This window comes from Sarcophilus harrisii, chromosome 2, assembly GCF_902635505.1.
Source record: "Sarcophilus harrisii chromosome 2, mSarHar1.11, whole genome shotgun sequence".
Lineage (NCBI taxonomy): Eukaryota > Metazoa > Chordata > Mammalia > Dasyuromorphia > Dasyuridae > Sarcophilus > Sarcophilus harrisii.
In genome coordinates, this window is record NC_045427.1 from 412,741,885 (window position 1) to 412,801,550 (window position 59,666).

A 59,666-nucleotide genomic window follows, 5' to 3' on the forward strand; every position below is an offset into this window, starting at 1 on the left:
CCTAGATGTTAGAACTTTCATCTCTAAAGTGCCTTCCTTCTATGCTATAGTATCTTATAGTTATTTATCTCCATGTTGCCTCCCTCACTGGAATGTGAGTTCCTGAGTGGGGGGGGGGAGGGGAGAACAGAAATTTATTTTTTTGTTTTTGTTTTTTCTTGGTTGGGTTTTTTTTTTTTGTATCTCTAATACTTATACAATTTCTAGCTCATACTGAGTTGTTAATAAATGTTTGTTGACTGACAGATGTTTCAGTCATTTGGAGTCTATCCTGTACGGTGTCTTTCTAATGTTGTAGAAGGGCAAATATGGGACAGTACAAAGCAATGAATTTGGAGTCAGAAAGCCTACATTCAAAACCCACCTCTGATAATTTGTTACTCCCCATATGATCTTGGGCAAGTCAATTCACCTTTTTGAATCTTAATCTTTTCAGCATAAATTGGACTAGATGATCTCTGAATTAATTCTAGAGATGATGATCCTATAATACAGAGATGTCAAATTTGGTGGCATGTGGCAAAAGCTGAGTCAAATTAAAATGTAATTGGGAAATGTCTAGCAAAATAAATGGAAATCCAATAAAACCTAGAAAATGTTCATTTGTAGTTTTCTGAGGCAATATGAGGCCCTTAAGGATCTGTTTCTGCTTGAGTTTTACCCCACTGCTCTAATAGACCTCAGAATAAAATATAGAGTCTAACATAACAGAACTGGAATCCACACCATGGCAACAACCTCTGCTGAAGAAATCTAGGGACAAGAAACTCTTCCTATACACGCAACCATATTGGGACATCTCTGACTGCCAGGGAGTTTTTATTTCAGATCAGACTAAATATGCATGTTCATAAGGTTGGGGGAGCAGAAACAAAGGTCTGGTTTTGAGTTAATTCAACTTCAAGAGCAGTGGACTTAGCTGTCTTTTAAGGACCAGAATCGGTACTCAGTTGGCTGCAGGATATGAAACTTTCAGCAAAGCAATGCTGCTAAGATATGAATACACTTTGTTAGATAATCTGGGAGTGCTGCTTTGACTGGATTTGCTTTAATCTACAGTCATTGAGGAGAAGACCTACACTGAATAAATCAGGGAACCTTAAAATGAGGTTTGCACATCCTGTAGGCCCTGGAAAGCCCAAGGGACCAGCAAGTAATTACTGTTTCAAAGACATATATGTGTTATTATATATTAGTCTTCTTCAATTTAACCTGTGATTGAAAAGACAAGGGCTTAGAACCCTTTCAGCTTAAAGTAGGCCAACCTTGATCTCTCTTTCACAGCAGGAATAACAAAAACCAGCAGCAGGATGGGTCAGAGGGAAACTATCCAGGGAAATGTTTTCTTGATTTTATTCTTTTTTTGTGTGAGCAAATGGGAGTTAAATAATTTGCCCAAGGTCACACAGCTTATATTAGATATCTAAAGTCAGATTTAAACTCAGATCCTCCTGACTCCAGGACCAACGGTCTATCCATTGCATCACCTAATTGCTCTTCTTTATTTTGTTCTTAAATTGGAAGAGCATTGCAGTGGAAGAAACTCTCTAGTGAATATGAAAGCTAGGGATATATAAGCTTTAGTTATGATAAAAGGTGACCTTAACAGATCATTCTAAGCATACCTCTGGCTAGAAAAATGTTGCAACTAATGTAGAATGTTAGCCAGATAGTCTGGGTAATATGTAACATTTAAAATAAACCCACCCTGCCATGCAAAAATACCACCCATCTTCAAAAAACCCCCACTGACTGAAGGTTTGAAAACATATCCTATTTCCAAATGAGTCTTTCAAATGCAAGCTGAGAAAATACCTTGTCATCCAAAGAGGACTATATCTGTCTTGTCATTTGGTTTACATTGAACATTCCACTAGAACTTACACATAATAGGTGTTCAATACACATTTCTTAAGTGAGCAAATGGTTGAATATTGGCCTTCTCTGTTGACTAACATACTGTTGAACATACAAAGTTCAAATCCAGACTCAACACTTAATAACTATGACCCTAGAAAAGTCATGACTTATCAGCCTTAGTTTCCTCATTTGCGAAAAAAGGTAATAAGAGCACCTACCACTCAGAGTTATTGTTAGGATAAAATGAGGTATTATATGTAAAATACTTTGCAAACCTTAAAGTATTATATGGCTAGTTATTATTACATGTTAATTCCCATATATGCATTTGAAGATCTCCAGGCACCTTTTCAAACTTGGGCTCTAAATTTTCTTTAACAGTCCCTCTGGGTAGCCCAGCTTATCAATGTGTCTTCTAGAATATCTTAGAATGTACATACTTTCATAGAAGATTCTTTCACTCAGAACCTTTGAGGAAAGGAAGAAATCTAGCAGCCCCCAAGAGTTCCAAAATCCCAAGCATTTAAAAAAACAGGACACAATCCAAGAGGTCAGCAATTTATTCTCATCATGGCACATAATTCTCACACAAGAGAGCAGGAAAGGAAAGTTCAAAGGAAAGATGCCCTTCCCATTTTCCCCCTGGAGAATGGTTCCTGAAGCAGCTTTTCCACATTCTTCCCTGGGGACAGGGCCTAAATCATACTTTCCCACCCTCCCTCTGGAGGATGGTGTGTGAAATAGGTTTTCTCATCATCGTCAGAGTTCCTCACCCCTTGGAGAAGGTCGTGAAAGCTTTTGTGACATGTGCTACATGGAACAAGTGAGGTTCCCACAGTGCTAAGCAAAACAAATGGGCAACATGGAAAGGATACTGGATTTGGAGTGAGAATGGAATTTGAACCTTGGTTCTCCTACTTACTTATGGAACTTTATATAAGTTACTTCTATAAATAATCTTATAAAATTAGTATTATTATTATTATCTTATAAAAATAGCTACTGTGGATAGCAAACAAGGAGACCTAGACACATATAATGAAAGTGAGGGTCTTATGCCTGGCTTTTACTGCAACCAGCAGTGCATTTTGGAGCAGTTATCTGAAATTAAGACAAGGATAAAATTCCTGTCTTATCTCATGGAGATGTAAGGGTTGAACTGTAGAATCTCCAAACTGGAAATGAGCTTCATAGCTCATTGAGTCAAAACTGGACCTTAGAAGGATCTTCTTCTACACCATCCCCAACCTGAAACAATCCATTCAACTACTGAAATACTCTGACTTTTGAGTCACTTTTCCTTCTATTGAGCCAAAAGCTACTTTTCTGCAACTTCCTCTTATTGCTGGAGAAATAGAACAAAACTAATCCTTTTCCCCATAATTGCCCTTCAAATATATGGAAACAATAAGCACAGAACTTGCTAAGTTTTTTCTTGTTTGGCTTAACTATCTCTAGATGATTCATTCAGTCCTCATATGACATGACTTCTAGTCTCTTCACCATATTGGTGGCCTTCCATTTAACTATTAGAATGATACTGGAGCCTGTTTCCTATCTGTAAAATGGGTGATAATATCTATCCTATTATCTTTCCAAGGTTCCTATGAGGAAAGGCCCTTGGAAATCAAAATTCCATGTCTATGGATATATAAGCATAGAATCACAATATTAGAGCTAGAAGGGGCCTTAAAGGTCATTTAGTTAAACATTAAATTGCCTAACTTTATAGATAAGAAAACTGAATCCCAGAAAAGTGATTCACCAAATTACACAAATAATAAATATTGGAGCTAGAATTCAAAACCATATCTTCTGACTCCAAATGCAGTGTCCCTTCTCCTATGCTTTGCTAAAAAGTTTGGGGCTGCTTTATTTTCAAGGACAAGTTTCTAAACTCCTTACCTCCATTCTCTGGATCCATTGATTCGTCTTATAGTCTTCTCTAAAAAGACTCTTGTGTAATCAATTCAGACACTGGTTTTTGAAACTTCTTCCTGCAGGGGATGCTGAAGGAGACATGGTCCAGCTGTTAAGCCATGACCTCAAGAACAGTATTTCCAGGAATCCCCATCTTAGCACCTAAGGGATTCCTGGGAAAACTGGACCCTGAGGACAAGGTTGGGAGAGTATGGTCTGAAGACCAGAAGATTGATAGAAACATTGATCCATTCATTCCCTGTAGGTTGTGCTGCTGTTGTCTTCTATTTCTTGAAAGTTTGGCAATACTTGGGTATTAACAGGAAGCTCTCTGGATTCTAGAGTGATCATTCACCACAGAGCATCCTAGAACAGCCACCAGTCTTGGGAAATCAAGATAGTATAAGGCTGAGATGGCGAAAGAAATTGGTGCTGCTGTTGTTTAGTAGGAAATGGAAAGGGAAAGATTCTTTCTCTGCTTCTTACCATTGTGAGGATCTCTAGAAAGAGTATAATTAAATAAAATTTCATGGGAATATCTAAAAGTGTAAGGAAGTAGAAAAAGAATTGATATTTATTAAAAGGAATGGATTTAAAGTAGATCTCCATTGAATGACTGACTAAACAAATTGTATCATGTGCATGTAATGAAATATAAATATCCGATACAAAATGATGAACATGAATACAGAGAAAGAAGGAAATATACATGAAAGTGAAGCAAGCAGAATTAGAAAAATAATATACACAATGTACAATTCACAATATGTGTCAAAAACGACAATGAAAATTGAATGCTCTATTATGATAATGATTTTTAATCTCTTTTTCCAAAATCAAAGCTATGAGAAAGCATCTTTCTTCTTTGAAGAAATGGGAAGCTCTAGGTGTGGTACAGTTCACATAATATTGGACTTGGTTGATGGCTGATTAGGTTTACTGGATTATTTTTCCCTTCCTTTTTTTCCCTTTGTTACATGGGATAGTTCTTTGGGAAGCAGAGGAAAGAGGATATTTTGGAATTCAAAACTGACAAATTTTATGAGGAATTTTCCAGGTGGAGTTCCAGAAGCTGTAGCTTTGACCATCAGAGTCCCTCTCCCTACCTGTAGGGACATGATTCATAAAGGATATCTCTCTTATTCTGGCTTAAAGTTTTCACTTTGCCAGAGATACTAGACATCTATACCTGAATATTATTCCTGTACTTCAAACTCAACACATCCAGTATCAAACTCATCTTTTTCATCAGACTGGTTCCTCCATCTGATTTTTCTATTTTCTCAATGGTAGCAAACCTTCCTGATCTCTCCTCCACCCTTCTTAAGATCTCCAAATCTATTTTGTCTATGGCAAGGAGGAAAAGAGAATTGCTAATTAATCAGTCCCTAAATTAATTCTGTCAGTTTTCTTCCCTAATGTTTCTCACATTTTTCTCCAGGGCCAATCCAAGGTCAAAATTCTCACCTACATTAATGAATTGGCCTCCATATTGGCCTCCCTCTCTCCAGTGCCTCTTCCTTCAATCCATTCTATATACACTCATCAAGAGACCAACGCAAAACCCAGACCACTAGGCCACTCTCCTGCTCAGAAATCTTCAATGGTTACCCGTTGTCTAAGAATAAAGTCAGTATTTATTGGACAGATAAAAAAAATCTAAACTCCTTAGTTTAGGATTTAAGCATTCCTGATAACTGGCCTCCTTTACCTTTCGAATCTGTGCTCTCCTATGCTGCACTGATTTGGAATAATTTTTCACTATTCATTAAGCAAGCCTTTACTCTATCCACTTTGATGCATTTGCACAATTCCTTTACTTAGCATGCAAAGTCTTCCCCATTCATTTTAGACTATAGAATATCTGGCATCTTTCAAGGAAATATTCAAATAATACTTCCTCCATGAAGTCCCCAGAAGGAAGTGGTCTTTGCCTCTTTTGAATGTGATGTTTATGTCTGAAGACATTTACATAATGGAATAGAGACTGGACTTGTGATTTCATTGATAAAGACAAGGCATAGGTCAGCATCTTTTCTGTAATTGGTAGTAATAGAGAACTGCCTAGATTACTAAGAGCTGTCTAAACATGTAGCTAATATTTCAGACATTGGATGTTCCTATCTCTACCCTTACCCACTGTCTCTTCATGCAGTATCCACATACTAATCTATATGATAGCTATTTTCCTCACTAGTTCTACTAAAATGCAAGCTTTTGGGGAACAAAAATGACTCATCTCTGTTCCCCCAACAGGTCCAAACACAGGGCCTCACACCTATAGGCCTCTGGCAACATTTGTAGAAAGGTTGAACATATTAACAATAGAATGAATAGGAAGAAGCATCTTATGTGTTTAATGTCCAGAAGAAGCCCAAAAATTTTTCAATCAGTCACCTTCTCAGGTCCTAAATTGTGTCCTGGGTTATGGTGGTGGGGCTGCATTCAAGGTTGACTTCACTCAAAAAGTTATGGACATAAGGAACGGGAGAGCTTTCTCACATTGCCAGTTCTAAAATGAGATGTGTGCCCAGGTCTTTGTTCTACTCTCCCTATCCCTCTCTCCCTAGCCCCTACTTACCCAGGTTGGCTTGTTGGCCTTAGGTAGAGACAGAGGCTTCCAGTGAGACGACTTCTTTCTCTTGAGCTGGACAGTTCCTCCCTTCCCGAGCTACAGTGCTTCATCTCAGACTCACAACTGACCAGAGATGCAGCACTGCACCTCGGGCTGGGAGACAAACGAGGGGAAGGAGATCAGGATGCACCAGATGGGTGAGTCCATTCCAAATGACCCTTGTAGACACCAGAAAGAGGAAACATGGAGAAAGCAGAGAAATACAAACGTATAATGTGAAAAAAACTTTCATGAGACAGGACTCATGATTACCCTTTTCTAACCCCACTGTACTTTCTGTCTACATTCTTAAGCCCTATGTAATAGTTGTTAATAATTCAATTTTGTACCAATGTATACATGATGCAGAGAGGACGATATCATATGCAAATAAGACGGTATCATAGAATAGTAGAGCTAGAATAGTCCCTGGAGGTCAACTAATCCAATATCTTCTTTTAATAGAAAAGGATATTGAGGGCCAGAAAGGACTCTTCCAAGATTCCAGGGAATCAGGAGTTGCCACTTTAACAGAGTTTTCCCTTGGTCAAGTGAGAAGGAACAATATGGCATCTGTTCTTGAGGAGTCAGAGATACTGACTGATTATAGACTAGTCCTCCTTTTTATATCTTCACAGACTCTGAGGTCTGAGCTTTGAGGCTCCCCTTTCCCGTTACTTGAGGGGGCCTTTTAGTGCTTGTCTCCATCCTGTACAAGCTCTCAATCCTGTGGACCTGGTCATCTACTTCCCATTTCCCTCTAAAAAACAAAATTAATGGAGGTACAGTGCAAAGTAATTGAAAGAATAATGGATCTAGAATAGAGGTCTGGGTTCTAGTCCCAGCTCTGCCACTTACTAGTTGCTTCATTTTGAGCAAGACACTTCATCTTTCTGAACCTCAGTTTCACCTTTTACAAAACAGGGACAATAAATACTCACCTTTCTATAACACTTTAGCATTTATAAAGTGCTTGCTTCACAATGACCCCATTTTTCAGATAAAACAGAGAACCAAATGCTTGCTGACTGACACACAGCTAGTGAGTGTTAAAGGCAGAATTCTGACCCAAGGTTTCTCTCTCCTAGTCCAAGTTTCTTTCCATTCCGGACATATCCCCAACTCCCTTCTAGGGAAGTGCTTGGCACATGATGAAGTGCTACAGGAATGGGAATGGTGAATCAGTAAGCATTTAGGAAGTACCTACTTGGTGCCAGGCACTGTGCCAGATTTTAGGATCTAAGACAAAAGGAAAGGCTCTGCTCTCAGGGAGCTTATATTCAATTGCTATTATTCTCAGAGAGATGAGTCTCATACCCCAACCACCTTGCCAAGTTCCTGTTCTAGCCACAGACATCCCCTCCCCATTCATATCAAGGGTTTCCCAGCAGACAGAGCTTACCTGATTGTTCTGCTATTCGGTGGTAGCCTGTGTCTCAACCTGGGTCTGTTTTTGTAAAAAAGATTGTAATAGACTGGGAGGAGGAGCAGCATGCCTTCTCAATTCCCCCCACTCTTCCAATTCCCTACATCTATATACATATACACACCTTTCTTTCTATCTCCAACCTTTAAAAAATGAGGAGCAGCCTCTCTCAGGGAGACACTGGGTCTTTAACCCAAGCCCCATAAGTCAGGAGGAAGTGCACAGGAAGAAAATAAACAGTGGATGTCTGGATTTTCTCCATCCCTGTCCTGAGCAAGGCCTTCCCAGCCCCCACCCCGCCTAGTCCCACTTCAGTCAATGTTCCTTCCCTTATATGGCCATGCAGGCCTAAGCCAGCTCAGCTACAAGCCAGGAGGGGTGCTGAGGGCCTGCTGCCTGTCACCTGGCTCCCCTCCCTCACTCTGTTCTCAGTGGCCTCAAGGTTGGAAGTATTTAATGACCACTCACTTTGTGGCTCATAAATAATAACTCCCATTTTAATAGCACTTTCAGGGTATGCTAAACTTTTCCTTTATCAACTTCTAGGTCTTTCAAACATTGTTTTCCTCACTTTAGGGAAACTGAAATCACAAGAAAAGAACAGCAAATTGCCAAAGTCACAAAACTAGATGATGGCACAGCCAGAATCTCTCAGATTTTTTGTTCTTCTTGTCACATCTTGGGAAGAAAAAGTGAGAGGAGAAAAGGAAAGATCCTATTAATCATCTCCATTTAAAGGGGACTACTGAGCTGTTCTCAGGAACATTTAGAGAAGGCTTTTCCCTGCAGACAAATTGCTTTGTTTCATGAAAAAGACCTTAGAGGTCATTTTGTCTGACTCTCATATTACAGACAGAGAAACTGAACCCATTTCCTCTGACTCAAAATCCAGAGAATTTTCCACTGTGTTATTTTATTATATTGATTCATCCTACTGGTGAACAACGGGGATATAGCCTGGAATAACGGAAAGAACTTGTTCTAGGAGTCTGAGGGCCTGGGCTCTACTTTGGGTGCTGTGAGACCCTGTATAAGTATCTTCCCCTGTTGGGGTATTTTACAAAATAAAAGGTTTGAAATAAATGATCCTTAAGACTCCCTCCATCTCCTAGCTCTACCGTTCTCTGTTTCTAATGGCACCCCAGACTGGGACCCAATTCAGGGCATGGAAAGTAGAGCCAATGTCCTATTGAGCTTGAAGTATGGGTAATGAGATTGGAGGAGAGGTCTGCAAGAAAAAGTGCTTTGTGAATGAAGAATCAAATCCTCAGATTTCAGAAAGAACCAGCAGTACCTTTAGAATCCGTTATGTTCTCTGACCAGCTGGGAGAAAATAACCAAACGTTTGTCTCAGTTGCCATATTTGACAGGCAACATGGTCTGATATTAAGAACATGGATCTGAAAAGGAGTTGGCAAAGATGATCTTCAAGGGTCATCTCTTTCCACAACAACTTCCATGTCCTTCTATTTCTACAACTCTATGTTCTGTGATTCCCACCCTGGCTTTTGCCACTGACTCAATTTGTGACCTTAGACAAATCACTTTTCTTCTTTGAGGAAAGGCAAAAAGGCAAAATGATAAGTGACATTTACAGAATGCACTCTACATTTTACAAAGCTTTGCAGTTCTGTGAACTGTGAGAAAGAGAATTAGATATAAGTCAAGATAACAGATTCTCATCTGGACTCTAATACTGAACTTACATGAGTCATAAATCTTGAACCTCATTTTCCTTACCCATAAAATGAGAGGTTTGGACTAGCGATGTCTAAGATCCAGGTTAGTATGAATAAGTTTTGAAATTGGAGTCTCAGGACCTGAGTTCAACTCCCAGCTCTGACAACTTACTACTTATATGACAAATTACTGAAATTTCCTGACTCCTACTTATGGCTTCAAGAAGCTATGGCATGTGCAATGGCCACATCCTGGTAAGATCACCTTGGTTAAACCGAGTAACTGATGGACCTCAAATTCATTGGTGAGTTAGTGGATGTCTATCCCAAACATGTAAAGACTCCTCCACATGAAATGGACAGATGAGAAAAAATGTTCCAAAGGCCATGAAAGCAGATGATCACTTAGAGTTTGGGTAATATCAAAGACATCAAGGTCATCCACTGCATCCCAAGGTCATCGACAGTCACCCTGACTTTTGTTTTGCCACTGGACTTCTATGATTGGAGGAGAGAATGAGGCTGACAACTTTGTGCAACTTTGCTTCACTTATATCCAGTTCATGCATGAATTAAAACATCACCTGTAATGTTATTGATCATCTTCAAAAATGAAGGCCGAACAACAACATTGAACTTCCCCGAGTCTCAGATTTCTCATCTATAAACTTAGAAAATTGGACTAAATGACTTAAGGCCCCTTCCAAATATAGACCTATGATCCTATGATACATTTCAAATCTAAAAGGTTCGTGATTCTATCTTCTTCATTTTACAAAGAAACTGAAGCTCAATTCGCACACAGTTATCCAGTTAATAAATATAAGAACTAGGATCTAAAGCCAAGTCATCTCCTAACTTCAAATCCAGCTCCCTTTCATAAACCCACACTAATTTTTTTTTACTAAATGCTCACTAAGGTTTTCAAGATTTCAGGAGCCAATGTGAAAAGACATGTCAGAGAATAATATTAACTTCTTACTAAGAGTCCCAGAGCCCCTGGGCTCATCAGGAAAAGGAACTATTCTCCATATGATCTGCATGCATTCTTCCTTCCAGCTCCAACGGACCTGCTTGCCCAACACTATTTCTTCTTCCTTACTCCTGAAGTAGACCACCACAATAAGCCCACTTACGTGATAGAATCAGAATCCAATGGAAGTGCCTTGTGGCCTGGGACAAAGACTTCGGATGAGACCAGATGGTTTCTCTGACTGATACTTCTCCCTGTCAGTGAGGTAGAATTGCTTCAGTCAGATTTGAACTTGGAAAAGAATGAGTGAGGGACAGGGTGGAGAGAAAAGTAGGGAATAGACTTGACAGAGGTAGAGAGGCAGTTAAAGGCAGAGGGAGGGGTGGTGAGAATGTAACAGGAAGAAAACAAACTCTGAAATGTTCCATGGACCAGTCTTAACATCCTGTGTGCTCTCCAGGCAGCTGAGAAACCTCAAGAGATAGAACATCTGTCACCCCAGTGTCCTGCTCCTGGGATTCTGCAGCCTACCTCCCCAGGGGTGGAGCCAGCATTAGACAGTGGGAGAGAAAGCAGATGGCTCTGTCTGGCCTGCTGAGCATCTGGGGGAGACAGCCTGTCTCTTTATTTTATAGAGAAGCCTACACAGTAATCCAGTGCTTGGACTACTACCCACGATCTAGTAAATTTAAACAGTTTTATTTGCTCTTTTACAAAATGTGTAAGGATATCATAAGTATATGTGTCTATATGAATTCATGTATAATCTTGTGTATATGTGCATATATGCATATGAGTCCATGTACATCATATATATATGTCCTATATAAGCATGTGTGCACATGTGCTGTGTCCCATGTTCGTGCATTGAATATATATGATCATTATGAATGTATAGGTACATTTCATGTATGTGAAGCCATTGCCTCTGTATAGTATACATGTTTTGCACAAATACAAATGCATGCTTGAGGTTACTTTGTTAAACTTTAAAGTACTAAAAATAATGATAATAACAATAATAGTATATCCATCATTATTATATGTGTGCAGGGTATACAGAAGATGACTTAGATTTTCTAGTCCTCTTATGAAAATACATTCTCAGCCCATGCCACATGAAGATTATTGGGATGCATTAGGGATATGTAGCCTAGAAAAGAGCTAAATCTGGAGATATGATAGCCATCTTCAATGGAGTATGTAAAGGGCTGTCACTTGAAAGAGGGATCAGACTCATTTGTTTGGCTTCAAATGGAAGAGAGAGAGGCAAAAGGGACAGTTAAAAAAGACAAAAAGAGTTTTGTATCAGGAAAACCTTCCTAATAATTAGAAAAAAATTATTTATACTGAAGTGACTGGGCTATCTCTGGGGATAAGGGTATTCAAAGTTTTCAAATTAAGGCAGAATGGTAAGTTGTTTTGTATATTATAGGGAGAATTCTTTTTTTTAGATATGGGTTGAATTAGATGGACTTTGGAGTCCTTTGCAAATCTATGATTCTATGAACCCTGACTAAAACACTTTGTCTAACACACACTCTTGCTTCTAACCTTTTCCCCTTCCTCTCTTTCTTTTTGCTCCGAACATCAAACGCAGCAGTGTGGTGTAACAAAAAAGTCCTAGTCTATGAGTCAGAAGATCTAAATCCTACCTAGACCTTGCTACATCATTCGATTATCTGTGAGATTTTGGTCAAATCATTTCTTGAAGACTGTCTTCTCTCCTTTGTAAAATGAGAGATTAGATAATCTGATTTTTAAGATTCCTTCAAGTTCTAATATTCTATTTGCCTCTCTAAACCACCGTCTCACTTTGACAACTTCTAGGAATTTGACACTGATCTCATATGTCTATCCTAATTGGTCTTCTATTTCTCCTTACTTCTACACTAGAACCTCTAAATTCTTTCTTCACCCTATAGATAAACCTCCTAGGATCTCTAACTGCAAGTTCCTACTGTCCTTACCACTCCAACCTGACCTGGTTGAATATTCTCATCATCTTCAGTCTCTTTCCAGTCATATCTGACCCTTTGAGGATTTCTTGGCAGATACTGGAGTAGTTTGTCATTTCCTTCTCCAGCTTGTTTTCTAAACTGAGGCAAATAGGATTAAATGATTTGCCCAGGGTCACATAGTTAATAAATGTCTGAGGCCACATTTGAATTCAGGAAGATGAGTTTTCCTAATTCCAAGACCAGTGCTTTATCTAGTGTATCACTTAGCTGCCCCAGATATTCTCATAGGAAAGTAAAATACACTCCTTGGGCCTTTGCCTTGGAAGTTTATCCTGAGTTAGGACCATAGTAGAATCTTAGAGCAGGAAGAGATCTGAGAGACAATCTAGTCCAACTTCTTGCCTACTACAGAAGACCATGTTTTGTAGGTGCTGATTCAATCAGTTGGTCAATCAATAAGTATTAAACATTTTCTAATTGCAAGAGACTTCTTCTAGGCATTAAGACACATTGTGTCATGAAAGAAGAATGCAGGATAACATAATAGGGGGAGGAATAAAAAAAAAATACTGCATTTGGAACTGGGTTCAAATCCTAACAATAAACTTACTACATATGTGACAATATGCAAATCACTTAACATGTCCTGGCCTTCAGTTTCCTTATATATGAAAGAGTTCAACTAGATGATACCTGGAGCCTCTTCCATGTCTACATCAATGATCTTGTTACCTTATGCTATGGAAAAGAAAAGAAGGAAGAAGAAAGAGAAAGATCAAGGAAGGGAGCCAATAGAGAGCTTTGTTATCTATGGGGCTTCGGCTGGAAGGTTCTGCTGTTCAATCATTTGTTGTGTCCAACTCTTTGTAACCTCGTTTAAGATTTTATTGTCAAAAACATTGGAGCAGTTTGCCATTTCACTCTCTAACTCATTTTACAGATGAAGAAACTGAGGCAAATAGGGTCACATAACTAGTAAGTGTCTGAGGCTAGACTTGAACTCAGGAAGATGAATCTTCTTGAATCCAGGACTCTATACATTGTGCCACCTCACTGTGTTGGCTAAGACACAGGTTTGGTGCCATAGACTAGGTAGCATCCTAGGCCAGGCATGAGAATAATCACTCCTAACCTTTTTAAGCATCATCAAACAAGCAAATTTTTCTGTGGAAGATCTGTGCCCCAGTGCGCTCTGCATAGTTGTCAATTTCTTTGGCTCCCAGGGATTTCTCCTAAAAAAATAAAGAAATAATAACCTATCAGATTATTGGTAATGGTAATGTCAACTGTCATTCTAAAATCTTGGAACAACACTGAATTTGTAATGAGAAGATCTGTTTTTTAACCTGAATTCTGCTGTTTATTAGCTAAGTAGCCTTACAATTGCTTTATTTCTATGGGAAAATGAGAGGTTGACTAGAATGAGTTCTAAGATTCTTTTCATCTCTTAATTCAATGGTCTTTTGAATTTTGTAGTCTTGGTCCTGGTCTAGAGGAAATAAGGCCTGAGGTCAGATGGGACATGGGTCATTGACACTTAGTTTCCTTAGACTACAATCAGAAGCTATTTAGATAAAGACACTGTTTTTTTCTCCCATTTTTTTCCCCAAGTGTTCCATCAGCTCCATCTCTACTCAAGCCCAGGCCTGTGAAGTATTGGACTCCCTTCCCAGCAATGCTCCTAGGCCTAGGACAAGAATCCAGTGAACTGAATTAGGGAATAAAAACTGAGTTTCTCAGGAAGTTTCAAAAAAAAAATCCTTCCCTACCCTTCCATCTGGGCCCCACAATATTGTCTCTAGCAGGCTGGAAATAAACCTTTAGTGTGACCAGAAGAAAGGTCTGTCTAAACAAGGTGCCCTAAATGTAAAACAGACCTACCAAGCTAAGAGAGAAGAGGAATCTGTGGCCTATGGCCAGAATCTGGGACAGAACTAGAAACAGAGAATGCCAACTCTAAGAGGGACCTTAGAACAGAGGATATCAGAGCTAAAAAGGATCTTAAAACATACAATATTAAAACTGGATAATATTTTCAAATTCCTAATAGCCAAATCAGAAGGAACCTTAGAGGTCATCTGTTATAACCTTCTTATTTTACACTTAAAGAAACTGAGGCCCAGAAAAAGAAAGTGACTCACATCCCTATGATACAGTGAGTTACTAGAAGAGCCATGACTAGAACCTATGTTTCTTCTTCCCAGGTTCAGTACTTTACCCATTACACTACACTGTTGTGACTAAGATGGAATAGATAAAAGAAAACAGCTCAACTTTGTCCCTGGGAAATAAAATTACATATAAAAAGAAAATAAAATTATATCCTATCTTCTTAGTCATTATACATGTCTTAAATATTACTTATTCCCAAAAAGCCCAAAGGGCTATAACTTTGGCCACATCTGTTAGTCAGATGGATGCAAATTCTACTGCCTTGAGCAGTGTCTGCAGATGATTAGTAACTGTATTGCAGTAGTAAAGCTCGTTGACTATAAGTATGGCACCAAATGAAGCCAGAGATGTTGGTTTCTTCTCCACATGGGCTAATTAGTTGACCTTGTTCCTTTATGGTTCTGACAGAATCCGGCTGTCTAACATAACGTCAATAGGCAAAAGTGCTGTGAATTTTTGGTGCAGAACTATCTCCTCACTAAATCCTCTTCTGGACTGACATAAAATCACAGAATTACAGAAGCATAGAATTTTAGAATTGCATGGGATTCAATCTTAGACAATACAATAGACAGTATCAATTGTTCATTGAACAATCAAATCATAGGCAAAGGGATAATCAATTTGAGTCCTGGGAATCAGAATAAAATACCCACAGAGAGATACTATGAATTCATTCATATATTTCACTACAATAAAATATATTAAACTTCTACTTTATGCAAGTTACTATGCTAGGAGCTGGAAATAAAAAGAAAAATGGCATAGCTTGCTAGGAAAGATCTTATATTATCATAGGGATCAGATCTTCAGGATCACTAATCCCCTCAATAGACTCGCTATTGTAAGAGTTCCTAATCTGGAGTCCATAAATTTGATATATATTTAGGTAGGTAGGTAGCTAGCTAGATAGGTAGGTAGGCAGATAGACAGACAGATAACTATAATTGCTTTTCATTTTTACCCCATGCATTTTATTTTATACATTTAAAAATGTAATTCTGAGAAAAGATCCAGAGTTTTCAGTCAACCACCAAAAAGGTTAGCAATGATACAAAAAAGGGTAAGAATTCCTGCCCTATAGGATCACAAATCTTTTCCTTCCCATTTGTCCTTATATGTGCATTCTAAAGAGGGCAAAGGAGTATAAGGAACTGTTGAAAGAAATGAGAATATTTGCCTAGAAGAGAAAAGATCTTTTAAGGAGACATGAAAAATGGCTTCAAATATTTAAAGGTTTCAATGGAGAAGAGGGATTAGACATTCAGAAACAGAAGCAATGGTTAGAAGGAAGGAAGACCAAGATTTGAGCTTCATCTAAAAAATCCTTCCTAACAATTAGAGTGCCCCAAAGTGAAATAGATGATATGAAATTGCCTATCACTGGAGGTCTACAGAGGCCGAATGATAACTTGTAGATAACATTGTTGAAAGGATTTCTGCTTATAATTTGGTTTGATAACTTCCAAGATCCTTTACGGCTCTAAGTGCCCCCCCCCCAAAAAAATGTATGCCTTCAGGCACATTTTTTTGTTTTGTCATAGAACTATGTAACTATACACATATCGTCACATGTGGTCCATTTGGCACATAAAGGAAGAGAAGAAAGAATTAGCCTTATTTCATAGCAAAAGTGAATAGCTGGGAAGAAAAGCCTAGTAAAAATTCTGGAACAACAAGAGGAGGGAGGTACTCAGAGAAGAATGAGATGGGAAGATGGGTCAATGGAATGCTTACGGATGTTCAAATGTTTCTCAGCAGCTCATTCCCACAGCTCCTGCCTCCTTTCTGTGTTCTCTTACCCCTGCCCAGAGACTCGGGATCACAGTCCTCACACGCTCCCAACTTCCTCCCAAGGGGACAAGTCCTGAACGGGTCCTGGCCACAAGGCCAACAACCCACAGAACACAGCCTGAAGACAGAAGCAAGATGTCTGTGCCTGAGGGACTGATATTGCCTGGGCCAATTCTGAATCCAACTCAAAGAAATTGAAGATGAGAACCTAATCCAGAGAAGAGAGTTGAAGGTGTTTGGAGGGGGAGAAGAGAGGAGAACTTAAAACAAAAATATCAAAGAGAGAATATCAGAAGCATAAGGGACATAAGGGACCATATAGTCCACCCTTCTTGTTTTATACATGGTGATATTGAGGCCCATAGAGAGGAGAAAATGGCTTCACAGTGAGTTCTAAAATGAATTTCACAGTAAGCCAGTAGTAAAGGACTTCTCTGGATCCTGGGTTTCTGACCTGTGGGCCAGGGCTCTTTTATACTTTGCATTGTATGAGTCAAGAAAGATATTTAACTTCTCTTGTAACTCAGTTTATTCATCTGTCAAATAAGAAGACTAAACTGAATAGCCTCTGAGACTCATTGCATGCCCAAATCGATGATCCTATAATGATTATGATGTGTTTTTTATTAAAGAGCAAGCATCCTCAGAACCTTGGCTTCTCAACTCTAGTCCTAAATTTGGCAAAAGTGCCCCCTGAGAAGTGCCTCCTTTTCTTTGACAATTTTAATAAACAGAAAAGAGAGAAGCAAGGAAAGTCATGGAAGAAATCAAGAACTCAAAAAAATGAGCTTCCTTTTCCCTGGAAAGACTCAACATGTCTCTTTCCAGAGAGAGCAATCCAACGACATAATTGTTGTAACTTTGCCAGGGTCCAGATGTCCTTGGTTTATACTAAAAATGCCTTTTCTCAGTTGTATCACTCCGTCATTGTTAAGAGTAGCTGGATGGTTTCATACATACCATATTTCCTCAAATATTCCTTCCTTTTTATTCCCAACCATGCTTTTACCCACATTTTTACTATAAAAGGAAAGAGGGTGGAGCGAGAATTATGCGTACCGTGAGAATGGTATCTGTCATCTTAATTAAGAAAAAGCTCACATTTTTGAAGCATTTAAGGCTTATAAAGCATGTTACATTGGCAGTCTTACTTGGTCCTTGCAACAATTCTCCAGAATAGAGAATACCAGTATTATCATTATCATTATTATTATTATTATTCCCATTGTAAAAATGAGAAACCTCAGGCCTCAAAGGAGGGAACTAATTCTCATAAGGTTTGTTTCTTAAAGTAGAAGTGTTAGGATTGGAATCCATGTCTTCCTACTCTGACTTCAAACTCTGCAGCCCTTTTCACAATATCCAATTGTTTCTTCTTTAATCTATGAATATCATGCTTATTTTTCTCCCTGAAAAATTTCCCCAGGACTCCAGTCTGGGTGAAAGAAGAACAGGCCTAATCTTTCCTGTGTAAAGCGGCTCCTAACATAGTCAGGCATGTCAGCTGCCTACCAATACATCTTTTCTCTAGCCTAAACAGTCTATGTTTATAGATTCATAGATTGTTAGAGTTCACAAGTTTATACATCATTTGGCCTAACTCCCTCATTTTCCAAAAGAAACTATTGAAGTCCAGGATAGTGATCTGAATTGTGCAGACCCCATGGCTAATTAATAGCAGAGCTGGACCTTGAATGCAGGTAGTCCAACTCTAGGGTTTATGTTCTTTCCACTGGTCACAGATGTTCCTTCAACCAATCCATATTTGGTATTGTTTCAAGTCCTCTGAAATGTTGATCATTGACTTAAAGGGTAAGCTGTCACTTTGTGTTTCTGGTCCCTGTCTTCTGCATCAACCCTGGCTATTAATTCAGTATTCTTTCCATTACTACACTTTTCTTTTTCTTTGCTCTCTTCTTTTTTCTCTTTCTACTTTAGCAACTTGAGTAAAAATCTGGGAAATCAAGATTATGACATCAAAAATATACTAAGAAGTGAAGTGATAAAAGTTAGGAACTTAAGGGAATGAAGGAAGTAAGATCTCTTTAAATTTTTTTGGCTTTGTAAGTGACACCTCAACTTTCCCCCTCTAAATAGCTTTTGGCCCTTCCTGGGACCAGATGCAGGATGTTTGGAAATCATGTTGTAAATAGGATTTTTTTTAAAGAGCCTGCACAGTTTCAGATTCAGAAGGAATCTATAGAAAGAAGCTCATTTTTCAAAGAGAAGTGGGATAAAAAGAACGAGAAAGAAGAAGAAAAGGTGAATCTGGAAGAAAAAAAGACAAAAGGAATAAAAGAGAAAGGAGAACAGAGAAAGAATAAAGTAAGGAGGGGGAGACAGAGACAGTGACAGACAAGAGACAGACAGACAGAGAGTAAAGAATAAGACAAAGGAAGAAGGAAGAAATGGAGAATAGAAAAAGAAAAGAAAGAATGGAACAAAAGAGGAAGAAAAGGGTTCAGAAAAGGAGAAAATGGGGAGATAGACAAGGAGAATGGAGAGGAAAAATGGTAGGAAGAAAGAATGTGAAAAATAATGCATATAGGTTTGACAGCAAGGATATGAAAGAGAGAGAAGAAAGTAGGAAAGTGAAAGAGAAAAAGAAAATAGTAGAGAGTTTAAAAAGAGGAATGGAGAAATAAAATAAAGAAAGGCAAAGGAGAGAATATGAGGGAAAGAATGATCACTAAAGGAGAAAAAAATAAGGAGAGAGGGAAAAAATTAAGAAGAGAGAACGGGGAAAGAGGCAGTGTGTAAGGAGAGGAAAAAGAGAGAGGGAGGGAAGAGGCAAGAAGAAAAAGGCAGAAGAACAAGGGAGGGAACTCAGGCACACGGGCCTAAGCAAACCAAATCCTGAGCTGAGGAGCAGCCCTCAAGCTCCCTAAAAATAGCTCAGCCTTTTACTATCCTACAGCTAGCAGCAGAGGAACACTTGGCCTTTTATGGTAACAAAAGTGGCAGATTTCTGCAAGAGAAGAATAAATGTCTCAGCCTGTATGTTGGAGACAAGCCAAAGGACCTGGGGTGGGAAGGAGGTGGGAGAGAGAGATTTCAAGGGTGCCACTAGTGAGACAAACATGTGTGCAGAGCTTGCCCAGTAAAATTCTAGTGACTAATAGAAAATTAAAATCAGTCACAGTTTCCTTTGCCTCTAAAATGACAGGTTGGACTAGATGGTGTCTTAGGTCTTTTGAGACTGGGAATTCTGAGGTATGCTATGATTTTGTACAGATGAGGAAATTGAAGACCAGGGAAAGGAACTGACTTGATGAGGTTCAGATTGAATCAATTCCTGGCCCTCATGGACCATTCCCAAAGCTCACTTAACCAACAATGTAGAAAAGAAAAATGAGAGAGGAAAGAAAGGCCAGAAGATAAGGGGAAAGAAAGAAAGGGAAAGGATATCATAAAAGGAGACTGGGAAAAGAATGGGATGATGAAAAATGAGATTGAGTAATTAGGTTATCTAAGATTATTAACTAGGTTACTGTTAAGGTGAAAGATTTCAATTAACATAGTATATTAAAAATAACAGTGGATTTTGATGTCTAACAATGTAGTTTGAGTTTTGGTTCTAAAACATTGTATATGGAAAGATTACTTGACCTTTCTATTCAATCTATATCTAGGACCCCTCTCTCCGTTTTTATATATTGTCTCTTTCTATTAGAAAGCATGTTTTTAAACTGTGGATCATGACTATGTGGGGTCATGTAAATGAATGTGGATGTCATAGAATTATGTAAATATTTATACACTTATATACCTGGGAGCATGTAAATATTTCTCAGGTTAAAAGGGGTCATGAGTGAAAAAAAGTTTAAGGAACTCTGTGTTAGAGTAGAGATTGACTTGCTTTTTTATTTGTGACTCTAGAGCTTATCACAGTTTTTAATACCCAGTAAGTGCTGAATAATTTTCTTGCATTCTTATATTAAGTAAGCTTCTTTATTTATTCTATGTGTGAGGCAGCAATATAGGACAGTGTATAGAGCACTGGGTCTGGAGTCAGGAAAAACTGAGTTCAAATGTGACCTCAGATACTAACTGTGTGATCCTGGATCTCTGCTGCAGTTCTTATCTGTAAAATGGGGATAATGATAGCACCTAATTCCCCAGGGTTGTTGTGAGAACCAAATGAGATAGTAATTCTACAAGAGCACAGTGCTTGGTATAAAATAGGTGCTCTATAAATATCAATTATAATGAAGATATAAACTGAAGCAAGTGACTTCCTCTTTGGGTCTTAATTTTCTCTTCTGTAAAATAAAAGCATTGGATAATATGATTTCTAAAATTGTTCTATTTTAAATCCTATAAAGGAGTCTTAGAAAAAAGAATGTCTATGGGTTTGTGAGAGAGAAACCTGAAATGTCAGAGCTAAAAGATATCAGACTATAGAGCAGAAAACATTTAAGCTAAAAGGGACCTCAAAGATAATCTAGTCTCACGTCTCCTTCTACAGAGAAGAAATCTGAGGTTCAGAGAATGGAAGTGGCTCCCAAGGTGTTACAGTAAGTCAGTCATGGAGTTTGAGCTTAAGCAAAGGTTTGCTGATTCCCAGATTAATGTTCTTAATGCTCTTGCCTGGGTGACCTCCTCAGCCAGCTTGTATATGAATGTGAATGAATGGAACCTGAGATTAGGGCTCAAAATCCAACTCTACTATTCTTCTTCTATGTGCCCTAGGTCTTTACTTCTCTTCTCAACCTGTTTCCTCATTTGTAAAAGTAGAGAATTGACTTTTTGTTGCTGTGCAATGTTTTCAATCATGCTTGGTTTTTCATGACTCCATTTTGAGTTTTGTTGGCAAAGATACCAGAATGGTTCTCCAACCCATTTTACAGATGAGGAAACTGAGGCAGACAGTGTTAAGTGGCTTGCCCAGGGTCACACAACTTGTAAGTGCCTGAGACCAAATTTTGACTCAGGTCTTCATTACTCCAGTCCTGGTGTATCCACTGTGCCACTCAGATGGCCCCTAAAATTGTTTCTAATTCTGTCCTGTAATCATTAGGTCCTAATGATAAAATTTCAAGAAAGAGATAAAGGATTTTTTAGGGAAATGGGGTGAGAGTTGTACTTTGTACAGTACAGTAGGAAAGGCAGTGGCTCTGGAGTTAGAGAACCTAAATTCAAATCATGCCTCTGATACCAGTATGATGCTGGGCAAGTCCCTTCACTTCTTTGGGCCTCAATTTCCTCATCTACACAATGAGGAGGGTGAGCTAGGAGATTTCTGAGATGCTTCTAGCTTTGTAATTTTATAACGCTGAGCCGGAGTCTTCTCCTTCTCCCCTGATTCCTATCACAAACCACCCCATATTGGGGTTAACTTTGGCAAATTGTGCAGCATTGTCCAGAAGCAACAGGGTTCACCCTGAAGGCCAAAAAAGGAGCCCAAACATGAACCACCCTCTGAGAAGCAACTCTAAGTTTGGGTTCTACAAGTACAGCCAAGCTTTAGGTCCTGAAAGCAAAATTAGGGAGCAGAAAAGGGAATGGGATTACAAGCAGGAGACTTGCTATTCTCCCAGCTACATTGCTGACAAGCTGTAGGTCTTTGGGCAAGCTATCTCATTCCTTTGGGTTTTTAATCTCCTTATTTCTCAAAGAAAAGGATTAAGGAAAGGAGGCAATGGGATTATAAGTGTAGGAAGGTTTCTCAGAATCATAGAATATCAGAGCTGGAAAAAACCTTAGACAATATTGAATTAAACAAACACTTTCATTTTCCATTTGAGAAAACTGGGGCTCAGAGGAGTAATGTAATTAACCTAAGGCCACACAGCTAGAATTAGAGCTAGGCCTGGAACCAAAGCCTTCTGTTTTCATATCCAGTTATCTTTCCACTCCATACTCTAGGGAACCTTCTAGCTCTGATAATCTTAAGATTATTGGACTTGATATGTGTCAATTCCCTTAATAGGAGACATGCATGTTCAAGCTGTCTCGTTCCATCACCACCACCCACTTTATAAGGATGATAGCCCAACAGAACAAGAAAAAGAAATTCTGGAGTTTCATGGTTGTTCCAGAGAAAGAAATCAGTCACTTTCCTGTGAGGTGCCAGCCATTTTTGGCCCCTGGGAACCTGACACTGGAAAGATTTTAATAATAGCTCACATTTCTATGGTAATTTACAAAACACTTCAACATCCAAAATCTCATTTGAATCTTTTTATGGTCCAACAAGATAAACAAGACAGGAATAATAATGTTATAATTTAATATTATTATTATGTTAATATTATAAATTATTCTATAAAGGACAAAACTAGGATTGAAAGAGAAATAGATGTGAGAAGCTAGAGTATATACAAAACCCCAATTGATAGCCTGGTTTTCTATGAGAAAAATATCAAAAATTTTCATTCAGTTCTTCATGAAAGGCAGTATGAAAAGATCATTGGATTTTCAGTTCAAATCTAGACTCAACTATCTATTTCCAATTGTGACTTCATTTCTCTTTAGATTTCACTATTTTCTGTACAATGAAGCATTTGGGGTAGAATATTGCTAAAGTCCCTTCTAGCTCCAAAGTATATAATAACACAGCACAAACCAATATATATTTATCTAGATAGTTTTATCTAGATAGATATCTAGAGATAGATAGATGATAGATAGATACATAGATACATAGATAGATAGATAGATAGATAGATAGATGTTACCAGAAGAAAATCCAAAAGGCCCAGTGCTGGACACCATCCTTAGGAGTGTCTCTAAACTTTGATCAGCCTTCAATGTCCAGGGCAAGGGACCCTGAGATTGCCTCTCTGCAAATTTTAGGTATTGCCTCAGACTCCAAGCTAGACCTCCCCGTTCCTACTGTGGAGCAATGCAGACTGACGAGGGTTTCATGATGTTGGGAATGTCTCTGCTCCCCTTTTCACTCTCAGGAACTTGAAATAACCTCCAAAGAATGAGCATTATCATCCTTCTGCCCTTTTTTTCTAATTGGTCCAAATTTGAAGAATTATGTTATTTTCTGCACTACTCATTTTAGAAGGGATATGAGAGGGCTACAACCCATATAATTCAAGTATCATTTGAAGGAATTAGGGATGTTTAGCCTAGAAAATGAAAATCTGGGAAGGGGGAGAGAAGGAAGAAAGGAGAAAACAGACTTTTCAAGTATCAGAAGGGGAATATTCTTTTTCCACTTGCCTCCAGAAGACAGAACTAAGAGCAAGGGAGGGATGCTCCAGATACCTTTTGACTTGATAAAAAGAAAAACTTCCTTTTATGTAATTAGAATTGTCTCTGTTTGATGAGTTGTCTCAGGAAACTGTGATTTTCTCAATCCTGGAAATGCTAAATAGAAGCTATGTGATCATGCAGCTGGTATTTAGTGGAAGGCCAAGAGATGGGTGCAAATTCTAACTTGGCAACAGATTAAGCTAGGTACCTTCTTGAGGTCTCTTCCAGTCCTCATAGTCTAGGCTTCTCTAATCTATTTCTTTCTTCTCTGCACTACCTACTACTTCCTCCCATCCTGTCTCTCAAAGCCAGTTGCTCTTCTGTGCTCCAGCCTTTTCTCCCAACCTCTCTCTAGCTCTATTGACATTCTTCCCTTCCCAGGCCTCTGGCCTATACACCCACACACTGATGGGAAGACCTTACTGGGAGTGGGAGGGAGAGGAGGGGGAAGGATGTTGGGGAAAAAAGGGGGGCCATCTTGACTCTAAACTAAAAGCCTTGTTGTGACCTCAGCTGGGGGTCACTCCCAGAATTCCACAGCAGGCTTTTTCCAGAGCTTATAAGCAAGGTTCCTGAGAAGGCTCCTTTGGTACTGTTGATGAATTGCATTCCAAAAACAGGGTAGATTATTTAGAGGGTAAGTTTACCAGAGAACCTCAGACTTATAAACAGGCTCAGGTCTTGGTGGCTGTTTGCTGTTGGCCAGGAAAAGGAGAGTAACAAGAAAGACAAAGGGCAATCTTCAGTAGAGGCATAAAAGAGGGAGGAAAGAGAGAAGAGAGAAGGTCCCAGAGAATCCCATGGGAGGGTTCAGGGCAGCAGCTGGCTGAAAAATGGATTAGCTTGATGGAGGTAATAGGCAAGCAGTGTCTGAAATCAGTATCACTGGGTGTACAAAATGTGTTCTCTTCTTCATGTATCTGGATTCAAGGATCTTCAAACAAATATGATCCAGGAATTCTTAGCAGATGGCAAAGTGATATCAGATCATAGATTTAGAGCTGGGAAAGAAGCCAGAGGCCACCTAGTCTCACCTCTCAGTTTCACAGATAATGAAATTAAAGCCCAGGCAGATTAAGATCCAAGCTCACATGGAGAGGGCATGAAAGAGGTAGGCTTGGAACCAAGGTCCTCTGTTTCTGGAGCCAATGCTTTTTCCACTGCACTGGGGTTTGGAAAATACTGTCAAACAACAAAAACACAAAAGGTCCAGCTGTCTTTTAAGCATAATCCTTAATTTTCACCATTGCTTAAAAGAAAGACATACTGAGATGATGTGGTTCCCCAAGTAGCATCAGGACTAGACATCCAAATGTCCCAATTGCCAGTTTGTCAGAAATCATGATGTTTTCCTGTAAAGTAGGAACACTAGCACTTGAAGGCCTTCTCTCCCTAGCTAAGTTCTCTACAATCTATGGGACCAACAAAAATATATTCTTATTTTTTGGGAATAGATTATTACTGAGGGGAGAGGAAAGTATAGAGTTTTATTTGTTAATATTGTTAAATTTATAATCTATGGGGGGGGGGAAGAAGTCCTAACTTTGAATTCTGAAAAGTTTTTCTCAGTGCCTTATCAGGAACCACCAAAAGAGTCATGCTGACATCTCTCTTACTGCATCTGTTACTCTCTAAATAACCAAATCTTGAAGATACAGGAATGAAGAATTCTATTTAGAAGCTCATTGAAGTAACCCCTCTAGTCTTTTTGACCAAGTCTCTGGTCTAGTGCAGATGTGCTTGGGAAAAGGGGATATGGTATGTGGAACTCAGGGATAGGAATCAAGTTAGACCATCATTTGTTAAAAATCATTAGCTTGGAATTATGCAAAAAAAATAACTACAGTGTTCTTAGTTCTTTGTCCTAAAAATTCTACTACTAAATAGATAGCCCAAGTTGCTAACTGATAAAAAGAAAGGTTATATATAAATCAAAATATTTACAGCAATGCTTTTGGTAGTAGCAAAGACCTGGAAACAAAGCAGATGCCATCAATTGGGAAGTGACTAAACAAGATATAATGCATGAACATAATTGTTTACTTTTTTTGTATCCTCGGGGTTTAGAACAGTATCTAATGTGTTATAAATGCTTAAATAATGTAACAAACCAGAAATACAGAAGTCAGAGAACAGAAGACTCATATGAACTTGATACAAAGTGAAGTAGGCAAAAATGGCAAAACAATAGACATGAGGACTACAACAATGTGAATGGTAAGGATAATAACAACCAAATAATAGAAATTGCTGTGAAATCATAATGATAATGTCTGGGCCAAAAAAGGAGGTAAAAGAGCATACCTCCCTCCCTTCTTTATAGAGAAAGGGACTGTGGGTATAGAACACTACACATCAGACTTTTTCCATGTATCGGTGAGTTTTACTGAATTTTGTCCTCTTTTTAATTATATTTTATAGCTTATTATTATATATTATAATTTTTCTATTATAAAAATAGATCTCGGAGAGGAGGAAGAGAAGGGGAAAGAAGGGGTATGTTTGGATGTGTTAAATGTGAAAACAAATTTATCCATTAAAATGTTTATCTTCTACAAAAAGATAATTACCTTAAGAAAGCCACTGGAAAATCTTGAACCATCTCTTCATCAAATAAATATAAGTGAGCCTACACATAAACACAGAAATACATATGTACATACTTTCCCTTTCAAATCTGATAGAGAAGACAAAACTTTGATAGCACAGCAAGCTATGGACCAACAATTAAAAGACTTGGGTTGAAATTCATGCCCTATCAATGACTTGCTATGAGACTTGGGGCAAATTGTTTTTTCCCTTCAAACCTTCCAAATTTCTTTCTTCAAAGTTGATCCTCTGTTTTCTAAGTTCCTTTCTAGAGTTGACATTCTGTGATTCTAGATTGGGGAAGAGCCAAGTATGCATTGAAGAAAACTTTCCCAACTTCAAACTATTGCAGCTAACAAAACTCTTTTGCAAGCCAAGGTTTAAAAAAAATAAAAATACAAATAAACCTTAATCATCTACAGTAAATGAATCATCATCTACTGATGAGAGGAAGTTGGGAGCTGAATCACCCCCTTCTTGGTTCCAGCTATGTGCAAGGACCTAGTCTGTCTAGACACAGTTCTTGGGGAACGGCATTGTGGTCTCTTTCCCCTGAATTCATGATACTTTCAGTTTAGAAGAACTTTGACTCATTTTCTGCAATTGCATGAAGGAACAAAGAAGAAGTCTCTGCAGCTGGGTCACACATGTGCAGAGATTCATCCTTCACATGTGTGTTGGAACGTATGTGCATGCTAGCATGCATATATATAATCACACATATACAAGGCCTGATATGCGACCTTTGTCCAAGTATACTAAGAGTCAGTCAGTCAATCTATTAACAAGCATTTATTAAGCACTTACCATGTGTCAGACATTATGCTAATTGCTGTAGATATGAAGAGGGGCAAAAATACAATGCTCTCAAAGAGCATACTTTCTAATGGGATAGAAAACTGTAATTTACATACAAGATATGCACAGCATAAATAGGAAATAATCTGAGAGGTAAAGGAAGAAGAGGTCTCTTGGTTTGAATTGAATCTTAAAGGAAACCAGATATAGATCTAGATATACACATACCTGAAGATGCCACACAGCAATGCCAAGACTACAAGGATTTCTTCACTTTCATCCCAATTAATTGACAGTGGACATTGAATGGTAGAGCTGGAATAATAATAATTATGATTATAATAAGTAAATGTAGTAAATACAGTATTAAGTAGTGATAGTAATGATAACAATACACTTTCATAATAGTTGGAAGAAAATTAAATATAAAATAATTATAGCATAATAGAAACATGCCTAGTATGTTTCCCAAACAAAGAAAAGAATGAAAATAAAATTTATAATGGTAGCTAACATTGTCATAGTACTTTATTGTAAAGCTTTTTAAAAAGCATCATTTCACATGGTCCTCACAACAGTTCAGAAATAGATCCTGTGATCATCCCCATTATACATTTGGGAAAATGAAGGCTCATAAAGTGACTTGAACATGGTCATTTAAATGGTTTCTCTTGACACCAAGTCAAGGACCTTTTTTCCCACTGGGCCTTCTAGATTTTTTTAAACCTAACATTCACATAGAACTTTTATCATTCTTCAAACACAAAATACTTTGTGTGTTATATCATTTAATCCTCAAAGCAGCCTTGGGAAATATGCACAAGTATTATAATTTCCTAGATAAGAAAGCTATGGCTCAGAACAGTGAAATTCCTTGACTATGCTCACATGGCTAATAAATGAGATATCTGTATCCAGTTCCTAACTATTACTACTATCAAACACTACTTCTGTCTCACAATACTTTATTTTTTTTCCTGGAGAGCACCTTCAATCTAACCTCTGAAGTTTGTGCATGGAAGTTTCTATCTCACTTAACTCTTCCTCACATTGTTAACAAATCTGAAGGGACTTTTGAACACTGAATGTTAAAGCCAAAAGGGACCTTCATCCAAACCTCTCATTTTACATATGAGGAAACTGAGGTCTAGAGTTACATAGTTGGTTAATGATAAAACCAAGATATGATTTTTTTTGTTCTCTGAGTTGTTCCTTTGTCTCAAACTATAGTCAGAGAATCATAGAATCTCCTCAAAGTAACCTCATAGTTCACCTAGTCTAGCTCATAATTGAACAGGAATTTTTTTTTTAATTTCAATAGTACTTTATGTTTCCAGTTACATGTAAAGATAGTTTTCAATACTGATTTTTGTAAAATTTTGAGTTCCAATTTTTTCTACCTCCTTCTATACTTCCATCCTCCTAAAATATCAAAGCAATCTGATATGTTATGCATGTACAATCATTTCAAACATTTCCATATTAGTTACATTGTGAAAGAAAAATCAGAACAAAGGGGAAAAACCATGAGGGGAAAAAGCAAAGGAAAAAAAAGTGAAAATAGTATACTTCCAACTGCATTCAGTCTCCATAGTTCTGTCTCTGTATATGGATGGCATTTTCTATCTCAAGTCTACTGGAATTGTCTTAGATCACTGTATTGCTGAGAAAGGCTAAATTTATCACAGTTGATCATTGGATAGGAATCTTAAGGACAGAATCCCTGACAGTCATCCAAGCTCTGACTGAAAAATAGTGATAAAGGGAAGTCCTACTTCTATAAAGAGATCAATCTATTTGGGAAAGAGTCTGATTGGAAGGAAGCTTTTTACCAAGAGTAAATCTGCCTTCTCTACAATGTTTTATCTATTAGTCCTAGTTCTATATTTTGTGACAGATTAAATTTAATCCTTCATCCATATGACAACTCTTCAGATAGTTGAATAATATGATCATCTTCCCCATCCTCTCATTAAGTCATCTCCAGACAAAATATCCCCAGTTCCTTCAACCAAGCCTTATATGGCATGAATTTACAGTCCCTGAGCCTGTTGTATTTTATTGGAAGAAGACAAGGTATGGGAATGAAAGGACCAATGAAAGGGTAAGTTCTGTTGAATAGATGGGGAACCTTAAAGAGAAGTGAATTTCTAGCCTGAGAATCTCAGGTTATGACTTGTCTTCATTTCCTCTATTGCAGACATTCTATGTTCTAAGGACTCTTTTAGACCTGTTCTTCTATGTTCTGTGCACTAAAATCATGACCTTACAATTAGTTTCTTCCTTTGGAAAATGAAGAGTTTAGGATAAATATTTGGAACCTTCCAGTCAGATTACTACCAATGGCAACAAAGAAGGGGAAGAAAGCAGAAAAATCTTCTGGCTTAGGCTCAAAAGATTTCTTTAGTTTAGTGATTAAAGGAATACCTCCATTCATTTATCTGACAAGATTGCTAGAAAGGTCCCATAAGCTTAACTTCTAGACAGAACATTTTATAGAATAAAAGCCTAGAAAAACAACATTTTACTAAATTAAAAAAAATACATATATGAATTGCATTTCTTTTGTTTTAAACACATTTAATTTTGATAATAGCAAGGGTTTCAAAAACTGGATTTGTTTCTGACCTCATGGACATCTAAGAGTTCTTGCTCATTCTTCTCATTACTGAAGCTGCTCTCTCCAAGGTTATTTCCTTTTATTAGACCCAGTGTTCTTTTTCTTTAATCTCATTTGTTTGACTTTTCTTAAATTTCTGACAGAGTAGAGCACCACTTTCTCCATACCTTCATGAAGCTCTCTTCTCTTGGCTCTGCTAAATGTAGGCATTGCTTATGGCCCTGTAATCTTTTATCTTCTCTACAATCCCTCTGTGGAATTTGCTGATTCCCATGACTTGAACTGATTTCTATATAAGATACCTGATAATCTTTTTCTCTAGTCCTAACCTCTCTCCCAAGCTCCAAGCCCAAATCTCTAATCCAGTCTCTGGCTTATAGATATATCTCCCCTCTATATGTCCCTATGGCCCCTCAAATTCAATGTGTTCTAAATCAAACTAATTATCTTCTCTTCTACCACCTCCCCTTTCTCTTGATTCCCCTGTTTCTATTAAAAGCACTGTCATCTTTCCAGGCACTCATGATTTAAACCTCTAAACTTTGGGTGTGAGGAAGAAGGAAGAGTCTAATACTTTACAAATCATCTTGTTTCTTTACAATGCCTCTCACATCAAGCTCTCCTTTTCCATTCCTACTGCCATCACTCTAGTTCAAAGTTTCATCACATCCAATTTAAGCTATTGCAAGAGACCCCTAACTGTTCTATCTGCTTCCAGTCTCCCTCTCTGACCCTGCCACCCCATTCTCTTTCCAATCCATCCAGAATATACTGACAAGATTAATCTCCTTCAAGCTGAGAATCCTCTGATCACATGCTCCCTGATCAAACAGCCTATATCTTTTTAGTTGCCTGAAAGAAAGTTTTAACTCCTTAGCTTGACATTGAAGACTTTTCTGTAGTCTGTCTTCAATTTACTTCTCTAGTTCTATTTTCCATTGTTTCCTTATATTCCAGTAAAACTAAACTATTCACTATTCTTTAGAATAGTGATTCCAGAGAACTACATGAATCCAAACTTTTGAACATCCCATTCTTTTCACTTATAATACCCTTTCAAATCCTCCAGTCTCACCTATAAAAACCTTACCCTCCCTACAAAGCTCAGAGTCTGATAAGTCACTTCCATTAAGCCTTCCTTTATTATGCTCCCATCCTAACTAGAAGGGATTCTTCCCTCTCTTGAATGGTAATATTTTTAATACTTTCTGCCTCATATTGGCAATACCTACATATGTGTCCTATTTCCTTTAATGGCTATTTTTAAATGGAAAATGTTTTAAAATGGAAAAATGGAAAACATTTATTAAAATTTTGTATTTACAAAACATTATGCTAAATGCTGGGGAAGATAGCAGCTTTCATTCTCATGGATCAAATAGGGAGAGAAGGTCTATGCATAGAGCTATAATGCACAGCATTATATACTTAGTTTAAGAGAGAACATAACAAAGTATAATGCAAGAGTGGAGAGCAAAGGTTGTTACTCACTCTGGTATGAAAGAAGACTTCAGAAGGAGCTGGTCTTTCAAGTATGGACAAAAATTCAATAGGAAAAGAGGGAAAGGAAGGTAATTCAGGTATATGAACTCAAGTAAGTTCTTGAGTTCAAGTACTTGAAGTACTCAAGTAAATACATGGACCCACAAATAGGAGCAAGCACATTCATAGGGAAAATAATCATCCAATTTCACTGAAGCTCTGAATTCATGGATGGAAGTATTATGTGCTAGAGTAGCACTAAATTGTCAATGACTTTGAATGCCAGATAGAAGACTGAAAGCTCTCTGAGAAAAACAATTACATTTGTATCTACTAGCACATAAGAAGATGAAGTAATAAATAATAAAGTTTTCAATACAAAGAATTGTGTAAAAATGAATTATCATATATACTCCTTTCTAGGCAAATCTGAGGTCAGATTCCATAGTTAAATGTACAAAATCTGGTCAGGAACTAACAAATTGATTTTGAAACACGGAAGAAAAATGGTCTCCTTAGAAAAGATTTATAAAATCATAACATATAGAACATTAGAGTGGAAAGGGACCTAAAATAATGGAGTATCAGAGTTAGAAGGGATCTTAGAACAAAAAAAAATTAAAAGGAGGAAGAAATCGTCTTAAAACAAAGAATATCAGAACAGGACAACCTAAGCAATAATTTAATAACAATCCTCCTCTCCCATTTAATATATGAAGAAACTGGGTTGCAAAAGGGGAAAATGAAATGGCTAAAGTCACACAGTAGAATTAAGATTAGAAACCACATCTTTTGACTCCCAGGACAATACCTGAACTAGAAAGGCTCCCAAGGCTCTAAGAGTAGAGTTAGAGGTGGTTTAGTCTTGATGCTAATAAATCAAGATGTCTCAAAGGTAGTTTTAAGGATACTCAAGAAGGTTGGGCACACGTAATTCCTTGGAGGTTCAATGGTGAAGGGAAATCCCCCCCGCTCCATTCAGAAGGAGGTCATTGAGACTAGACTACAATGGAGACCATTGAGAAAATCCCTGAGAGATTACTCAGTACCTGTACAAGATTCCACCTGTCACAGATTGCATACTTAGAGGGAAGAGTGAGTTCTAAGGGATTCTAAGCCTGGCAGCAGCTTTGGGTTCCCTCCCAACACCAGCCTCAGTCTCTCTCTTTGAAAAGCTCCAAGAAAAGGCTGAATACTGTTCCCTGGTTTTGGAGGACTCAGAAGGATCACAGCCTGTAGCTTGATCCAGCCTGAATTATCTTTGTGCTACTGTGTAACATAGGGGAAGGCTCGGAGATGACTTTCCAGGATCCTTCTTATCTTGTCATTTCTCTACACAGGAGAAACAGAGCTTATTCAGGTCTCTTGAGCCAGTCAAAACAAAGGAAGTATCAAAGAGTGTTGAAACACACCTAGTGCTCCTCACCAACAGAATGCCCTAATCCCTTGCCCCCAATTCTAATACCTTTCACCACAATATCTCTTCTCACCCTATGCCTTCACCCCTAGTCCTATAAGTATCCTGAATCATACTCACTTATAGACCCTGAATCACCTTAACTTTGATTCTTATACCCTTCCCTCCAATAGAACTCAGTCCTGAAGATTTGGCCCTGTTCCTCCTTATAAGAGTTAAATTTGGAACAAGGAAAATCTGAATTCAAATTCCATCTGACTCTTAACTATGTGACTTTGAGCAAGCTTCTTAAATTCTCTATGACTCAGTTTCTTAATCTTTATGATAAATTGATTGTATTCAATGGCTTTTAAGATTTTTTCTATCTCTATTATCTCTATGATTCCTTCAACCTAATTTCTTTGTCCCTAACACTAACTCTTTCTACCCCATATTCTTCCCTCTCCTTTTCACCCTTAGCCCCACCCCTTAAATCCTGCTTTCATTTTCAACCCTTATTCATATAATAATCCCTATCATATGTTTGCCCTATTTTTAACTCCCCTCCCCCATTCCTCTTTCTCACCCATCCTAAACCTTTTGATCCCAATTGTAACTTACCACACCTCACTATCCCACATTCTTCATCTAACCACTATGCCTCATCCTAAACATTGTGCTACAAACATTCCTTGCCATGACAACTACATATTCTACTTGGGTAGTCCCTATTTAAAGAAAAGAAAATTGACTTTTAACAACGATTACAAAAGGAACAAACTTTGACAGACTTTGGATCTTTATTGGGGATTTATAAAACATGGTCATAATATCTCCTAAATAATTTCTAGCCTAATTTCTCTATCATCCTAAACTCTTCACACCAGTCTCACTTTACTCACTTTAGTGTTTTCTTGCTCACTGTGACCACAGTTGTAGTTGTTCCTAAACATATACAGTGAGAAAAATTCCTGAGTCTTAAAAACTATAAATGTATAATCTCATTCTGTAGCAAATGTGTCCTTTATTACTACCCTATGCCCATGAGTGGTCTTTCCCCCCCTCCCCCTTGCAGTTTCAGAAACAATACTTTTAAGATATATGACTCCTTGCCAGGCTTTTGGGACTAATAATGAGATAAAATTTGTCTGAGAAGCTGAAGGAAGAATGGGGGCTATTAGGCATCAAAGGGCTGAATTGGTGGAGGTCATCTGGCTAAGGAAGGTGGCATTTGTCTAAGACTGTTAAAACTCATGCTTAGGGAAACCAGAATCTTAAGAACCCAACAGAGACAGAGCAAAACGAGCAAGGAGCAGAAAACAGAGAGTTAGAAACTTCATGATAGAAGACAGATCAGTCTCTATCAAAGTCTCTTCGTTCCTTATCCTGTCAGGACTTACCTCTGTGGTCAAGGTCATGGCCTTAGCTCCATCCTGGTCCCACCCAGCAGGGATGGGCTGCATCTGGCATTCAGCAGGAGAGTGGGGGAGGAGGGGGGCTTTGGAGTGGGATGGCAAAGGAGGTCATCCCTTCTCTTCAAACTATAACTGCCACTGGGACCCCAAAGCTTCCACCAGCGCATTTTTAAACAGCTGCTAACCTGAGCCCCCTTCCCCCCAAACTTCTTCTTGTTGTCTCCCCAGCTAGAAAGCCCCTTTCTTCGTTTTACCTTATATGAGCTGAAAGAGGAGTCCAGGAGGCCTGAACTCCCTCTGTCCAGCCCTCCCAGGGCCCTCATTGGCCCTGGCCTGGTTCATGTGACCACCTCGCCTTGACCTGCCTGAGTTGGGGGAGTGTTGGCTTTACCCCCTAAGGAAGGAGAGCTTGACAATTTTCATATTTCTTCTAAATTTGGAGATTTCAGACAATGCTGGGAGGTTTGGCTCAGACTGCCAAAGCCCATGTGGAAGTCATTAAGTCAGAGAGGGGGAGGGAAGGAGAGGAGGAGGAAGGGAGGAAGGGAGGAAGAAGGGGGGGAGGAATAACTGAGTTCGTGAGGACGACAGGCCTGTGACTGTTGCCAGTTATATGCCTGGGAACATGAGGAACATGCTCAGAGAAAGTTGTTTGTAATAATTTCCTTCCTTTCCTCAAACCCTTCTGCTCCACATGGGAAAGGATGAAAAGGGAAAAGTCCTGAGAACTTCAGGCAGGAAGAACCAAATCCTGTCTCCTGCTGATGGGCCTCCTATAGCTGGGAGGAGAAGGGTGGGGGCTGTGCTTGGGAATTTAGAGAAGCTTTGAAAAGTGGGGGTTGGGGCAGGGGAACAATGGAATCCATGAAGATGACTTGAAATTGAGACCAAAAAATGGGAGCCATGATTCAGCTTAGGCTACTGTTACTCTTCATATTGAGAGAACTGGGAAAGTAGTCTGATATCCTGGAAATATCCCTGGACCCAAATCCCTTTGCTAGAAGAAAGTTTGAGTTATTAGGGACATTAGAGATCTTTCAATCCAACCTTTTTATTTTACAGATAAACTGAGGCCCAGAGAAATAAAGTCATTTGCTATTTTCAGGAGTCCAGCTTCCAAATCTAAGCTTTACCACTTATTAGTCTAACCAAGTCATATCATTTCTCTGAGTCTCATTTTCTCAGCATTTTTGTGGGAGTTGTACAAAATTTGAGTAGTTCCATTATTCTCAATCTTTCAGAGTGGTTCTCACTCACAAGGGGCGAGTAAAAAAAAATTTGTTTTAATCTTTTTTAATTCAGATAAACCAAAAGAATTGTTCAGTCCACTGCTCAGATACACTGGGAAAGCAGAGTACAAAAGCCAATGTCAACTCATTGACAGCCACACTTGTCCTTCATATGACTACTAATCTGGTTGTTCCACTATACTTTAGGTAAAAATCCCAAACTCACTTGCCCTCCTTATCTTATGATTATTGCTGAATGCCAAAGCTGGAAAGAACTGTAGTTTAACCCCACCATTTATAGAGAGGGAAACAGGTTTCAGTCAGACCCCACCTGGAGTACTGTGTCAATTGTGAGTGCCCTATTTTAGCCAGAACAAATGAAGAAGAGAATGACCAAGTTGGTGAGGAGACCAGAAGGAATATGAGGTTTAGCTTAAGTGAGAGAAGATTTATTCAAGACATTCTCTGTCTTCAAATCAATGATTTTCATGTGGAAAAGGGATGAAGCCTGATCTACTTTGCCCCAGGAAGCAAAACTACACTAGAAGTAATTGGTAGAAGTTATAGAAAAACAGATTCTGGCTCATTTTTAGAGCTGTCCAAAACTGGAAAAAAAAAATGGACTGCCTAAAAAAGGAGTGAATTTCACATCAACTGGATAAGCTAGAATTTAAATAAGTAGCATTCTATTTACTCTGCCATTTAGATACTTTCACACAAAAATTATATGATCTATTATTGGGTACATATTAAAAAGGAAGTCCTTTTTAAGTGGAGATTGAAGCAAGTGACCTCTTACATCTCTTCCAAAATTGAAGTTCTATAATTCTGTGGTTCCTTGGCCAGACCTCTTTTCTGCATGTCCCTAATTCTCTGCATGATGTTGAGCAAATAATTTCCCATCTTGACTCCTTAATTTTTTCTAGTGAAAAAAAATGACAAGCTTGAAGTAAAATATTCAGCTCTTATAGGTCATGTTCAATGTTCTCTCATACATCTGATAGTCTATTGATAACAAGGTTCCTTCCATCTTCAATCTTAGGATCTTTGCCCAGGCTGTCCCTAAGTCTAGAATGTTCTCTCTTTCACTTTTTGGAATGCTTAGCTCCCTTCAAAGCCTAGTTCACATTCCATTTCCTACATGAAGCCTTTTCCTGATCTCCAATTTTTAACCAATATTAATACATATTTACTTTGAGCATATTTTGCGTTTATTTATTGATGTCCATGCTGCTTCTTCCTCCTATGTAATGTAAGGTCCTTGAGGGCAGGAATTATTTTCTCCTGTCTTTTTTTTTTTTATTCCCAAGGCCTACCACAATGCCTTGCACATCAGAAGTATTTAATATTTATTGAATCAGATAAAATTGAATTCTTTCTCTGACATTCTATGAAATCATTACAATAGATATTTATTGAGTAAGGACTATGATCAAGACATTATCATATGTAAGCTTCTCCAGAGATGAAGCAGACTCAGACCTTTGCCCTGAAGAGGGCCATAGCATGGAACTAGAGAGGATATAGACATAACAATCTGAATGGCAATACAAGGAAGCATAATCTGAGTGCCAATAGAATAGTCAAGAAAGGCACAATGGAAAGTCACAAGAGAGATTGCTGAGTGCTAGTGGGAGTGATTAGAATTAACTTCATGAAGAGATGGTGTTAAAAGTCTGGCAAGACTTAGAAGTAATGACTTAAAGACCAGAAAAAAGTGCTTTAGTTTCCTGATCCTCAGTCCATGGCTCTTTCCATTTCCCCCATTGCTTCCTTTAAATGAATGGAAAGAATGTAGAAACATGTCAGACAACATAGTTTCTAGTTCCAGGTTCATCACTGAAAGTTTGACCAAATTACTTCTTTCTCAGCCTCAATTCTCTCCTTTGTTAAAATGGATATAAATAGCTTTTGTTCTGTCTTCCTTCCTTCCTCACTGAACCTTATTGATGTATTTCCTCCCTCTAATAATACAGGTTACAGCTATTATTGTGATTATAAAGTGTTTTGAAAAAACATAAAACTTACTTAAAATGTTATTATTTGTGTCATCGTTTTTTTTTTTGTTGTTGTTGTTGTTTGTTTGTTTTACTAAAGTTCTCTTCTTATCCTTTGTCATGACAAAGAGTGGTTATCTCTGGGTTCTTGAAGACTACAAAAGCTGCAAATCCAACCCCCATATTCTAAAGATAAGGAAATTGGGACTCTAGGAGGGGGAAATGACTTACCAAGGAGTGCACACAAAGTTAAAGAAGAGCCTGGGCTCAAACCAAGTCTTCTGGCTCCCAGCCAAGGGCTTTTTTCACTGTGTTATGTCTACTTCCCTAGAGACAGTGTGTGTAGGGGAAAAGTAATGTGCAGGAAAAATCATTGCAACCTCTTAAATACCAGGCTAGGGAGTTCTAATATGATCAGATAGGAGAGAGGACCAGTAGAACCATTGACGTCAAGAATCCTTCTCCTTTAGGGAATATTGTATCCTGGCCACATTTTTCAGCACTGTATCTTATATCTTCCTGACAAATGGAGTCAGAGAAGGAGCTATGCTCCATACTCTCCTTGCCAAATCCAGACCCTCCTTCTGTCACTGTCACTCAGCAAACTGTATCTTTAAGATTCACTGAATCAAGTTCAGAAAGAAACACAGACAAGAGGGACAGCTTTGGAACCAACATGCTTAATGAATTATATACTTAAAAAAAAAAAAAAAAAAGCTGACCATAATGGAAATATGTAGCTTCATGTATAATCTTTTTTTCTCTGTTCTTTATATAAAAATGGTTATATTTGATAATGTTTGCCAAATTCAGAATTTTTTTAATATATATTTTTAAAAAGATTCACTCCATTCATCTGTATTACCTCCATGCAGATCCTGATTGCAATTGCCATCACCCAGTATCCTACACCACACCAATTCCTATTCTCATACATGAAAACTTTAAAATAATTTTTAATGTCCCACTCAAATACTCCAGGCTGTCAGCTCATCAAGTTCTTTAACTCCCATGATCTGCTCCTCATTCTACCCCAATGATATATAGAATGGCCATACTCTTGATGTCATCATTTCTATCATGATGTCCAAAATCAGATTCAGAACTCTAAAATTTCCCTCTCAGACCATAATTTGTCATTCTCCTAGCATTATCCCCTGCTTTGCTCCTGTTTTGTTCTCATCATGATCTCCTGTGTCTCCATTCCACCCAAGTCATTTCCATTTTCCTAGTCCATCATCTTTGCTCTGGAAAACACTTTCCTCCTTTCAGTTTTGACTCCTAGTTAATTACTTCAATTGAATATCATCCTTTTCTCTTGAATTCCTTGGCCCAGTGTCCTATCATCATTTATACCTTGACAAACCCCATCCCTGGCTGATCCCTATTTTTTTTTTTATATTCTTGCTTGTGTGCTACTGAACACTGCTAGACAAAGTCAATCTATTGAACCAACTGGGACTAGTATAAATATATGTTATATAGTCTTAACTGTCCCTCCCTACCACACAGCCATTCTTTGTCTCTTGCTTGATTGACTTTCTATCAAATTCTCCATAAGATAGCTCTAAAATTTTCCTGTTAGAACATGAGGACCTTGAGGACAGAATCTGTTTTGTTTTTTGTCTTTTTAGCTCCTATACCTAACACAGTGTCTGGCATAATAAACACTTGTTTATTATGTGTCCCATCATCTCACCAACTGCCCTGTCATTTTTATCATCAAACTTCAATCTCCTTTCAGGCTTTAAAGCTTAGTCACTTTATTTAGTGGGTACCTCACAAGTCTCTCTATATCTAAGTGGTCCCAGCCACACACCTTATGCCTCCTGCCATCTTCTTTCCAGTAAACATATCAATATATGCTTTCTGAAACTCCTTTCTCCACCCCATCCAATTTCTCTTTCCTGTTCTGTAACCAATATGAAGCCTGTAGAAATCCTATATGTTTGAATTTTGACACCACAATTCTTTCATCTATTTTTTCTGTAGATTCTTATGGTCATCATCCTAGATGAAATGCTCATCACCTCTCTTGTAATTATTTCCTAGTTGCTCCAACCATGCTTCCAATTTTCCCCCTCTCTAACCAACCATAAAGCAGCCAAATGAACATTCCCAAAGCACAGGCTCTTCCTGCTTGAATAGCTCTCAATTTGCCACTAGAAATTAAGTACATGCTACTCTAGTCAGCATTCAAATTCTTTCACAATCTGACTCTAAATCATCTTTTCAGGTGTACTTCACCTTAGTTCCCACCTTGTGTATTTTATGTTCAGCCAAAATATTCTGCTTGCTATTCCATGTATACAATATTCCATCTCTTGTCTCCTTGTCCCTTTGTATGGGCATGCCTGAAGTTCTCTTCCTTTGGACTTTCAACTCAAAAAATCCCAAGTGACTTGCCTAAGATCACACAACAAATAATTGTCAAGTTTCTGATCTGTTTAGATTTGAACTCACGTCTTCCTGATACAAGACTGGTACTCCATCTCAGTGATTTCTTATGAGGAGATTTTATGTATTCAACCTATCTTCTTCTAGCCAAAAATGCTATTGGATAGGAGCATAGCATTTTAGAACTAGATAATGTAAAATATTAATTATCATTTGTCTAAACTCCCTCATTTTGTAAATGAAGAAATCCATGGCCAAAAAGAAATGATTTTTTCCAGTATTACAGAGAAGGTTTATGAAAGAGTTAGACTTAGAAATAAGATCTCCTAACTCCCAATTTAAGAGTTTTTCCATCACTGAATATTGCCCTTTATTTCAGAGCTGCTCATCAGCTGATATCTTAGCAACTTCTTATACCAAGAATACCAATCCAAAGAATGTTTCCACCTGGACACAAAGGCTAACTGCTAAGATTAGGGAATTCAGTTACATCATCTGGAGATACTTCATGTCAAAGTGTAGTCAGAAAAACCACTGAGAGTCTCTCAGATTTTCTGGGGAAGGTGGGAAAGAATCTGTAGGATCAAAAATTCCTATTTTTGTAATAAAAATAAGATGTTTTAATTTCTAATATGATATAGACAGATATAACACAGCTAAACAAAAGCTATTTGAGGGTCTTTATTAATTTTTAAAAGCAAAAAAGTATTCTGATGTAGAGGGCCAGAACTCTGAAAAGGTATACTTAAGACTCAGTATGATCGATGAGATAATGATTCTCTAGCTAAGCACATACTTAGTGTGGTACTTAATATGATATAATGTAATGTTCTACAGCTGGCACATGCTCAGTGTGGTGTAGTGATGTAATCATACTGAAGTATTTAAAGGCTGGGACGACTGGGAATGCTCTCTCAGTCATGACTCTCAGCCACAGACACAAGAGGAAGACACCAGATTCTAGATTCCATCTTTGACCAGCCACATGGTAGCTCTCCTGCCTCCTTCACTCCCCAACTAAGACCAAGGACTCGGGCTGATCCCGATGTCCTCCAGAGAGCTAATCCGGACTTTACATTCTGAGACCAAAAAAACTCAAAGCCATAGTTCTGATATTCTATGTTCTAAGGTATAAGGTTTGCTGTATTTTATATTTAAACTCTAGTATAATATAAATTCTTTAAAGGAAGAGAATATTTCATTTTTATCTTTATATTCCCAGTGCCCAACACATAGTAGGTGATTAATAAATACTTCTTGAATTCAATTTAGTCCCTTCAGCTTTTCTATTATATATCCTAAGTATATATACCACATATGTTGGGAAATGTGACATTATGTGCTTTGGTTTCTCAAAACCTCTTCAGTTTTGACAATCCTTGAAAAGATTTTCCTGTCTACACGGGGAAGTTACTATGATGATGAAATGAACTGGAGGGTGGCCCCTGGACATAAGAACAGGTAGAGAAAGGAGGGCAGGAAGCAGGTGTAGGCATAGATAAGAAAAGGTCTTATTTCCTACTATAAATCTTGGTATCCTGGAGTATGAATAAGCATATTGAAAAATGGTACCTCAAGAGTTAGTTAGGACAGCTTCAAAGATCATGTCTTAGATCTAAAACAACTTTCAAAGAAAAATTAGAATATCTTGAGGACACCCAATAACCTTTGAGTTTGACGTCAGGGGGAAAAGTTCCCCCCACCCCCAGCATATTCCTGAGTAGTATTTTTAGAGCCAGAAAATTGGACTGGATGGACGCAGGACAGAATGTTCTTAAGCTGTATGAGCTTCAAAGACCAAATACAGAGTCAATTCAATTCCTTACTGAGTCTTTGATCTTATCACCATGGGTGTTCCTTCCAAAGATGTGGATTGCAGCCTAACCATGATTTCCTATTCTTGTGCAATTCTTCTCTGTGCCCTTCCATAAAAAATTCATAGAGAAACTACCCAGCTTGCTAGACATCTTCATTCAAATATTTTACCATTTTGTGGTGCCTCCATGCCCAGTTCTTAATAGTTGAGAGATAGCATTTATTTATATAAAGCTTTGAGGGTTGAAAAAAGGTTTGCATATGTTATCTCACTTGAGCTTCACAACCCTAGGAATTAGTTGCTATTTTTATTCTCATTTTACAGATGAGAAAACTGAGGAAACACAGATTCAATGGCTTGCCCAGAGTTATAAGGGAGTAATTAAGAAAGGATTGAAACTCAAGGCTTTTTGACTCCAAATCAATCACTCTATGTATTGTATCACATACTTATATCATCTGTTATCCGTTAGCCTTAGCTCTTGTTGCAAACCAGAAACATGGTCTCCAGTCAAACTAATTATTCCAATTAATTATCTGGAAGATCTCTTTTATGAAAGAATTTGAAATGCTCTGGAGGCCCAACACATCTCTCTTCATTGCTCTTTAGGTCACTCACAATTTTCATTTTTAGGAGACTTGTTGGATAAAAGTGTTTTAATAAAACAAGTAATGGTGTCAAGAATGACCTACAGATTTAAAAAGTATTTATATCAAATGACATTCAACCAGTCTTCCCTATTCAATTATGATCCTAGTACTTTATTTGTCATTATTATGTTCCCAGCCTCTATACTCCCTACAGACCCCTGAAATTGTTACCTGACTTATTGATGCAATCTGAGTCCCCCAAGTCCTATAGTGCTCTCAGTCATTGTACCCTTGGGTTTTCTGTGATTTTTCAATTGTGCTTCAGCAGAATTTTCTTTTATGAACCATCTTCATTGATTAAAGTGACAGCATGATCTGTCTTGTTTTTCTGTTTCTATCTCAGCACTCAGCACAATGCTTGGCACAAAGTAAGGGTTTAAGAAAGACTTTTTTAAATTTATGCATTCATTTATAGATTAACTTAATGGGCTATCCATGCAATGGCAGGTCATAATCTATACACATAGAGATTACTTGTACATTTGAATTTTCCAGTGTGAATTGCCAGGCAATTATTTTTTGAGTGGTCAAAAATCAGCATCTCTGTAGTATTCAGGGACTTGATACTATCAAAACTTATCATCTACAAATGGGGCTATCCAGAAGACATAACCACATATAAGGAATTCCTGTCTCAGTTGGACCTTGCATAGGACCTTCTCCATGTTAGCTATAAACAATCTACTCAAGTACACATCTCAATGTATACATCAAGTATACATATATACAATTTTGCTTAATGTTGTTAACTAAGAAATTGTTAAACAAAATTGTATCCATGGTGTATATATCAAAGAAATATGTATGATATAAGCATACGAATGAAAGATGCTTTTTTGGTAGAGAGTCTTGAAGACTGTTTTTTTAATTTTTAAATTATAAATCACATTAGTGCTCTTTTTTGAAACTTAAAAATTAGACACATAGGATTGTTTTCTCTATATCTTTTGTGTGTGTGTGTGTGTGTGTGTGTGTGTGTGTGTGTGTACCTAAGCTTCATGAAAGCAGGGACTATCTCATTTTGGTCTATACATTCCCATTGCCTTACACAGTATTGACAAAATAGGTATTTAATTCTAGTTGATTGATTAGCAATAGAAAACTGTCTGGAAATGGTGTCCTGTTTCCTCCCAATATTTTTTTCAGGAATACCTTCAGAAAAACAAGTAGATCATGGTTGTAAACAGATCTACTCCAAAAACCCATAGAAGTATAGAAATTGTCCTAGGTTCCTAAAAGCTATGCAAAAGGAGTATAAACTTTTATAGCTCCCAATGAATTGGAAAATCTTCAAACATTGTTCCAGTAATAGATCATGTCTGCTATCAGACTCAGTCTTTTTTTTATGTAGGCACACAGAAGTTGGGAAATTGGCCAGTAATTAGGTGATGCAGCCTTAAGGGTCATATCAACCCATAAAACAAAAAGGAATAGAGGCTTTACAAATAAGAAATATAAATTTTCAATCTTATATACTTCCCCCTTTCTACTTCTACAGGAATGTGGAAAAAGCAACAGCAAAAAAAGAGGCAAAAGGTGTTCATAACTAGTTATTTCAGACTCTTCATAATCTCATTTGGGTTTTCTTGGCAAAGATATTGGAGGAGTTTGCCATTTTTTTCTTTAGCTCATTTTACAAATGTGAAAACTGGGGCAAACAAGCTTAAGTGACTTGCCCAGGATCACATAGCTATTGTCTAAACTCAAATTTGAACTCGGGAAGGAGTCTTCTTGACTCTAGGCCCAGGATTCTATCAAAATGCCATGCCACCTAACTGTCATCAAGAATCACATTATTTTTAGACCATCTAAAGAAAATTAATTTAGCTCCAGGTATTCTAAATATGAGATCTTTGTTCAATGAACAATATCTTAATAGACTACTACAGAAAGAATTCTTCCTTATTAATACTGTCATTCTTGCAACAAAACCACAAGAATTAAAGAATTTATTATCACAGGGTTCTCTCTTACTTTTCCCCATCTTTCCCACACTCCCCAACTTGCTTCTCTCTCTCTCTCTCTCTCTCTCTCTCTCTCTCTCTCTCTCTCTCTCCCTTTCTTTCTATTTCTCTCTCCCTCTCTCTCTCTCTTCCTCTCTTTCTCTTTCTCTCTCCCTCTCTCCCTCCCTCTCTCCCTCTCCCTCTTTCCCTCTCTCTCCTTCCTTTTCTCCCTCTCTCCCTCCCTCCCTCTCTCTTTCTCTCTCTCTCCCTCTTTCCCTCTCTCTCCTTCCCTTTCTCCCTCTTTCTCTCTTTCTCTCTCTCTTTCTCTCTCTCTCTTTTCCTCTCTCTCTCCCTCCCCCCTTTTCTTTCCTTTTTTTCTATCTTTATTTTGTATCCCTCTTCTCCATTCCTTCCTTCTTCTCCTTTCTCATTCTCTCTCTACCTCTCTATCTCTTTCTGTCTCTCCATACCTCTGTCTCTCCCTCCCATTCCTCTTCTCCCTTTCTGTCTCTCTCCCTCTCTGTCTTTCTTTATCTTTTTTTTCCCTCCCTCTGTCTCTGACTTTGTTTCTAACTCTCTCCATCTCTCAAAGCATTGTCCAAGGAACTAAAAGAATGTGCGACTTGTGTAGGACCACACTATCATTCTATACCAGAGATAGTATTTAAAACCAACCCTTTCTCATTCTGAGGTTGATTCTACATTCATTATGTCTATTGCCTCTCCAGATAGGAAAATAAAGGGTTAGTTCAGTTGATTTCATTGTGTTCCCAAGGGAAACAAGAAATATCATTTCTTGGGACATTTAGTCACCTTTTCTTACAGTACTCACATATGCAATAGGACCCTCTTAAAGATATTTGAAGTTTGTAGACAAACATCTGTTTGAAACATATGAAAAAAATAATGAAAATCTATGAAGAACTTCACAAGTGACAAAGGAATGCCTTGGTTTTCTTATGTGTAAAATGATAAAATTAAGCTAAAGACCTTCTAATTCCTTTTGGCTTCAAATCTGTGATCCTAAGAGCCTTTAAATCAAATCAGCATATACAATCATACTTGTTGACCTTGTGAGAAGATGCACAGTGGGGAGAATAGTGTTACATATGTCTGTGTATATGCATATATAATATGTATATATGTATCTATAAAATATCTGGGTATAAATACACACATCTATACATATACATAAATGCATAATGTAGGCTAAAGGTTTGGACACTACTCAGAAATCTTATATACATCATGAATACTTTCTTCAAGTAGGCTCTAGACATAATCAATGAGTAATATCATTTTTAAATGAAATTGAGCATATTTTATTAGAAACATCTGGTTAACAACATGGAAAAAAAATTTGGATTTTTGTGTTGTCAGACTATCAACTAGATAATGCAAACATCAAAAAAATTACCACATTAGAATGAATATGAGAATAATGTAGCATATGTCTTTATAACTGATCTACCCAATCCTATTCAAACAAGTTAATGCTGAAAATTGACATAATAATTTCATTATTATTATTATTATTAAATAAGTAATAACAAACACAAACTGATCATGCAATGAGACCAAAACAACTCAAAAAAAAAATGTAACAACCAACAAAACTTTTATCTGTTTTACAAGAGGAGAGATCTGAAAGCCAACTTCAACCCTAGAGTAATGTACAATTTTTTTAAGCATCATGGAAGAGCATTCAGAAGAATACAATTGAAAAATAGTGGAAGGATGATAAAACTGTAAAAAGCTTGATGTATGACCCATACAAGCCAAATCATCCCAAGATGATTTATAGACAAACCTAAAAAGTAGATAAAAAATTGATAGAAAATGAAACATTTTTCTTTTTTATTATAGAAATCTATGCACATCATTGATATCATCACTGTAACATCTGGAGCATCTCAGTACCAAATTATCATTTGAAGAAACAGAAACGGCACTTAGGAAAATTAAGTCAGGAAGAACAACTAGATCAGATCAAACATAAATAGAATAAATCTGTGTTGGAGAGAACACAGTTTTGAAAGCACTAAAGAACTTTTTTTTCAAAGAATTTCAAAGAGAAATTGTCAAACAATTTTAAAAAAAATAATGGATATTATTACCACTTTTCAAAAAAGGGACATTTGTAACAATTTCCTGTGCACTTATTTTCTAATCTCTATAAAATAATTTTGCAGAACTGATTAATAACTGTGGATATATCCAAATTGAATTCAGTATAACAAACTTTCATTAAGTTCCTAATTTCTGTGTGCTACATAATATAAAAAACACTATACTACAAATGTGGTTTTTGACTCACATTCAAAAACAGTTCTATCTTTTTTCTAGTTGCATGACCTTGGACAAAATTATTTAATTTCTCTAAGTCTCAGTTTCCTCATTTTACAAATGAGTTGGAAAAAAGTTGGAAGAACTAGCCAAAGAAATTCAGGAGCTAGAACTCATGCCTAGAGTTGTAGTGAACCCAGCATGGATATTTAAAAGAGAAAGGAATGATTGGGGAGGGTTGTCGAGATCCCAGCTCAGGAGAAAATTTCCATCTGTCAATGATGCATCTTTTGGACATGCTAAATTTTGAGCCTATTGCATCAGATTAGACCAAGGTGAGCTAGGGGAAAGTATGTTTCAGAGGCAATGGGGAAATAATTTTAATAAATAGTCCTTTGTAAGTGATTAAATGGGACTGAGGGTGCTAGTCACAGGCCCCTAATAATGCGGGAAGGAGTATAGCCAGCAAACTTTGAAATGAATGGAAGTAAAAAAGAGAAACATCCATAAACTCCTCAGGATACCATGGAATCTTGAAGAGAAATAAAAGCTACCTGGTCCTGAGAAAGAGAGACTGAACAGATTTGTTATAAATTACCTATCTCACATAATTGTTTTATTTTGTTATCAATTCATCATCTTTATTACTATTTGTACTATGATTACTATTGCAGTTTTGAAGACTCATCTCAACTAAGTTTATGTTTATCAGAGTGTGTTGGTGGGACTATACAAGGCTTTATAGGAGATTTCGAAAAAGTCAATGCTGAAAACAACAGGCCTTCTTACGGCATGATTAAGGGAAGATTGAAAAGGAAAGTTCAAACAGCTTGCCTAGAAACTCTAAAGGGAGTAAAAAGCAGGAATGATCAAGGAAAGATACTAGGACAACCTCCTGAGCCTTTGACTTTGGGACCAAGACCAATACCACCAAATTAGGACAATGCATAGAATTAACCCCACTTCTGGCATCAGTTTTTATTAGTTATTTTGCTACATTAATGGGATTTTTTTCACTAAAATAAAAAAAAAAAGAAATGGACATGTTCTCCTTGTTTTAAGTATGATATTTGGCAGATTTTCCTCTTCAAATGAGTCATTTTGTGGTAAGTCATTTGGAAGAGAAAAAGGAGAGAGAGTCTATATGCAAATATTTTGTCCATATACAAATATAGATATTTTGAACTGTATTTGTTATAACCAAGTGAGGCCTCAGTTGGTTAGAAATGAGGTGATGTCTAGCACCTCATCATATTGCATATGCAGTAGGGGTAAAAGGATAATAGTTCAAAAATGACCTCCCAGATTTTTTATTGGAAAGATTTCATCTCTGACATGTGCTAGTCATATTTCCTCGCTTGTAAGGGGTTACTACAGTAGTGATTTGTGGGAAAGTAAAAGTAATATCTATTTTCTTCACCCCAAGATATATGCTTTGAAATCTTTAGCATTTTAATTGAGTGGGCAAAAAAAGAGAAAAAAGTAGGGAAGAGAAAATTTGATTCATCCCTATAGTGAACTTTGGTTCTTTTCTCAAAGAGGTACAAATATCTCATGACCTTGATTAGGTTCTGCAACTTTCTAAATAAGAGATAATGAACTCAAACAATAGCAACTATCCTCTTTCATATTTATATTTCATAAACTAGTCTCTGTATTTTAAAGCAAGCATTGGGTATAGTAAATAGACTAATATTCACTTGACTATTTTTTCAATACTTCATGTACAGTAATATCTTGCATCTATGAAATGGGTCAGCAGACAATTACTGAGGAGGTGTGGAAAATTCAGAGGGCTCTAATATGCCTACCAATCTTCTCATACTATGGCCAAGAGAGACACCTCTGAAACAGGCAGTGCCACAATACACTAATATATGAGATGTAGTCCCTCCTTTCAGGAAACTAAACGGAGTTTTTTGTTCATCTAAGATAAGTGCCAATATCATGGATGATGTGACTATAGTATAGTGACAAGCGCTGCAGATCAGGAGTCAAACAAGATGTATTCAAATCTTTGCTTAACAAACTCACTACCTATGTCACTTCTATGTCAATTCTTCATCTATAAAAAGTGACATTTAGAGTGGTTGTCATCCAGTTCTAACTTTTATAATTCTCCATTCCTTGCAGAGTTCAGACAAAGCTAAGATTCTCAACTAATAGCAAGGTTCTCCAGCTGTTCTTGTTCCAAATAATATTGGGTTAACTGCAGAAAGCCTAGAACAACCACAAAGTCTCCTCTGGAAAAATGAAAGCAATGTAAGAGAAGTACTCATCTACTATGGGTAAACTGCTGAGCTCTTCCAGAAGTTCCTTTTAGAGAATTGATATAGGACAAACTGCATTAAGACCTTGAATATTAAAGAATGTCCTCAGAGAGATGCAAAACCATTCCAAAAAATCAATCTAATAATCCACCTAGAACCCTCCCAAAAAACCATGAAGAATCCCTGTTGTTTAGATCAAGTCATGTAGTTGGAAGGGAATTCCATTTATTTAGTCTATCATTATCTAGAAGAGTGGCTAGTCAAGTACTGTTAGATACTTGTCAGGTACTAATCTGAGTTCACAGGAGATGGAGACCTTAGTCAGTTCCTGTCCTTTCCTTTCTTTGTCCTGATTTTCATTGCTCTGGGCTTATCTGTCTTCTCAATGGGGAGCTAGGTTCCCATTGTTTCAACTCTACCCATACTTCAGATTCCTGAAAAACAATTTGGTTTTTGACTGTGCTTTAAAAAGTCATCTTCAGGACTGAGAAGAGGGAGTAAAAGAAAAGGTACCCAGAATACAATCATAAATCAGGTAGGGAACAGGCAGTTTTGTTCCTTGAGAAAAAAAGGTAATTCTAAACAATAAAGACTTATATTTATGATCAGTCGTGCAACTAGTATTTAAAACTCACTGGAATATTCACAAACTGCTTCATATTAGGCTTTTCTTACTTTTTTTTCTCCACTGATTATAGCCCAATCAATACTAAATGGACTTTTTCTTCCCTCTTGAGGTTTGTTCATTTGCCTCTCTGTCTGTCTCTATCTCTGTCTCTGACTTTCTCTGTGTCTCTGTGTCTCTGTGCCTCTCTCTCCCTCTCTCTCTCTCTCTCTCTCTCTCTCTCTCTCTCTCTCTCTCTCTCTCTCACACACACACACACACACACACACACACACACACACACACACACAATTATTTCTTCTTTCTTAACTAGTCAGCCACTGCCTCTGATGCTGGTGACACTGAAACATTTCCAGTCACTGATACCCCATTATTTGGGTACCTAGGGAAATCTGCAGCCTTTTGAGATCTCCTAAGGCCTCATATCAAAGGTTAATAAAACACAAGCAAAAGTAACCTCATTCCAGTCCCCAATTTGCCTAGCTATCGATGAGTTCATTCTGCAACCCACTAAGGGAAAAGTTATCCTCCAATTAACCCTCCAGAGTTCTCCACATAGACCTTAAGACTGACAAGAAGAGGTCTCAAGAGTGCAGATTGCCCTTTTAGAATATAAAAGAAAGTTTGATTCAGCAAATAATTAAAAGAATCTTTATAACTGGCAAGCAGCAGAAAGTGTTCAAATATGTTCTGCAATAGGATCTTGAGGATAAGAGAGAAGGACCCCTCCATTACATATCTCTAAAGGGATGCTAAACTCATATATATCTTAAGACACTGTAAATGAATGAAAAAATAAATAGTGGTAAAAAATATTTATTGTGTTTATTTTGTGCCAAGTATTATGTTGAGCACCAGAGAAACAAAAAGAAAAATGAGATAGTCCTTGCTGTTAAGGAATTCATTCTAATTGGTGGAAATCACACATATAGGAATGTTTAATTTTAGAGCAGAGAATTAAATTATAAGCCCAGTAGTCCTAAGGGTGTAGCAGCAGTTCAGTTAGCAATGCCCAAGCATATCCACAAGACAGATGAGAAGGTCCAGTGGCCTCTGGGGTATAGCAACAAACTGGATAGTAAAACCTGGTAGTCCTCCATTTTATCAGGATTGTAGCTGATGATTCTTTGTTCATCAAAGAGGTTTAACCTCCAAAGGCAGAAGTCTGGGGGGTCTCTGGCTCACAACCTTTGGAAAGCTAAGATCCTAGTGAGATCTTTCAGGAAGTGGACTAGGGCATTTAGGGAAAGGTACACACGCAATCTGATTAGCTTCACTCACCAGCACCCCATGGTACCCACATTTTAGAAATTCAGCACTATTTTCAATAAACCCAAGTTCCTTACTGTGACAAAAATCCATCTTTTTTTTACTAATAGTCATCCTCCAATGTAATGTAGGCATACATCCTGGAATACTACCACCTCTAAAGAATCATAATTATTAGTTGTACCAAAGAAAATGAATAGACACATGGTGAATATGAAAAAATCAAAGCATCTTACCAAAATTGAATTTCACATCAGAAATAACATAAAAATTGTCATCCAAGAAATATACAATGAAAAAAAGAAGATGGCTCAAGCATAATTTGAAAATGAAGTATAAACAACAATGAAATAATTGGCCAAGTCCACTGTACTTGTGATGAAGAATCATCTCCATCCAGAAAGAAGACTGAGGAGACAGAATGTGGATCACAACATAGTATTTGCACCTTTTTTATTATTATTTGCTTTTTTTTTCTTTATTTCTCAATTTTTTTCCTTTTTCATTAGATTTTTCTTGTGCAGTATGGTAAATATGGCAATATATATATATAGAAAAATTGCACATTTAAGTTCTATTGGGTTGCTTTCTGTCTAGGGGAAAGGGGTAGAGAGAAGGGAGAGAGAAAAACTTTTTTTCTTTTTGCAAGGGTGAATGTTGAAAACTATCTTTGCATGTATTTTGAAAATTAAAAACTATTATTAAAAATAAAAAAATTAAAAGAAAGAAAATTAAGTATAAATTAAAAGGAAATCAGCTAAGTAGGGGGTGAATTTTTACAGTAAATTTCTCTGATAAAGGCTTCATTTCTTAAATACATAGAAACCAAATTTATAAAACTAAGGGCTATTCCCCAATTGATATGTAGCCAAAGGATGTGAACGGAAATTTTCAGAAGAAGAAAGCAAAACTATTTCTAGTCATATGAAAAAATACTTTAATCCCTATTAATTAGAAAAATGTAAATTGAAAAAACTCTGAGATACTACTTCATACCTATCAGGCTGGTTCAAATGACAGAAAAAGAGAATTATAAATGCTGGAGAGGTTATGGAAAAAATAGAAACACTGATACATAGAGCTGTGAACTGGTCCAACCATTTTGGAAAACAATTTGGCACTATGACCAAAGGCCTATACAGCCATGTATTGCCATGTATACCCTTTGAACTAACAATACTGCCACTAAGTCTGTATCCTACAAAAAAAAAAAATTAAAGAGAAGAAAAGGATCCATATATGCAAGAATATTTATTGTAGCTCTTTTTGTGGTAGCAAAGAATTAGAAACTGAAGGGATTCCCAATTATTGTGGAGTGGCTAAACAGGTCTGTGGTATGTTATTGTGATATCATATTATGATACTATAAGAAATGAAGGAGGGGAAGCTAGATGGCACAGTGGATAGAACACTAGCCTGGAGTCTGGAGGACCTCAGTTCAAATCTGTCCTTAGTCACTTAATACTTCCTAGTTGTGTGACTCAGGACAAGTCAATTAATCCTAATTGCCTCACAAAAAAAAAGAAAGAAAATAAATAAAGAAGGAAATGATAACAGAAAAATCTGAACAGAAGTGAAGTGAACAGAACCAAAAGAACACTGTACACAGTAATAGCAATATAAGGAACATTGATTAATTGTGAAAGCCTTATGTATTCTAATCAATACAATATGATACACCATAATTCCAAGGGATATTATCCATATCTAGAAAGAGAACTAATGAACTCTGAGTGTAGATTGAAATATAGTTTTTGCTTTTTTTTTTTTTTCACAACATGGTCAATGCAGAAAGATGTTTAATGTGTAATGAGTATAATATATATATATATATATATATGTATACACACATACACACACACATATACATATATATTTGCTTTCCCAATGGGTAGGTGAAGGAATAAAGGAAGGGAGAGAATTTAGAACTCAAAATTTAAAAAAATATCATATATAAGTGGGGGAAAAGAAAAAATGAAGTATAAATTGTCAAATATTACACAAAAAGTACAGATATATTTCAGGGGATTTCTCATATCTCTGGTTCATTGCACCCATTTAGGAAATCTGGGAATTTTATTATATAACTACCCCCAATCTGTTGACATCATTTCCCCTTATAAATATTCAAGTCACAAGTTCAAGGAACCCAAGTTTATTCTACTCAAAATCTATGATCCTATAACCTGTAATCCTATTATCTCAGAGATTGTGGAAGATTTTTGCATCTGCCAATAACAACCTTTCCCTAGGGACCTATAGAGTTTTTGGTTGCTTAAAGTCATATACTATGTAAAGTACCTAATAGGCATCATGTCTCAAAGTCTCTTAGCACCTGGCCTCTGCCTAGGCTCTGCAACAGCTCCTTGCAAAGAGTTATCTCAATTATTTTGCCTAAAATTTTCCTTAGCTCACAAGAGATGGTATGGACAGATTTTTTTTCCCAGAGGAAAAGCTTCTATGTTCTCAGGATCCTATCTTCAGAATAAGGGGAATTTTTCAGTTTCACCGTTATGGTGGGAAAGTTCTGTTCCAATTCCTAGCCAGACCTAGTGCCTCCACACTGAAACCTCTCCCTTCTCCTAAAATTCATTTTAACTTTGGAATAATAGTTCACCAAGAGTTCAGGAACTCACCTGGTCCTCCATTTATCTCTGATCTAGTCTCTGTGTTTTATACTATTTGAATTCATATTCTAAGCTCTTGGGCTAGCTCTTAGGCTCTCACCAGTGACAGAATTTTCCATGGGTCCATAGGTCTATAAATCTATTTTTCTTTACACTCCTCCCAATTGTCCTTCAAAGTTTTTTAAGAGTTCAACCAGAAAGTATACTTCAAATGACTTAGGTCTCTTTTCCAAAATACTAAAGATCTGGGTACAGGAGGAAAAAGCTGAGCATTCTCACATATGTCAGAAATATATGTGTGTATATTTATCTATATATAGATGTATACATATGCATATATTGATATATCTAGATAGATGTATATACATATTTCTAGCAATAATATAGTATCAGTAGTAGTAATATATATACTATACATTATAGTAGTGACAGTAATAGTGATATTTTTATTATAATATAGTATTAATAATACTCTAGATTGATATAGATATATAGATAATACCCACCTCAAAGGAATAGACACCAGTAACCAAAGCATTCCTTAACAAAACACAAACTCATTTTTCAGACAAAGAGGTCAAAGCTATCTATGGTCGTACCCAAAAATGTTCTAAATCACTATTGAATAGAGAAATGCAAATTAAAGAAACTCTCAGGTATCACGTTCTCTATCAAAGTATCTAATATGATGGACAAGGAAAACGTTGTATGCAGGAAAACTGGGATATTAATGCACTATTGGTGGAGTTGTGAACCCATTCTGGAGAGCAATTTGGAACTATGCTCAGAGTTCTATAAAACTGGGCATATCCTTGGATCCAGCATCCCAAAGACATAAAAAAGATGAAGAACTGTGAATAATTTAGCTCTTTTCAACAATACAATGATCTAAGACAATCCCAAAGAATTCATGATGAAGTATACTATCTACCTCAAGAGAAAGAACTGATATTGATTGAATACAGACTGAAGCATATTTTTTATTTTTCCCTTTTATTTGAGACTTTTATACAAAATGATGAATATGCACATGTTTTACATAATTGCACATGTATAATCTATATATGATTGCTTACCATTTGAGGGAAGGAAAGAGAGATAGAATTTTGAACTTAAAACTTCAAATAAAAATGTTAAAAAGTTGGAGGAAAAAATACACAGATTGAGTGAAACACTAGAACCTATGGAATGGTAAAAGAACTCAAGAAAAGCCTCCAATCCAGTAGGTAAATCTTCTATGGTGTATTTTTGAAACGATGTGGAAAAGAATAATACAGGATGAGATATCCTCAGTTTCACCATCTGTAAAATGTGGGATTGGACTAAATAAGTCTTTAGTATTTTTCCCCTGCATCAAGCTATCCTCATTTTCATTGTTTAAAAAAAAACAAAACAAAACCTACCCACACCGGATCCAAATATTAGGGTGAGCTATAATGCGCAGCAACACCAGGAAAACCCTGAAGTATTTAAAGATATCCATTCCTCCTTTCTTTGCCTTCCTCTTCAGACTTGGATAAATAAGTTTCACCAAGGCATTCTAAGTTCTGAGTTCTAGTTCATTGCTGCCACTAACTTTCAATATGACCTTGGGCAAATTTCTGTCTGGATTTCAGATTCCCCCTTTGTGAGGGAAATCTTTGTAAGGTTCTGTGATCCTGAGCAGCCTCCTGAAGCACTCCAGTGAGCCTCCCCCTTGCTCCCCCAGCATATACTTGAAAAGGCAGCCCTCTTTAGGGTACTTGGGCACCAGCTCCTAATGCTTGAGAGATCAGCCCTGCCTTTTAACAAGTGCTATAATTAGAAACTAGTTTTCTAAATGAGTGAAAAATGTAATGTTAGCCTCTGTTTGTTCGCTGGATACTAAACTCTTGTTCCATGACCCAGTGGGGGTTCGACCTCTAGTTTCCAAGAAGCCTTAATAAGGTAATGTTTATGAGGTTACTATCTTTATAACTCTGATCTATTACAACTCTGTTAAAAAAATATTTGGGACAAACCATAATTCCAAGGAGATTTTTTTCCCTGCTTAATCCTACTCTGATGTAGGCAAGGCAGTAAAGTGTTCAGGGAATTGTCCTCCTAGTCAAGACTCCTGGGTCCTAATACTGCCTCTGCCATTTACTCAGGATGCTTATTAGACAAGTTGTTCTCCCTCTCTGGGTCTTAGTTTGCCGATCTGTAAAAGACAGGGTTGAATTACTACTCTCTAAAATCCTGTGATTATATGATGATATAGTCTAATATTTCAAAGAAGGAAGGAAGGAAGGAGGGAACGAAGGGAGGGAGGGAGGGAGAAAAGAAGAAGGGAGAAAAAGAAGGAGAAAGGAAGGAGGGAGGAAGAGAAGAGAAGAGAAGAAAAAAGCAAAAGAGGGGAGGAAGGGAGGGAAATAGAAGGAAGGAAGAAGGGATAAGGGGAAAGAAACTGGGAAATATTTAACAAAATAAATTAAAAATACAACACAATATAGATAGCATTATGTTTAAAACTAAGCTAATATGAGGTCTGCAGAGTCCTTATATATAATGCAGATACTCCTATTTCTATATGAGTTTTGAGAATTATTGCTCTCAATGGCTTTAGACAACTCCTTTCCTTTCTCTCTCACTTGGTTTCTTTCTTTATAAAATGAAGAAGAAAAGCTAGATAAATTTCAATGGTTCCTTTTAGCTCTAAAATTCTATGACTTTTCGACTTGGTTTCAACATCTTTGTCCAACATCTGAGTTGCATATGTCTCTTGCCCTTAATTTAGCATATCTTTATCTGGATGTGGGGTTTTCTGGGAAGGACAATTTAGTAGCCCTGTAAATCTGGATTTATACTACATGACATGATCCCAAACATTTTTTTTCATAATTTTTAATTTATATATTTTGTTTTGACACATCAGTCACTTTCAAGCAAATATCATTAATCTCTCTAGAACCTTCCCATAGTCAGTCAACAATAAATTGTTAAATAGTTGTTATGTGTCAGATTTGTCACTGGAAACACAGCCTCTTTCCTCCAAGAGTTTACATTTTGTTCTGTCCCCTTAAAAAAAAATTTTAAACAAAATTCCAGATAGAGTGGTTGCTAATAACAGTATAAATCTGAATTATTTTTCTCTTTCTAGTGCTAAAATATGGAGTGGGGTGAGAAAAGAATATAGAGTTGGCAGGGCAATGGAGGTTGTTCTCTGAAGTAGAACAAGCTATGGACCCTCCTTTGAGAGAGTGGGATCTTTGCTGAGGGTAGAGGTCTTGGCAATGAAATGGATTTTGTTGAGGAAGGGACTGTTGCTGGGATGGGGTCACATGAGGTGAGACCTTTGCTGAGGGGAAGAGAACTTTGCTAAAGAGAAAAAAACCTTAGCTGAGGGTGTGGAAAGAGAAGGGACCTTTGCTGAGGGGTGATGCGAAATGTTTGGCAGAAGAAGGCTTCCAAAAGAGAGTTTACAATCTGTCTTTAAGCTCCCTGCCTGACAACTTAATGGCTTGTAGTGAATGCCAGGTACAGACACAGCAGTAAATGTCCAGATGAATGTGTCCTGGAGAAAGTCCTCCTGTAGTCAGACTTGGCTCCTGAATCTTTAGCACCTCCTCCTTAGGCACCTCCTTTAGCACTCCCTCTAGACTACTCCGTTACCTGTTAGGAAATTATTGGGAGGCCAAACTTATGAGAGCAGCCCAACCCATACCAGGGAAAACAGGATTCATTCCCCATGATTTCCAACAGCACTAGGCCGAGTACCAACATGCCACCTCTTACATTCCAAGCCACAGAGCAGCCTCTCCAACAGCTTGGACCTTTGTCAAATGCCTCCTGGGTCTTCCTTGCAACCTGGCTTTTTATTCATCACCACCCCCATCCAGGGCCCTATCTCTCCTCTCCTAAACCTTAATCCCTTGAAGACAATCCCACAAATCCCCAGACTACATAATCTTTTGACCAGTGGTTCCAGAGATATACCTGGTGTCAATCCAGGGAAGAGCAGGGGATTGTGAGACTGGCTGAGATAGACAACAAGAAGGACTTCCTCATCCCTTGTCATTTTTACTATCATCTGGGTACTCCTACAGAATGGCATTGAGACTTCTGACCTTAATAAATGGACCAACTATAAGCACCAGGACCCTGAGAAGTTAATAACTCATCAATCCAATGCTTTTAGCCTGTTCTTGAAGTTGTACTATAGCCTTGAGCTGTGGTAATGATGGGGTCTTCAACATTAGATATGGCTAAGAGGTAGGTCTAAAAAAATTAATCCATGAGGCAGTTTAGGAGAAGGCATTGATAGAGAGCAGCTTGGTTCTGTAGTCCCACCCTTTGGGGAGGTTGTCCAGTCAGAAATCCAAGTTATGCCAAACCCCTGAGATCCACCCTCTGTAAGGGTCTTGGGTAACCTCACTTTGTCATGTCTTGTCAGAAATCTCAGTCAGAAATCTGAGTTTAATTTTTCCCTATAAAATCTACTAATGCACCATCCCATGACTGCTGCCCTCCTTTGGATCAGTCCCCCAAAGCACTCTGCCTTATGGGGCCTTTCCCCTTATACCTTCCCATGCCACATGGTATCTCCTAATCCCACCATGCTTTGTGGTGTCTCTCCTGACCCCATTTCTCCTCCTTATAGCTAACTAATGCTTTTAGGGTGCTATGTCCTTTTCAGGATTTGTCCTGCCAGTTAAGGACATGCTCCAACCTCATGGAGTGTTCCCTTTCTACTGGGTAATTGCAAATTCCACTAAAGAAATTGTCTTTTATATGCTCTCTCACTCTGTTTCATATTTACCATTCCTGGTGTTTATTGTATCTTCATTTAATCTGTAACTTCTGCCCTAAATAAATATACCTTTTGCTAAAGAAACTGGCCATTGTGAATTCTTTACATGACGAACCTCAACTTTTGGTGACTACCATCATCTGGTGTCTGATCCCCCATATCAATAAGGTCTGAGTCAAAGAGTGACCTATTTTCACAGTAATTGAGCTGGAAGGGATCTTTGAGATAATTTAGTTCTACTCTCTTATTTTACAGATAAGGAAACTGAGACTTGGAGAGATTAGGTGATTTACTACATTTCTCTTTGCAGAGAAAGAATTTAAGCCAGGATTCCAGAACCAGTAATTCTTTGCTGATAATAAATGGCCTCTCCTCTTCACTCTCCAAGTAAATCTACCTGAGCAATTCAAAGAAGCAGATAAGACTTTTCTTGCCTGGAATGCTTCCACTAGATACTTAGATTCCTAAAATAGAACTAAGACCAGCCAAGACCAACATGCAAAGGAGATGACAGTTTTTGGGGAGAATGCTGTAAGTCTGGAACTCATAACCCCAGACATCCTGTAAACTGTGATGGAAGGATAAACATCCCAGGAGGCTGCAAGGCAGGATGTGCTTGGCCAGCTGGCGCCACTAGCCTGCTCTGGGGAGCAAACTGTTTATTCCCTGTCAGCTTTGGGGCTCCCTCTAGCTCCCCGGAAAAACAATATGAATGACAGTCAGAGACACAGGGTATGTGGAAGGCCTTATGGGGCTTAAGTCAAGAAGGAAAGGTTGAATTCATTGTCATTCTTGAACAAGCCCCTTCTAACAAATCCCTAAGGGAACAAGTCCCTAAGTCTAAAATCCCATTTAGCCACACAGGCCTACAAGACATTTTATCTTCTGTCCTGCTGCCATACACATAATACTCACTATCCCAGCTTTTTCCCTCTCTTCTTCTACCATTTTTCATCTCTTATTCTGGGAACAGTGATCAAATCAATATTCCATTATCCTAATGGACATCTACAATCCTTGGGGTTACCTAAACCAAAACTAATTTTTTCTTGGTCACCACTTTCTTTTACTTTCTGTGCTCTTCTCCCCATCTCTACCTAATTAGAATGTAATTTCCTTAATGACAAGGAGTAATTTGAATTTGTATTCCCAATATCTAACACAGTGTATGACTTAATAAAACATATTAAGTTTGTGTGGGATGGGGTAACTGATTACTCGGAGGCATCTCCAAATACAAACAGAAAACATTTATTCTGTCCTTGCAAAGAGAGGTCCAAGAACATCAACTGGACAGTCCAATATGGTGTGTAGCACATGGCAGAAGCAGAGAATGGATTATATAGCAGAAAAGAAAAACATCTGTTGATTTTTAAATTCATTGGATGGACGAAAAAAGAAGTAACCATGGACCAATGGTCAACAACATTGTCTACTTCCTGCGGAGGTCATATGACTTCCTAAAGCTTAGACCTAGGAGTTGACCTTTTCTGCCCTACAGCTCTATGAAAATGGGATCATGTGACTTCTTGAAATTTAGGCCTAAGCCTGGAGAGACTTACACGAACTGATGCTGAGTGAAATGAGCAGGACCAGGAGATCATTATATACTTCAACAACAATACTATATGATGACCAGTTCTGATGGACCAGGCCATCCTTAGCAACGAGATCAACCAAATCATTTCCAATGGAGCAGTAATGAACTGAACCAGCTACACCCAGAGAAAGAACTCTGGGAGATGACTAAAAACCAATTACATTGAATTCCCAATCCCTATATTTATGCCCACCTGCATTTTTGATTTCCTTCACAAGCTAATTGTACAATATTTCAGAGTCTGATTCTTTTTGTACAGCAAAATAACGGTTTGGTCATGT

General features: G+C 37.5%; 1 long non-coding RNA gene across 2 annotated transcripts; it reads right to left on the reverse strand.

Annotated features, from left to right (window-relative positions):
- Positions 1-4,481: 4,481 nt before the first annotated feature.
- LOC111721463 lies at positions 4,482-34,183 on the reverse strand. 2 transcript variants are annotated; one of them, XR_002770648.2, is made up of 4 exons: positions 33,894-34,183; positions 26,179-27,310; positions 13,566-13,665; positions 4,482-10,726 (listed from the first exon to the last, which is right to left on the reverse strand). It is a non-coding gene; the product is annotated as an uncharacterized LOC111721463 (long non-coding RNA). The 2 variants fall into 2 exon arrangements; XR_004232168.1 differs by lacking the exon at positions 4,482-10,726 and having other exon boundaries at positions 13,406-13,665.
- Between the last annotated feature and the right edge of the window lie 25,483 nt (positions 34,184-59,666).